The 53,241-nt window shown below is 34.1% G+C and overlaps 4 protein-coding genes across 4 annotated transcripts; 2 read left to right on the top strand and 2 right to left on the bottom strand.

Moving 5' to 3' along the window:
* Window positions 1-3,822: 3,822 nt before the first annotated feature.
* Window positions 3,823-5,790, bottom strand: LOC107943374 (protein DMR6-LIKE OXYGENASE 1). Its single transcript, XM_016877119.2, has 4 exons — window positions 5,464-5,790; window positions 5,102-5,352; window positions 4,717-5,035; window positions 3,823-4,628 (listed from the first exon to the last, which is right to left on the bottom strand). The coding sequence occupies exons 1-4, from the start codon at window positions 5,740-5,742 to the stop codon at window positions 4,386-4,388; spliced, it is 1,092 nt and encodes a 363-aa protein (XP_016732608.1). The 5' UTR covers window positions 5,743-5,790; the 3' UTR covers window positions 3,823-4,385.
* An 8,942-nt stretch (window positions 5,791-14,732) lies between these two features.
* LOC121219193 (myosin heavy chain, cardiac muscle isoform-like) lies at window positions 14,733-15,443 on the top strand. Its single transcript, XM_041096889.1, has one exon. It carries the CDS (start codon window positions 14,733-14,735, stop codon window positions 15,441-15,443), a length of 711 nt encoding a protein of 236 aa, XP_040952823.1.
* A 16,760-nt stretch (window positions 15,444-32,203) lies between these two features.
* On the bottom strand, window positions 32,204-34,245 carry LOC107936730 (protein DMR6-LIKE OXYGENASE 1). The gene is made up of 5 exons (XM_016869483.2): window positions 33,965-34,245; window positions 33,617-33,867; window positions 33,232-33,550; window positions 32,880-33,129; window positions 32,204-32,619 (listed from the first exon to the last, which is right to left on the bottom strand). Exons 1-5 carry the CDS (start codon window positions 34,166-34,168, stop codon window positions 32,588-32,590), a joined length of 1,056 nt encoding a protein of 351 aa, XP_016724972.1. The 5' UTR covers window positions 34,169-34,245; the 3' UTR covers window positions 32,204-32,587.
* Window positions 34,246-37,005: 2,760 nt separating this feature from the next.
* On the top strand, window positions 37,006-40,502 carry LOC107936712 (CDT1-like protein a, chloroplastic). Its single transcript, XM_016869468.2, has 7 exons — window positions 37,006-37,518; window positions 37,595-37,714; window positions 37,796-38,030; window positions 38,358-39,164; window positions 39,545-39,746; window positions 39,840-39,930; window positions 40,169-40,502. The coding sequence occupies exons 1-7, from the start codon at window positions 37,226-37,228 to the stop codon at window positions 40,224-40,226; spliced, it is 1,806 nt and encodes a 601-aa protein (XP_016724957.2). The 5' UTR covers window positions 37,006-37,225; the 3' UTR covers window positions 40,227-40,502.
* The last annotated feature ends 12,739 nt before the right edge of the window (window positions 40,503-53,241 follow it).

Raw genomic sequence — 53,241 nt, 5'->3', positions numbered from 1 at the left:
CTAGGGTTTCGGAAGCACATGGTCGTGTGAGAGGTTGTGTGGTCCACATGCCCGTGTGGCCCTAATCCTAGGCATGGTTTGCCCTAGAGGTGCTCATGGGCCGGGTCGGGCCCATAAAAAAATTTCAGCCCGGGTCCTAGGCCCGGGCTCGGCCTGGCCCGAAATATGGGCCTAAGATTTTGCCCAGGCCCGGCCCGAGGAAAAAATCATAAGCCCGGGCCCGTCCCGGCCCGGCCCATTTTTATTTTAAAAATTTTAAAAAATTAAAAAAAGTATTTTAAAAATATTTTAAAATTAAAAAAGTATAAATTTAAAAAAAATTAAAAAGTATGTAAAAAATATTTTAAAATAAAAAAAATAAATATATTTATTATATCGGGCCGGGCCGAAAAAGTGGTGCCCGAGGCCCGTCCCGTTTTCTAAACGGGCCTCGTTTTTTTGCCCAAGCCCATATTTCGGGCCTATATTTTTACCCAAACCCTCCCATATTTCGGGCGGGCCGTCGGGCCGGGCCAGGCCGGGCCGCCCGGCCCATGAGCACCTCTAGTTTGCCCCAATTCGCTTGTAAAAAAACACACACCTTTCACCGAAAGCCTTAACGACGTCCCTTGCAGTCAACTCTGATCCGATGCACCTAAAATAGGTCCTTCAAATGACGTATTCACACGAATTAGCAATTGATTTTAAGACTTGATGAGATTAATGGAAAGATCCGGCAATAATCACAAGATAGTGTAATTGGATTGAAAGATTAGCGTGGATCGATGTTATTTCAGATTTTATGAGTTTTGCTAATTGAAACGAGAATACTTACCGAACTTTTAACGAAGATTCGGAGCTATGGATGTTGAATTTGACAACTAGTAGAGAAATGGTTTAACGAAATTTGATTTTGATTTGGGAAATGTCAAAATAATTATCAACAATAAAATGGAGATATGATGAAAAAAAAAGGGGAAGAAAAGAAACTAAGAAGATATAGAGAAAAGAAGGAGCAATTCTAATTGGAATGAAAAATAAAACGAATTATTGGTTTGTTTGAACTTATTTTTTTCTATATAATCAATATTTTTGTTTACATTAGTCCTTTAATCGATATTTTGAGATTGCGTCTTATATAAAATATTTAAAAGATCTCAACCAACAAATATAAATTTGATTATTTGAAACTCAAAAACAAAAACAAAAAGTTGAAGCATTAATAAAGTCACAAAAGGGAGCTCTTGATCAACAAAAACCTCTAAAAAAAGTAGATTGGAAAATTTGGGTCATTATTCTATGAATGAGAAAGTTAACAATATAGATATAGATAATAATGAGATTTTACTTTAGAAGAAGAAGAGTTATTAGTTAACCAAAACACTTGTGTTGATCCCGAAGCTCATTAAGATTTAAAATTAAGATTATTAAAAAGTAAAACAATTGATCAACATGTCCAAGATCGAATAGATAGAGAAAAACAACATTGGTGAAATGTATCTGTAAGAATAATTGATGTAGTAAAAACTCTTGGTAAAAATAATTTGGTCTTTCGTGAAAAAAAAAGGCAAAGATCGATCTATGAAGAAGGTCTTTTTGATAGAATTGGAAAAGGTCTTTTTGATGCTATTGTGGATGAAATAACCAATGTTGGACTTGATATAGATAACATAAGGGAACAAGGATATGATAATAGATCTAATATGAAAGGAAAACATCTAGGAGTGCAACAAAGATTTTTTAGATATTAATCCTACATCATTTTGCATTTCATGTGATTGTTTCAGTACTTTGTGATTGTTCCATCCTTTTCTTTTAACGAAAAGATCGAAAATTCTACAAGACCATATACTGAGCCTAACTCTTAAATCATTGTCACAAACACGTTGGGAACGTCGTATTGAAAGTGTTCATATTTCAAGCTCCACAAATAGGAGATGCTTTATTGAAATTAGTTGAAATTAATGATGATCCTAAAGTCAAAAGTGAAGCTGAATGTTTAGCAACGTATGAGCTTGAAATTTTTGAGTTTTTGTTGGGCATGACTATCTTATATGAAACATTATTTGCTATGAACTCAGTTAGCAAAAATTTACAATCGAAAGATATGCTAAATAATGTAGCTATAAAAACAATTAAAAGGTCTTCTTTCATTTTTTTGAAAAATATATGGATTCCAAAGTAGTATGACGTGTGCTAAAGAAATAACTATTGAGATAGAAATATAACATCAATTTCATAAAGGAAACATATTGTTAGTAGAAATAAACAATTTGATGAGAATGTTGATAATGAAACAATAAAATCTCCTCAAAAATCTTTTAGGATTGATTGTTTTTTATACTAGATCGAACAATTTTTCTCTCCAAAATAGATCGGAAACAATTTAAAATATATGAAGTTATTTTGGATTTTTTTTTAAATTCACGTTTTGAAGGGAACCAAAATAGCATGATAGAATTGAAATTTGGTTCTTTGTTCTTGCTTGGGGGTTTGAACTTGTTGCAGGGTTTAGAATAACGAAGTATCCAATTTTTGGAATGGAAAAATGTTTTTAGAATAATTACAAAGAAGCTTTCAAGCTTTAGTTAAAAGTTAAAAAAAATTGCCAGTGACGTTATTCAATTGATTAATGTGTCACGTCAACAATCCATTAATGGATTAATAAAATTTTTAATGGTAATGACCAATTCGAACATTTATCTTAATTATAGTGATTAAATTGAAAAAAAATTAAGTGATTAAAATAGGACAAACCCTATTTTAAAATGACATTAGGTGTAATTTACCTAAAAAAATTTTCTTAACCCATACTCAAAAATAAAACATATCAACTTTTGGGTTATCCATTAATGTCGTTAATTAAACTAAATTAACTTATAATCAAAATTTTCTAAAATTTTTTTCTATGAATCCAACATATTTTTTAATGGTTAACTCTAGGGACAAAGCTAGAAAATATTTTTATTAGGAGTCGTAATTAAATTTTAAATTTTAATAACTTGTATCTTTATAATTTTTAAAAGATTATATTAATTTTTTATTATTTTTAGGGGACCAATGTGTAATTTTACTTTTATTAATATAAAATTTTAAATTTTTAAAGAACCTAAATAGACAAATTTCTATTTTAAGGGCGGAGGATTGCCAGCCCCTAGATACCGCACTTAAAATTTGGTTGGTTAATTGGATTAAAACCAAATAATGAATCCCACACTCACAGACCAGCACAGACCAACTCTCTTAATGCAATGAGCTCACCTATTAGGTTAGTACAAAACAACAGTAAACCACTAATGTTACTATGCATTTGTCTTTGAGATTGAACACCTGTCTAGAGCACCTTCTCCTTGATAAACTCGAGATCGGCCATGGCCAAAACAATCTTTTTACCACGATGGCTATTCTATATGTTCCAAGTTCAATGCACATGGCTGCATGTTGGCCGCTGAGCATTACAATCAAACTTGGTGGAAAAATAAAATTAATAGTTGAGAAATGATGGCTCCATACTCAGATCACATGTATGGATGACCTGAACTCTTAACAAAGACATCGCACGGTTGACTCTACAGTTATGTGATTATAGCCTAACAAAATCTATGTTTTAAGATGGGGATTCTGCTCTTTCTTCTACCACCCTTTACCATGCTTGTTACCCTTTTGTTGCATTTAGAGAATTTCATGAGGATAAAATGCAGTTTTAACCCTACCAACCACAATAAGATGTCAGCTTTAACAATAACATGAGAACTGAAAATCAAATGGAGAAAGAAACAACACAATCATCAGTTCTAGATAAAAAATCAAAATCACAAACCTTATTTTTCTTTTCAACTCAAATTTTGATCAATACTAAAATTTCATTTCATAGAATGGAAGTAATAACATTACAGACAATGGCAATAAACCAAAGACAATGATTCTCAACAACCAAGAGGAATCATCACCAGTCACTTTCGCGTCATTAGTGCGTATGATCTCCGTTATTGAGTGACCTCCGTTTCACTGAAGACCTTCCATACAAGAGAGACGGAGAAAACAACAGAACACGAGATTCATCAATCGCTAGCCAGGAGACACCTTGGAGCCACCTTAGAAGATAGTGAAAGCCACCAGCAACACCAATCTTGGAACAGCCACCAAACGGCAGCTGGCAGCTGGCAGCTGGCATCTGGAGGCTTTTGGGCGCCACCATCCATCCATCCACCACTCGTAGCTGCTGCAAAACTCTCACCTAAAGCGGGGGACATCATCGGCAACTGAAGACCCTCGGGAGATAGAGATGAGCCACGCAAGCTCAGATTCGTACTTGATGATACGAGATTTTGTTATTTTAAATCATATTATAATTGAGATATATTTGCACTGTGTATAGATAAAAAAACATATAAAGGTTGTGTTAACTAAGCTTGCGATTTAAAATGCCCCATAACGACTTCGTTGTCTTCCAAGTTGGGGAAGTAGTGAAGTAGGAAGTCTTTGAATTCAAAAGCTCTATAGAATGGAGCGTCGTCAACTAGAGATTTCTCTGGCTCTATAATGCTATCCTCGGAAGGGCCAATGAAGAAGCCAGCTGAAGTTCTAGCAACCCTCGAGTTCGTTACAACCCGATGTTCAACGCTCTTCAGCTTGTTGTTACTTATAATCTATATATGCATAATCAAGGAATCAGTCTGTATTTCTATATGCTAGTTTTTTAAAAACTGGGGGATCATAAAACAGATATATACCTACCTGTAACTGGTTGCCAATGTTAACCACGAAAGCATTGTGCAGCGGCTCCACGCCAATCCATTCCCCATTGTTGAAGACTTGAAGCCCACTTACATCTCCCTGGTGGAGAAGGGTTAAGAGATTAGGGTCGCAATGTTTAGCTACTCCTAGAGTCAAACTCGGATCTGGACAGGGTGGGTAATGGTTGATTGATAGTATCTCAGATTCACTTAATTTATCCCCAAAGTATCTAGATTCTAGCCCCAACCCTTCTGACACTAACTCCAGGATCCTTAATCCCAATTTCTTTGCTTCAATCGTATATGTAGCCACAACTTCCCTGCAAAGGTTGTTGGTACTGAGAAAACCAAATAGAGAAAAAATTCAGGGGGGGGGTTACCTTTACCTGTATCGAACTGGCTTTTGAGGCCAATGTTTGATGCAATCTTGTAAAGGATGACAAGGGTGACGCAAATTATCACGCCAATGGTGAATCTTTTCCCGAGCATAGTTTACACTGCTTGTGGAAAGCCTGCAACTATTTTTGGGATCCTCGGAATAGAGCATGGCTTTGTCCTCCCAAGGCATCTCAAAGAACTCCTTGAACACATCCATGCTTTCATTCATCAGATTTTCAGGAACTCCATGGTTAACAACCTGTTTACAAAGATCAATGACGAAGCAAGTAACCCTATAAAAAAATCAAAATCAAAACAATTATAGTGATCAGAAATTGATAATAAATCTTCTTTCACCCTCGTGTTTGACCTGGAAAAATCCATACTCTTGGCCTGCCTTCAAAATCTGTTGAACAATATGGGTTCGATTTTGACCCTCAGCCTTATTGAGATCGATGACTGGAATGGTATTGCAGGTAGGAACAACGAGATTGCCGGGTCTTGTTTCTGGTGGGAAGATATAAGATTCAGGCAAAGGTTTGTTTTTGCACCAGCTTGAAACTAGCTTCTCCATCTCTTGAATGTGTGATTTTATGATAGATGTTGTTGCAGACAACTTAATAATCTGGTTAAAGATGAGACTGATCATTAAGAGATCAACAAGTTGTTGTGAATACAAAACCAATAAAGAGATAAGCAGATGATTTAGAAATTCATGGGCCCCTGCTTTTGTCTTGCTTCATGCTTCGCTCATCCATCACATCACACTGCTGTAAGATATTAAGAAGGGTAAACCACACCATTACTTACTCAATTTTTGGTAAATTTTCGTTTTAGTCATTTAATTAAAAAAATTACAATTTGATTGCTAATGTTCTTTTTGCAGGCTAACGATGATACTTTTAATTGGTATAATAACAATTTTATTCTTTATTTTTTTATATTTTTATTAATTTAACCTTAATTATATATAAAATAATGTATCTTTACCATTTGAATTTTTAAAAATAATTTAAATGAATTGAATTTGGAAAAAAAAAAACTTTGTGGTTATGTTAAACTTCAAGATATTATTAATTTAGTTTTTTTTCTCTTTTTAATTAGTTATCGGATTCTATTGAATGATCATTTGCATTCTTATGCCTCAACTATAATGTCCTAAATTTCTTAACTTTGTTTTTGTGAATTTTGTCATAAATATGTATTTGCTTTAGTGGTTAAATGTTCTAAGTGTGTATGAGGTTTTGGATTCAAGTCCCACTTTAGGCAAATTTTGTTATTTTTTATCCTAGCCTTATCTCTGTTGGGTGGGCTTATATTATATTTTTGGTGAACTCATATTAGAATGAGCTTATCCTAAAAATCTTGTGTTCGATTCTCTATGTGAGTATTGATGATGATATTTTTGCTTTGGTTGTGTGATAGAGTTTGGGTGGAGTTAGAATTCTGAGGTAGTTGGTTGTGGTTAGTGGGTAGGATTTTAGGGGATAGGGTGTTTAGTGGATGGAGTGGGGGAATTTTGTCAAAATTTTAATTCTGATTTACTTTTCTTTCCCTCAAAATTTTCCTCTCCACATTTGACGTCTTTTCTTCTCCAAATTCTTCTTCCAAACGTTTTTCCCTGTCTGACTCTACAAACTTCTTGGGTTCTTCTTTCTTTGATTTCTATTCGTGATACATTCGTTCAATAGTTACGTTTTGGTTCCGTGATCCCTGTTCGAATTGTGGTAGGTAAGTGTTTTTGAAATTCGTGCAATTGTGAGTCGTTTTTAGATGTGTTAATGTAGTGAATTCTTGTGGTAGGTGTTAATCAAGGGGATCGAAATTCTCTTCTATCGTGTAGTGTGTGTGGTCTGTCGTAACTATTTTGGTAAGTGATCGAGCCTTTCAATTGAGTAATACTTTCAAGTATGTCGATTGAGGTTTTGATAAATTGGTGTTTCGACACTTATAATTGATCGCTTGAATAGCATTTTTAGGTTTCAGAGGTCTCGGGATTGCTATAGCATCAGAAACTAACCAGGTGTGGAATGAAAACAGGAGAAATTGAGGTTCGACGAAAGCTAAAAAGTGGTCTGTCAACGCCGCACGGGCGTGTGGGATATGGGTCAGGCCATGTGGGCCACACGAGCAAGGCCAATTTGGGCGTGTGGGCCAGAAATTCTGAAATTATCCCTAGGGTCACACGTGTCGTTCCGATCAACTGTGGGCCTTCCATAGGGTCGGTAAGAGCTAACCAAACCCTATCGTATGAGATCTGTCAATCTGATAGATTGATTGAGTATAGGAAAACCGATATGTATGTCTGACTGATTTGCATAAGTTTGTATGATATCCGTATTTGAACATGTTAAAACTGTTATGTTCGCATATCTGTTTTCTGTATCAGTATATGGGGTGGGATTGTATATGTAGATGAAGTGTTTTGTGAGGTGACGTTTCGCCGACATTCTAGCAGCTTGGCTGCATATTATTCTGATAAGTGTCGTACAGACGTTATGTGGTGTGTAAGGATGGATGGGTGTTTTATGCCCTACATGGTGTGTTGGGATAGACAGAGATGATGTATAGAGGATAGGGGTAAGATTCTGCATATCTGTATATTTCTGATAATCTGATTCTGATATGATCTGATTTTGTTAAGAACTTATGTCCACTTCCATTTTGATATACTGGAAATCTAAATTTTATGCATATATGTTCCCGTGAGTTACACACTGAGTTTATGAAAACTCACATTATTTGTTGTTTTGTTCAGGTAACCCTCAAACATAGGCTGGTCGGTGAGACGGAGGCTCAGTGGTGACCACTAATAAGAAAACTTTCTTAGAGTTAATGGTTTTAATTAAATTTCTGGTTTTTCTTGAGAGTTTTGTAATTTTTGGACTCTCTAGACTTTTGAACTGTTTATTTTAAATTTTTAGATTTGGATGCATTTATGATTTCTAAAGTGCGATAAGTGACAAAATCTCGATTTTACGCAAACAAATGTTTTCTAAAAATACGAACTGAGTTTTCAAAATATAACAGCTTTTAAGGTTTCCACTGCAAATTATGTTTTGGTGAATGAACAAACTAAAGACGGTTTCAATAATGAATATGTAAGTGAATATGTTTTGTAATGTTCGAACTCTTTTTAACAAGTAACTATACAAGGTTTTTATCGAAGTAACATTAGTTTCAAAACCCTTCTTCGTAACACTCCCTGATTCGGCCATAACGTCTAAGCCGGGTTTGGGGTGTTACATTAATATTGAATAATCTTGAGCTTTATTGCAATAGAATCTTGAGTTTTCTTATATGAACATTAGTTTTTAATCCTATTTAAGCTTTATACCATATGAATGTTATGTTAAAGAGATTGAAATTTATTTTTTTATCCGTTTTCATTATTTTATGGAAATGTTGAAAATTCTTGATTTTTTATATAAATTTTTTTAAAAAAGAATTGAGTTTTTTTTTATAGTTTTTATATAAAATTAAGGTTAAATTGATAAAAAAAAAGTATAAAAGTTAGGACTAAAATTGTTTTCATGCCAACGAAAAAAGTGCAACCGTAAGCTACATAAAAACAAGGTGATTAAAAAATAATTTTTAAAACATTAGTGATCAAATTGTAATTAATTAAATAACCAAAATGAAAAATTATCTATAATTAAGGGATTAATAATGTAATTCACACTATTATTAATGTGTTTGGACTTTCATGTTTTCTTCTATTTTCACTCTTTTGCGGTCTTCTCTGATAAAAGGAAAGTGTTAACGGATGCTTTAATTACATCTAATTCGATAGATAATTTAATACATTGTAATTAGAGATTTTAGACTTCACAAGAAAGACTGAAAGTTGCGAGAAGTGTTTTATAGAGATATAATAAAATATTAAAATAAATAAATACTAAAAAAAAGATATATGATCATTTTTTAAAACTGCTTATAGAATATAAAAATATATATGCACTAGTATACTAAATATTAACCGGTTAAAATAATTACTTAAATATGTCATTGAGATATAATTAGAAATAATTATTACCTAAGGATGAATTTTCAAAGGGTAAACTACACGATTGTTCATCTAATTTTTATAAATTTTCATTTTGAGCCTCAGAATAAGAAAAGGCACCGTTGTTACAAATAGTTTTCATTTTGGGCATCTGACGCTAATTTGGGGTTAGGCGATATTATTGTACACTCATTTTAGTCACTCAACTTAAATACGTTTTTATTTTGGTCACACATTTTCTTTTTTACGAGAAATTGAGTTATTCAACTACAAAATGGAACATCAATTTTTCCCTATAATTCAATTCCCCATAAGAACTCTGGTTTTTCGTAAAAACTCAAGTTTTTCATGTAAAAAACCTAAAGTTTTCCCTATTTAATGAAAATTTTAAAATTAATTCTAAAAAAATTTAAAAAAAATAAAAATAGTTTTTTCTATAAAAATTCAAGTTTTTCCCAATAAAATCCCAGTTAATTCTTAGCCTTTTACTAGAAAAAAACAAAAATTAATTCTAAAAATTAAAGAAAATTAAAAAGATAAAATGATTTTTTTTCATGTAAAAGCTCATGTTTTTCTCTTCATAGGAAATAAAACTAAAATTAATTCTTAAAAATAAAAAAATAGAAATTTAATAAAATAAAAGAGCGACTAAAATAAAAACTTATTAAAGTCAGATGACTAAAATGAGTATATAATAATATTGCATTACCCCAAATAAACAGTGAGTAACCAAAATGAAAATGGTTTGTAACAATAACGGATCTCTTTTTATACCTGTCGAAACCATTTTTTTGAAAAACAAAAAAAGTTTAGTTGTCGACTTTGAAAATGAAAATGGGAGTCACCACCAATCTTTTAGTGAGGTGTGATTGGATCACCTTGAAAACGATTTTAGGTCTACGAATTTTGAGAAAATAGGTTCGGGAGTCGGTTACGCACGAGGAAGGGTTAGCACCCTCGTAACGCCCAAAATTGGTACCGAATTGATTGTTTAATGTCTTAGTGTCGAGAATTTGAAAAGATTTTAAAATATGATCCTTTGAAAAGAAAATTTGAATAAAATAAATTGGATGATGAGACTCACTTATTTCAAAGAAATAAATTGACACACTCAGTAAGTTAGAGCGCAACATTTTAAATCCTCGAAATTAAGTTTATCTTTTGACTTTTAAAATCTATGCATTTGAGAAGGATATCCGATTATTTGGGTAAAAAAAAATCAAAACCCAGTAATTTAGGGTTCGATTTCACAAAATTCCTAAATATCGAATATTGCCTTTATTTTTATTTGTTAGAAAAATCCTCGTCTCGATAAAACAACATGTCATATCCAATGCGTTAGGACACAACGTATCGAATTCCCGAGAATGAGCTCTTTATTTATGTTTTAATTTAAAGAGATATTCTCGATTATTTAGATTCGACGAGGAAAATTGGAACCCAATATGTTAGGGCTCAATTCTTTCGAAGATTCCAAATACCGAACTTTGTGTTATCTTGAAAGTTTTTTGAATAAATTGGTTTTGATACTTAAATGACATGAAACATAACCTTTTAAGTGGATAAAATGTGATAGAATGATAATGTACAACGCGAATTGATTATTCGTAAATTTAAATATACACTAATGAATATAAACAATCAAGGAATATTGTAAAGGCCCAATTTTGGCCCAACTTAAACCAACCTAATCCCAACCCAAACACAAAAAATAAATAAATAAATAAATAAAAACCTTGGCCACCTACTCCACCACCTTTGTTGGCCACCCACCTTAGCCACCTACTCCACCACCTTTGTTGGCCACCCACCTTAGCCACCAACTCCACCACCCTTGGCCACCTAAACCACCCCAACCACTCCACTCGTAAAATTTGGCTATAAAAGCCATTCAAGACTTTGTTTTTAGAGGTGGGTTTTTGGTTTTTTGGAGAAGGATTGTTCTTTGTTTTGGAGGAGGTTTTTTTTGTTTTTTGGAGGTGTTTTTTTGTAAAAAAGGTTATTTTTGTTTCTTGGAAAGGCTAGTTTTTGGAGATTAATCAAAAATCAAAGCAAAAGAGGTTTCTTTTGTCTATTCTTATCTTTAGTTCTTTGTTTGTTTATTGTTTTCCTTTCAATTTTATTTTGTTTTTTTTATACGAAAGTAAAAATAAAAGTAAGAAGCTTACCCATATTTTCATTATCGAAAAAGGTTTTTTGAGGTCCGGCCGCCGTGTACGGTGGCGCCAATGGCGGCCCGTGGGGGTCCATGACCGAAGCAAAGCCGGACCAACGGCCGGATTTAGAAAAGAGGGAGAAAGAGAGTTGAGAGCTTTGTTTTATTATTTTATTATTTTTACTATTATTTATATTATTATTATTTCTCATGTATATATTATTTTTTATATTATTATTATATTATATATGCCCTCTCCATATTTATTTATATTATTACTATCATTATTGTTACTTTTATTATTTTTTATTTCTAACTACTATTATTATATATATGTATTATTGTTTGTATTATTATTATTATCACCCCTATTGTTATTACTTTACTTTTGTATTCTAATATATTATTAATATTACTTATATTTTTATTATTTTTGCTATCACTATTACTATTATATATTAGTGTATATTTTTATGTATATATATATTTTATATATAGTATTATTTTTATTACTTTAATTTAATATTTTTATTATATTTGCTTTTTGTATTTCTATATTTATTATTATTATATAGTAGTGTGTATTTCTATTATATACATATATATATACATTTATAAATAGTATTATTGTTTACTTTACTTTAATATTATTCTTATTATCATTATATCCAACCCAATAATAATTCTTTCATAAAAGTAATATTCCGTATTTGGTAATTCGAGACAATCGTGCCCTAACTTATTGGGTTTCGATTTTTCTCCTTTAACCTAAATAACGGAATACTCTTTTAAATCGTGACATGAGTTTTGAAAAATGCTTATTCTCGGAGATACGAGGTGTTGTTCCCTAACTTACTCGGTATGGCATTTCGTTACCTCGAAATAAGATTTTTGCAAGTAAAGGCAATATTCGGTGTTTGGGAATTCGAGGAAACGTGCCCTAACTTACTGGGTTTCGATTTTCCTCGTTCACCTTAACTAACTGAATAACCTTTTGAAATACACGAATTTTTATATAAAAGGCAAGCTCGTTCTCGAAAATTCAAGATGTCGTGTCCTAACTTACTGGATGTGACATTTTATATTGTGAGACGAGAAGGTCCTTAACATTTGAGCATTTTCTTTACAAAGAGGGATCGTATTTTAAATTCTTTCAAGTTTTCAAATTTTCGACACTAAGACACTAATTAATCAACTAGGTACCAATTTTGGGCGTATCGAGGGTGCTAATCCTTCCTCGTGCGTAACCGACTCCCGAACTCATTTTTCTGAATTTCGTAGACCAAAATCGTTGTTTTAATAAAATTAAATCATTTATTAAAAACAACCACCTTTTGAGGTGACCCAATCACACCTCGTCAAAAAAGGATTGGTGGCGACTCCCGTTTTCATTCTTTTTTTTCAAAATCCAAGTCGACCCCGTTTTCATCCAAAAAATGGTGTCAACAGCTTGGCGACTCCGGTGGGGACTTTTTCAAAATAAGTGAGTCAAGCCACGAGTTGATTATTTTTTGTCTTTTTGTCGAAAGTTGAAAATTTGATTTAAATATACGATCTTCTCATTGCATTTCATTTGTTTTGAGCTATAGTTTTCATCATGTTTCGTATTTTAAACTTTTATATCTTTGCATTGCATTGCATGACCGTTGGTCACACCTTTTAAGTGGGAGTGAGAAGCTACTCCTTCGTGAGGTTTTCACCTCCGTGCAGGATAGTGGATCGCTTTCGGGATACATCCGTACCTATGTCTTCGTGAGATTTTCATCTCCGTGCAGCCATAGGGAAATGTATTCCCCTGAACCGAACTCGGTCTATATGAGCCTATAATGGGTGAAGATCGAGGAATCTGCTGGTTCGGGTACCTTTGCTTTAGAACCAAACCCCGTGTAGTAAACCTTAGGAACTCACCTTAAGTAGAACTACACCAAACCCTAGTAGATACCCTGATGTGCTTTTATTCTTTTTGAATTGTCTTGGATTATATGTTTACATCTGGTACTGATATTTGTTGTTTTACTTTGGATGCATGACATTTCAACTGCATGGCATTTCATTATTTCAAGGCGTTGGTTCATATTCGGTTTCTAGAAAGAAAGCTTATCATGGAAAGAAGGTTTCTTGATAAGGTGGAAGATAATGCGGCAGTCCGAATTTGGTCGGAAACGACACAGCAAGAGAAAGGGGATAGTTTGGCTGAAGGATATATATCAGAGCTATGGGACTTTACCCGCATCAGCATAACCCAGAACGATTTACAAGAGTTGAAAGGAATTTGGGACCATTGGGACGAGGAGGCCAGACGGTTGTTTTATTCCCATTACGGGGACTTGCCGTACCTGCTAGATATGAAGGTAGATAAGCACCTATTCCGGGCTCTCGCACAATTTTAGAATCCCGCCTATAGTTGTTTTTCGTTCGGGAAAGTTGACTTGGTGCCTACGATAGAAGAATATATGGCTTTACTTCGGTGTTCAAAGAGTCAAGTCGACAGAATCTACTCAAGAGCCGCAAATGTACCCTTTTTGAGAAGGTTAATGAACATAACAGGCATGAGTGAGCAGTGGGTTACGGCCCGAATTAAACAAAAAGGGGATAACAAGTGCATTTCTTGGAGGAGTTTGAAAGATGTGGCTTTGGTGCACCCGGATATAAAAAAGAGGGTAGATATCTTCGCCCTAAGCATATATGGCTTAGTTATCTTTCCTAGAGCTTTGGGGCATATTGATGAGGCGGTTACTGATTTGTTCGACCACCTTGATAAAGGAGTTACCCCGGTTCCAGCAATTTTAGCGGAGACATTCAGATCATTGAGTACCTGTCGGCGAGCGGGCGAAGGCAGGTTCATTGGATGTGCACAGTTGTTACTTGCGTGGTTCCACAGTCATTTTTGGAAAGTGGATAAGGTGTCATATCGGGTCTTCTCTGAAAACTATTCGCCGCTAAAGGAGATGATAGCTACACCGAGAAGGGACGACATTTCAATGGAAAAATGGATGGCAATTCTTCAAAACTTGCATGAAGAAGACATTGAATGGAGAGCTCCGTGGTTACTTCCAGACGAAATTTTGTACCGATGCGGTAGTTTTGATTGGGTCCCTTTGCTTGGAATCTGGGGAGCTATTGGCTATGCCCCGTTATTAGTGCTCAGACAGTACAGATCAAGACAGTTTATACCCGCAACCCAGGGGCTGGCCGAGTGTGAATTCTCGTATGGGGGTGATGGCTACAAAAAGAGGATTCGAGAGATATCCAATGCGTGGAATCAGACTCACCAAATGAAGTGACTAGCTGTAGGACCAATGACAACCCCGAATATGAAGAATGGAGGGTCAGAAGAATCAATGACAATGTCCCCAAATCAAGCCCCGAAGGCAGTCATTCGATAGAGGAGCACTTACGGGTCATCCCTTCTGAACTAGAAATTTTGAAGCAAGATTTTGAAAGAAGAAATGCAGAGTTGGAAAAACAGATAGAGCAAATGGAGGAAGAAAAAACAAACTTAAGGTTGGATGTAGATGTCCAGAAGCTCGAGATGGAGCGATTAAGAAAAGGAAAAGCTAGGGCTGAAGAAGATCTGGACAGTCTGAAAACAGATTACAAGAAGTTGCGATCATCAATGAGAACCGCCGGGTTGGGAAAGACTTCTGAACAATGGCGCAAGGAAGTTCAAGAAGAAAAGAACAAAGCTGATAGATGGGAAACGAGGTTTCAAGAAGTTCAAACCCAGAACGAGACTTTAAAGAAAAGTCTGTCAGAGAATCAGAAAGAAAAAGGGGAACTAGAAAATAGAGTGTCCGAGTTAGAAGAATCTCTCAATCGGCACCGAAATCGAAATTCTGTGATGGAATTAAAAGCAAGCCTAAGTAGAATTGAAGAGATGAAACGAAGAATTGAAGAGTTAGAAGCAGCATTGCGAAGTTGCGAGATGCGGATTGAGCACATGAGATCTAATGAAGATCGTCAAACTGAGCAGTTGCACTACTTTCAGAACCAAGTAAGAGATAGAGATCAAATCATGGGAGAAGCCGTGCTTCAAATCCGAGAGGTGGCTGATCACTTGCAGACGTTAGCAGTACAAGCTGATGTGTTAAGCGTGAAGTACGAATTAGAGTCGAGTCGAGGACAGGAGCTAGCCTCGTTGCTTAGGAGGATTAGAATTTTGAGTTTTAGGGCTAAGTCGTATATGTAATCCACCTTATGTAAAAAAGTTTATTTTCTAGTAAAGTTTTCATAATGAAATTGAACTAGAATTAACGCCTTTTGCTTTCATTTCATGCATTGCATTATATGCATTAATGACCATTAAAAGACCCTAACTAAATAAAATTATTTCAGTTAACCTGGAAAACCGTCACTCTTACGGAACTCGAGCGAAGTCAAGAAACATGGATCAAAGACTAGAAAAACTTGAGCAGCTCCAAAGAGATATGCAAGATCAGATAGAAGAGCGGTTGGAAAAGATTCAGCAAGAGATGCGAGAATCCCAAGACGACATGATGGCAAAGTTAACGCAACTGTTGAAAGGAGGAAAAGACAAGGGAAAGGACCCTATTGTTAATGTTGAAGATGGAAATAGTGATGAACCCTTTACCCTCCAGGCTTTACCCCTCTGCACGCGCATACTCAAGCTAAAATGTATCCACAAAGACCCTCTGTTACAATTAGACCCCAACAATTCCAAACGAGTCCTCCAATCGGAATAAGTAACAATTCCGGAGAGAATCCCACCAATCTCATAGTCCCTGACCTCGATGACGTGGCAGAAGTGGAAAAGACGAAAGTGGATCTGTCAAAGCAATTGGAAGACCGATGTAAATGGCTGGAGGAAAAGTTTAAGGCCATGGAAAGTGCTGATTACCACCGAGGAATGGACGCTAAAGATCTGAGCTTGGTGCCTGATTTAATCCTCCCTCCTAAGTTTAAAATGCCAGAGTTTGAAAAATATGACGGGACAAGTTGTCCCGATGCTCATATCACTATGTTTTGCCGAAAAATGACCGGGTACATCAACAACGAGCAGTTGTTGGTTCACTGTTTTCAGGATAGTTTGATCGGGTCAGCGGCTAGATGGTACAATCAATTGAGTCGAGCTGAAATCCACTCTTGGAAAGATTTGGCGCAGGCCTTTATAAAACAGTACAGACATGTGATGGACATAGCACCCGATCGAATTGTATTGCAAAATATGGAAAAGAAAACTAATGAGAGCTTTCGCCAGTATGCTCGAAGATGGAGGGAGGTAGCAGCACAAGTTCAACCACCACTTTTAGAAAAAGAGATAACCATGCTTTTTATCAATACTTTGAAAGCTCCATTTCTCAATCACATGCTGGGTAGTGCCACCAAAAGCTTTTCAGACATAGTGATGTTTGGAGAAATGATAGAAAATGCCATAAGGAGTGGCAAGATAGAAGCAGGAGAAAGTGCTAAAAGGTCAGCACCGAGAAAGAAAGAGCATGAGATAAATAACACAAGCATGTTTAACAAAGACCATTCTAGATCAATCACGGTGGGACAAGCCAGAGCAACAACCACTAATCAGCAAGGTTCTTCGAGACGGGAGTCCAATTCAAGGCCAAATATAGAAAGACCTCAATTCACACCCATCCCGGTGACGTATAAAGAATTGTATCAGAATTTATTTGATGCACATGTGGTATCTCCATTTTACCTAAAACCCATGCAACCTCCGTACCCCAAATGGTATGACACAAACTCCCAATGCGAGTACCACGCGGGGATTAAGGGGCACTCGATTGAGAACTGCACTGCATTCAAGAAGTTAGTGGAGAAACTTATCAATATGGGGATCGTAAAGATTGGCGACTCATCGGGGCCAAATGTAGCAGAAAATCCGTTGCCCAATCATGACGATAATAGGGTAAACGCGATAAGTGAGAATGAAGGAAGAAGAGTCAAAGCCAACGTGGCAGAGATAAAAACCCCTCTTGGATGGGTTTGGAAACAAATGGTAAAAAGAGGTCTTATCAAGCAAGATTCGATAGAAAGGCCTGAACAAGCAAAGAGATTTTGTGAGTTCCACGCAGAAGAAGATCATGACATCCAGGAATGCACCGAGTTCGGAATCGTGGTGCAAAACTTTATGGATAGCAAAGAAATGGAGTTTTATGAAGAAATCAAAGGGTTAAAAGAGGAAGAAGTTTGTGCTACAGGAGAAGGATCTGCAAGGAGAACCCAAGAGCTTCGTCATCCAGTGGTTATCATTTCAAAGCCAATGAACAAAGAATCTGGAATACAAATAGGGCCAAAAGTTATAATCCAAAAACCTGTATCCTTTCCTTACAAGGATAACAAAAAGGTTCCTTGGAGTTACGATTGCAATGTAACGATTCCAGGAAAAGAGAGCTCGGTAAATGCTTCAGAAAAGAAGGAAGGATTCTATACACGAAGTGGAAAGCGCTATGATCCGGCAGACGCGATAGTGAAATCTGGAAAAGAAAAAGCTTTAGCAGTTGAGCTAGGAAAAACAAAAACAGACGAAATTGAATCGAGTGTCAATCAGCCGGTAACTGAAAATCAAGCCAAAGAATTTCTAAAATTCTTGAAACATAGCGAGTACAGCGTGGTAGAACAATTACATAAGCAACCGGCTCGTATCTCCGTATTGAGTTGCTTATAAGTTCAGAGATACATCGTAATGCGTTGATTAAGGTGCTAAATGAAATTTATGTCACTAAAGATATCTCGGTGAATAAGTTGGACCGCTTGGTTAATAATATCAATGCCGATAATTTCATCTTTTTAATGATGATGAAATACCGCCAGGGGAAGAGGATCTACCAAAGCATTACACATCACTGCTCGTTGCGGGGAGTATATGTTAGCTGGAGTGCTAATTGACAATGGATCAGCCTTGAATGTTTTACCCCTATCTACCTTAAGTAGGTTACCGGTGGATAACTCTCACATGAGATCATGCCAAAATATAGTGAGAGCGTTTGATGGTACCGAAAGAAAGGTGATAGGAAGAATAGAAGTACCTCTTTTAATTGGCCCAAATACATACGATGTGGACTTCCTAGTGATGGATATCAAGCCGTCATATAATTGCTTATTAGGAAGACCCTGGATTCATTCGGCAGGGGCGGTGCCTTCATCATTGCACCAGAAGTTAAAATTGGTAATAGAAGGCCGGTTAATTACAATTGACGCCGAGGAAGATATCATTGCATTGGTAACCAATGATACACCATATTTGGGAATAGACGACGAGGCAGTTGAATGTTCTTTTCGATCTTTGGAGTTCGTAAATGCAACCTTTGTCATAGGGGGAAAGAAGATTCCGACGCCCAGCATGTCTAAAGCCACAAGGATGGGATTACAAGCGACAGTTGGGAAAGGAGCTGTGCCTGGAAGAGGACTTGGAAGATGCCTTCAGGGAAGGATGGGGGCACCAGTAGTGAAATACAAACAAGATCGTTTTGGTTTAGGATTTAAACCAAATACCAAACAGAGAAGGAAAGAGTTAGAAAAGAGACAAGATAGAAGGAATGCGCGTTTGAACGGAAAAGAAGTCGACTGGGAACCTATGGCTTTCCCCACATATCCAAGACATTCATGTCGGGAGGAACTATGTATTCTGAACTGAGGGCTCCAAGAAAGAAGACCGCAGAGGAAATGTTAAGAAACTTAAGCATCAATGCCATATGTGAAGAAGAATTTGAAGGAGGAAGTACGTCAGGCATCTATCCCGTTGAACCTGGGAGTGTTTTAAACAATTGGACCGCGGAAGAAATGCCTGAAGTTTTTAGAGCTTTTCCAGAGTAATATTCAAAACATTAATTGTTCTAAGCCTAGAGAAAATGAAAACTTTTGTGAACTGAAATAGGCTTATATGTGGACATTGTGATTTCAATGAAATATATCTTCGCATTTTGAGTATATATTCTTTTGAAATTCTTTTTTTCATACATTCATGGTCATACTAAATAAGAATCCTTAAATTCATACATTCCCTGTACATTCTTTGATACCTATAACAGGTCCCAAGATATCAATGATATGAGTGACTCTACTATGACTTAGAAAATCTTTTTGAACGAGATATGTGTCCAAAGGAATCTCAAGATTTTGAAGATAACACAGATTGCAACCTATCTCTGGACTTGTTGAGAATGGTAGAGCAGGAAGAGAAACAGATTCTACCCCACGAAGAGACGATAGAGACAGTGATCTTGGAAGAGGGAAAGGTGTTAAAGATTGGTACCCGCATAGCTGAAGAAGTAAAACAAGACCTCATTGAATTGCTGCGAGAGTTCAAAGATGTCTTCGCATGGTCATACCAAGATATGCCGGGGTTAAGTACTGACATCGTGGTTCACCGACTTCCTATAAAGGAGGATTGCAAACCAGTTCAGCAAAAACTCCGAAGAATGAGGCCTGATATCGTGTTAAAAATAAAAGAAGAGGTGCAAAAGCAATTCGACGCTGGGTTCCTGAAGGTGGTCAAATGCTCCGAGTGGGTAGCTAACATTGTTCCTGTCCCTAAGAAAGATGGGAAGGTACGAATGTGTGTGGATTATAGAGATCTAAATAAGGCTAGCCCAAAAGATAACTTTCCCTTGCCGCATATCGACGCCTTGGTAGACAATACAGCAGGACATTCACTGTTTTCTTTCATGGATGGCTTCTCGGGATATAACCAAATTAAGATGCATCCCGAGGATATGAGGAAAACTACGTTCATAACCCTATGGGGAACTTTTTGTTATAAGGTGATGCCATTTGGGTTGAAAAATGCAGGGGCAACGTATCAGAGGGCCATGGTAACACTGTTCCATGACATGATGCATAAGGAGTTAGAAGTCTATGTTGATGACATGATTACAAAATCTAAAACAGAAAAGGAACATGTGCAGGTCCTTAAGAAATTATTTACGAGATTGAGGAAATTTCAGCTAAAGCTAAATCCAGCAAAATGCACATTCGGGGTCAGATCAGGAAAATTGCTTGGATTCGTGGTCAGTGAAAGAGGAATTGAGATTGATCCTGACAAAGTAAGAGCAATACAAGAATTACCCCCGCCGCGCACTCAAAAGGAGGTTCGAGGTTTTCTAGGAAGGCTGAACTATATTGCTCGGTTCATCTCACAGCTAACTGAGAAATGCGACCCCATATTTCGCCTCCTCAAGAAACATAATCCAGGTGTATGGGATGAGGAATGTCAAAAACTTTTGAAAAAGTCAAACATTACTTATCCAACGCCCCAGTACTGATGCCACCCTGCCCAGACAAACCGCTCATACTGTATTTGGCAGTATTTGAAAATTTCATGGGATGCGTGCTTGGTCAACATGACGAATCAGGACGAAAGGAAAGAGCGATCTACTATCTCAGTAAGAAGTTCACCGAATGCGAAACAAGATATTCGCCAATCGAGAAATTATGTTGTGCTTTAATTTGGACAACTCGGAGACTGAGACAGTACATGTTGTACCATACGACCTGGTTAATCTCCAAATTAGACCCTCTGAAATACTTGATGGAGTCAGCCGCTCTGAATGGAAGAATGGCTCGACGGCAAATTCTTCTATCTGAATTTGACGTAGTCTATGTGAACCAGAAGGCGGTCAAAGGGAGTGCAATAGCGGAATTCCTAGCAAGTAGGGCTCTCGATGATTATGAGCCATTGAACTTCGATTTCCCAAATGAGGATTTGATGTATGCCGCAACCGTAAAGAAAGATTTCCAAGAAGGTGGTCCTTGGAAGTTGAGTTTTGACGGAGCTTCAAATGCTATAGGCAACGGAATTGGGGCAGTACTCGTGTCCCCTAGTGGAGATTATTATCCTTTCACTAGCAAATTGGACTTTGACTGCACAAATAATATGGCTGAGTATGAAGCTTGCATTATGGGCATTCGGGCAGCCATAAAGCGGAAATTAAGGTGCTAGAGGTATACGGGGACTCTGCATTAGTAATTTACCAGCTCAAGGGGGAATGGGAAACAAGAGACCCGAAGTTGGTTCGCTATCGAAAATTGGTTATGGAATTGATCGAGGAATTTGATAGTGTCACCTTTAGTTACCTCCCACGAGATGAAAACCAGATGGCAGATGCTTTGGCCACTTTAGCCTCCATGTTTAAAGTGAACAAATTAGAAGATATGAAGCCTATCCAGATCAGCATCTATGAGGCTCCAGCCCATTGTTGCAACATTGACAATGAAGAGGGAAAGGATGATCACCCTTGGTACCATGACATATTGCGATATGTGAAGAGTCGCGAGTACCCTGACCATACGACAGAAATGATAAGAAGACATTAAGGAGATTAGCCATTGACTATGTCCTTGATGGGGAAATTTTGTATAAAAAGGAAAGATCAAGTACTGTTAAGGTGTGTGGATGCTGTTGAGGCAAAGGAAATTTTGGAAGAAGTGCATGAAGGTATCTGCGGAACGCATGCCAATGGCTTCACGATGGCCAGACAAATTATGAAATTTGGATACTATTGGTCCACCATGGAAGGGGATTGCATTAATTATGCCAAGATGTGCCATAAATGTCAAATTTATGGTGACAAAATGCATGCACCACCTTCACCCCTTCATGTTATGGTTTCTCCATGGCCTTTCTCCATGTGGGGAATGGACGTTATCGGGCCAATATCTCCAAAAGCTTCCAATGGGCATCGTTTTATCTTTGTGGTTATTGATTACTTCACTAAATAGGTGGAGGCGGCTTCATATGCAAATGTCACGAAGTCGGCAGTTAGCAAGTTTCTGAAAAAAGAGATCATATGTCGATACGGGATGCCTGAAAGGATCATATCCGATAATGCGCTGAACTTAAACAACAACTCAATAGCGGAAGTTTGTAGTCAGTTCAAGATCAGACACCACAATTCGTCATCGTACCGTCCAAAAATGAATGGTGCCGTGGAAGCAGCTAACAAAAACATCAAGAAATTATAGGAAAAATGACTGAAACCTACAAAGATTGGCACGAGAAATTACCTTTTGCTCTCCTGGCATATCGCACTTCTGTTAGAACCTCTACCGGGGCAACACCATTTTCTTTAGTCTATGGGATGGAAGCAGTTTTACCCATAGAAGTTGAAATTCCTTCTCTCCGAGTATTAACTGAACTAAAGTTGGATGAGGCTGAATGGATTCAATCCAGATATGACCAGTTAAACTTGGTAGAAGAAAAGAGGTTAAAAGCTATTCGTCATGGTCAGATGTATCAGAAACGAATGATGCGAGCTTACAACAAAAAAGTTCGTCCCAGAGAATTTTACGAGGGGGACCTGGTGCTGAAAAAGATTCTTCCTCTACAAAAGGATTTTAGAGGAAAGTGGATGCCAAATTGGGAAGGTCCTTATGTGGTAAAAAAGGCCTTTTCAGGAGGAGCTTTAATCCTGAGCGAAATGGATGGTAAAAGCCTGTCAAATCCTGTAAATTTAGACTCAGTCAAGAAGTATTTCACTTAAAAAGGGGGCATTCAAAAAAAAAAAAGGGAGAGGCCAAGGTAAAAACCCGCAAAAGGCACCTTGAGACCAAAGGGGATTTGAGTTGAAAACCTGAAAAAGGCGGCTCGAATTTTGAAGCGTGAGGTGAACGGAACGGCTCGAATTTTTGAGCAGGATCTGAAGCATGTGGTGGTCTTACTACACCTGAATCGCAAGAAAGAGTAGGTGACATCTTGGGGTATCGACAAAATACTGTAGATTCCAAACACATATTAAATGGTCTTTAGAAAACTTGTGCAGGGAAGCTCGTGCTGCGATATCTGGGGCACCTGTTGTCATCTTATACTTTGAATCTTGGCAAAATTTGTTGTCTTGATTATTGTATTCAGTTCAAGCTTTGCTCCCCAATAAAATTTCATTCTTGTCCATTGTCTTATTTCATTTTTTATCTTAGCAAAATTTGCTATCTCGATTAACTCATTCATCTCGAGATTTGTTCTCAATAACATTTGTTTGTTCGTTGTGGTAACCTTCTCGAAAAACATTTAGAATAACTATTAATAAACTGAATGTTCAAGCAATTGGAGTTTTGCATATTACTCTAGAAATTTCTAAATAATGAAGGAGCCTGAAACAGGACTGTTGTTTAGAGCACACCAAATTCAAAGTGTCCAAAAAGGAAGAGTCCAAGTCGGGACTATCCTTTCAAATTTTGTTGTCCAAACATTGAACAAAATGACAAGATGTCGTGTTGGTGGCAAAGCTTCAATGAACAAACAAGCGATGTTCACCAAGTAATAAGAAAAGGTTTTCTCGGAGAAGGAAATTTTGCATTTGTACATAAACATTTGGTATGACACCTTGGGAATGGTGTAGGAGATCAAAGAGTTTCACATTCTGTATCATTGAATTGTGATAGCAGAGGATCGAGAAAAAGCCATATCCTTCTACCCTTAGTTTACGGTGGGAGATTGATGGTACAAATTTTATGTCCCAGTGGATTAAACTTTGACGTTCGCAGTGGGGGCAATCTGACTAAGTGTTTCTTTGGATATGCCAGCCGAGCAAGAAGGCGTTGTAACACGTCAGTGATAAAACATGAGCAATGACAACTCAAACATTAAAAATGGATCATTCTCATGACATTCTGCATTCATTCATACACATCTAGTTAGAAGCATTTGATTCATTCTGATCATGCCATCCTAAACACTAGGCATAAATAGGTCCATAAAATGGATTTTACAGGTCATATTCCCCAGAGAACAGATCAAAGAAACAGATCCTATACCCTTGAAGTTGCAATGGGAGGGATTGAAGTCATTAAAGTAGATCTTGTCTTCATGTATTAGCGTGAAGCAGATCGAAGATAGCAGGTCCTATCTTCCTATATTGATAGGAAGTGGATCCAGGATGCAGATCTTGTCTTCCCATATTGGTGGCGAAGTAGATCGCAGAAAGCAGATCTTGTCTTCATGTATTGGCGTGAAGTAGATCGAAGGTAGCAGATCCTATCTTTCTATATTGGTAGGAAGTGGATCGAAGATGCAGATCTTGTCTTCCCATATTGGTGGCGAAGTAGATCGCAGAAAGCAGATATTGTCTTCATGTATTGGCGTGAAGTAGATCGAAGATAGCAGATCCTATCTTCCTATATTGATAGGAAGTGGATCCAATATGCAGATCTTGTCTTCCCATATTGGTGGCGAAGTAGATCGCAGAAAGCAGATCTTGTCTTCATGTATTGGCGTGAAGTAGATCGAAGATAGCAGGTCCTATCTTCCTATATTGATAGGAAGTCGATCCAAGATGCAGATCTTGTCTCCCCATACTGGTGGTGAAGTAGATTGAAGATTGCAGATCTTGCCTTCCTGTATTTGGCAGCGAAGCAGATCAAAGATGGCAGATTTTACCTTCCTGACCACAGTGGAGTACACTGAAGCCGATAATTCTATCTCCCTGTATTTGGCAGTGGAATAGATTGAAGATTGCAGATCTTGCCTTCCTGTATTTGGCAGCGAAGCAGATCAAAGATGGCAGATTTTACCTCCCTGACCACAGTGGAGTACATTGAAGCCGATAACTCTATCTCACTGTATCTGGCAGTGGAATAGATTGAATATTGCAGATCTTGCCTTCCTGTATTCGGCAGCGAAGCAGATCGAAGATGGCAGATTTTACCTCCCTGACTACAGTGGAGTACATTGAAGCCGATAACTCTATCTCACTGTATCTGGCAGTGGAATAGATTGAAGATTGCAGATCTTGCCTTCCTGTATTAGGCAGCGAAGCAGATCGAAGATGGTAGATTTTACCTCCCTGTGACTACAGTGGAGTACATTGAAGCCGATAACTCTATCTCCCTGTATCTGGCAGTGGAATAGATTGAAGATTGCAGATCCTGCCTTCCTATATTGGTAGGAAGTGGATTGAAAACAGACTCTATCTCCCTGTATTTAGCAGTGGAATAGATTGCAGGTCGAAGATGGCGGATTTTACCTCTCCGATTACAGTGGAGTACATTAAAGCCAGTAGTTCTATCTCCTTGGGCAACAGTGGAATAGATTGAAGATTACAATCTTATCTCCCTAAGCAGTAGTGGAGTAGATCGCATTAAGTCTTATCTCCCTAAGCAGTAGTGGAGCAGATAAAACCACAGATCTTATTTCCCTAAGCAATAGTGAAGCAGATCGCATCAAGTCTTATCTCCCTAAGTAGTAGTGGAGCAGACTAAAAACACAAATCTCATCCCCATGGAGTCGTAGCAGAGTAGATTGAAGCTACAAGGCGTATCTGAAGTTGCAGTAGAGTGGATCGAAGCAACAAGACGTAGCAGACTGGAATAAGGCTACTGGAAGAAGATGAGCACCAAAAAATCAAGACTCGGCAAGACCGGGCAAAATTGGCCCTTTTGATGTCTTTGCTCTATTCTCGTTACACGAAAATGAGCAAAGAGGGGCAGCTGTAAAGGCCCAATTTTGGCCCAACTTAAACCAACCTAATCCCAACCCAAACACAAAAAATAAATAAATAAATAAATAAAAACCTTGGCCACCTACTCCACCGCCTTTGTTGGCCACCCACCTTAGCCACCTACTCCACCACCTTTGTTGGCCACCCACCTTAGCCACCAACTCCACCACCCTTGGCCACCTAAACCACCCCAACCACTCCACTTGTAAAATTTGGCTATAAAAGCCATTCAAGACTTTGTTTTTAGAGGTGGGTTTTTGGTTTTTTGGAGAAGGATTGTTCTTTGTTTTGGAAGAGGTTTTTTTTGTTTTTTGGAGGTGTTTTTTTGTAAAAAAGGTTATTTTTGTTTCTTGGAAAGGCTAGTTTTTGGAGATTAATCAAAGATCAAAGCAAAAGAGGTTTCTTTTGTCTATTCTTATCTTTAGTTCTTTGTTTGTTTATTGTTTTCCTTTCAATTTTATTTTGTTTTTTTATACGAAAGTAAAAATAAAAGTAAGAAGCTTATCCATATTTTCATTATCGAAAAAGGTTTTTTGAGGTCCGGCCGCCGTGTACGGTGGCGCCAATGGCGGCCCGTGGGGGTCCATGACCGAAGCAAAGCCGGACCAACGGCCGGATTTAGAAAAGAGGGAGAAAGAGAGTTGAGAGCTTTGTTTTATTATTTTATTATTTTTACTATTATTTATATTATTATTATTTTTCTCATGTATATATTATTTTTATATTATTATTATATTATATATGCCCTCTCCATATTTATTTATATTATTACTATCATTATTGTTACTTTTATTATTTTTTATTTCTAACTACTATTATTATATATATGTATTATTGTTTGTATTATTATTATTATCACCCCTATTGTTATTACTTTACTTTTGTATTCTAATATATTATTAATATTACTTATATTTTTATTATTTTTGCTATCACTATTACTATTATATATTAGTGTATATTTTTATGTATATATATATTTTATATATAGTATTATTTTTTATTACTTTAATTTAATATTTTTATTATATTTGCTTTTTGTATTTCTATATTTATTATTATTATATAGTAGTGTGTATTTCTATTATATACATATATATATACATTTATATATAGTATTATTGTTTACTTTACTTTAATATTATTCTTATTATCATTATATCCAACCCAATAATAATTCTTTCATAAAAGTAATATTCCGTATTTGGTAATTCGAGACAATCGTGCCCTAACTTATTGGGTTTCGATTTTTCTCCTTTAACCTAAATAACGGAATACTCTTTTAAATCGTGACATGAGTTTTGAAAAATGCTTATTCTCGGAGATACGAGGTGTTGTTCCCTAACTTACTGGGTATGGCATTTCGTTACCTCGAAATAAGATTTTTGCAAGTAAAGGCAATATTCGGTGTTTGGGAATTCGAGGAAACGTGCCCTAACTTACTGGGTTTCGATTTTCCTCGTTCACCTTAACTAACTGAATAACCTTTTGAAATACACGAATTTTTATATAAAAGGCAAGCTCGTTCTCGAAAATTCAAGATGTCGTGTCCTAACTTACTGGATGTGACATTTTATATTGTGAGACGAGAAGGTCCTTAACATTTGAGCATTTTCTTTACAAAGAGGGATCGTATTTTAAATTCTTTCAAGTTTTCAAATTTTCGACACTAAGACACTAATTAATCAACTAGGTACCAATTTTGGGCGTATCGAGGGTGCTAATCCTTCCTCGTGCGTAACCGACTCCCGAACTCATTTTTCTGAATTTCGTAGACCAAAATCGTTGTTTTAATAAAATTAAATCATTTATTAAAAACAACCACCTTTTGAGGTGACCCAATCACACCTCGTCAAAAAAGGATTGGTGGCGACTCCCGTTTTCATTCTTTTTTTTCAAAATCCAAGTCGACCCCGTTTTCATCCAAAAAATGGTGTCAACAAATATCGTACACATGAGAGTAGTGATTACGTGTAAATATTAACATTTAAAAGCTAATAAATTAAAAAATCAATAATGTACATGTATATATATACATATATATGAAAGTTTACAAAAGTTGAAATAAATTAAGTGTATAATAAAATAAAGTTTAAAAATAGACATGCAAAATAATTAAAATAGGTGATAAAACTAAGTAAACAGTGTATGTAAACATGTTTTAGATAGTGAATATAAATAAATTTAAAGCAAATAGTATAGGATAATTTTAAAATTAATATATAAAGCGACTAAAAACAAAATGATGTATACGATAAATTAAAATAGATCATTTACAAAGCAAGTTAAAATAACATATAATATGGGTTAAATATAATATATAAAAGGGAATCTTAAAATAAACCAATTTAAAGATAATCAAATTTTGAAATAATAATATATAAAACCATTTAAAACTAAACAACATATATGTATATATATTAGAAATAGTGCTATATACAATAGTTTAAAGTATGTAAATAAAGTAATGTAAAATTAAAAAAATAAACCGATTTAAAATAGTATATATTAAAACAATCAAAATAAAGGTTAAGAATTAAATTGAAACTACAACAAAACATGAGGTACAAATAGTAAATAATGAAAGGATGCAATGGACTATATTACAATACGCGCGAAGAAGCAGGGATCTAAACAGTAAATATCCCAGTCTTTCTATGCGCAGCGTTTCGAAAAGGACCAAAATAAAACAACACAAAAATTTCAAGGCAAAATAAAAAAAGTTTAATCGCGAAATCATAAAAGGCGGAGGGACCGGGATTGAAAATAGCCCAATTAACATGAGCGCGCAGATCCCCCATGGGGCGGGTCGGGTCGCGCACGGATCTGGGTCAATACGGCACCATTTTGGAGCCACTGATCAGACTCCAAACGGTGCCGTTTCGTACATCATGTAAGGGTCAAAAGTAAAACCCTAAATTGGCAGCCACATCTTCATTTTTCAAAACGAAAATAAAAAAATAAACATATAAAAAAAACACCCAAACGCCCTCCCCTCTCAGCGCCGCTTCAACCAGCCGAAGTTCTGCCCACCCCGATTCGAGCGGAGTGAACGGAGCTTCTACAGCGTCTTAGCGAAGGTATGATCTCTCACCTTTCTCTTTTTTTTAAGCTCGAATAATAATAAAAAACAAAAAAAGAAAAATGCAGAGAGGAGAAAAAAAGAAGGAAAAAACCTTCAAAACTCAGTCTATTGCTTTTTGAATTTTTTTTTTGTGTATTGATCGTGTGTGTGTAGAAAAAAAAAAGTCCGTTGATAGCGCTTATATTGGCTTTTTATAGCCAAGATTACCAAAATAAATAACAATAAAAAAATCTGTTATTGCCACGTTTTCGTTTTCTTTTTCGTTGCTGGTTGTTTCTCTGTTGGTGTTGTTTGTTTGTCTGCGCGCAGGTTCGGCCGTACGGGGCCAGCTGGGCGTGGAGGCGGTGGCGCACATGCGAGGGCAGAGCTTGATTGCGGCGCTGAAGCTGCTAGGGTTTCTGCTTCTAATTTTGCGTTGGGCCACTTCGTGATTGGGCTAAGGGCAAATTAGGTTTGGGCCTTAGTGGGTAGCACTTAAGCATTTGGGCCACTGGGATTTAGGCCTGCTATTGTAAAAAAAACTGAACATTTTATTTATTTTATGTATATATATATTTTGGTTTTAATACTAGGGCTCGGGCCGAACAAAATTTGGGTATTATAATAACTTTCTTTTTATTTTTGATGCCCAAAGTTTAAACCCATGAAATTGACTGACCAACTATGTTCAAGTGGTTGGATGACTTTGTGAAAAGAAATTTTTTGTTGTTTAACAGATTTTTTTAAAACAAATTTTGAAAATCGTTTTCTATGAAACAAACACACATTAGAGATTTTCTTGTCAATGAAAGTAGGAGTAAGCAAAACTCGATTCTATTTGAAAGAATCGAAAAAAATTTGAATTTTGAGTTATTTGAATTTTTCGAATCAACTCGAATAACTCAATTCAAGTTTCGAGTTTGAGTCAAGTTGAATTTCACAATTCGAATAATTCGAATAACAAATTAGTGTAAATATTCGTTTGGTCCCTGTCAATTTTGAAAATAAGCAAATTGGTCTCCCTCATAACAAAAATTACAAAAAATAAAATAATTTTCAAAAATTTAAATTTTATATTTTTAAAAAATTATAAAAAATTATAAAATTTAAAAAATAATCTAAAAATATATTAAAAAATTTAAATTTAAAAAATTTTCTAAAATAATAATTTTGGGACCTAATTAATGATTCAAATTTATCATACTCAAGTATCTTATTATTTTATTATTTTGCTTTGAAATTTGAAAGATTTTTCAAATATATATGATTTCAAATTTAGGTACTCTAACATGGAATTAGTTATAATATAACAATATTTTTATTTGACATGTTTAATTTTTTTTAATTTAACTCGAACAATTTTACTCGACTCGATTCGAAAAAATTTTAAATTCAATTAAGATGATAAAATAGGACTCGTAAACTCGATTAACTCGAAAAATATTTCACTCGATTCGAAAAAATGCATTAAGAATGTGCGTTAAAACTTGCAATGAAAACTAAAGTCGCATCCCCAGAACACAAAACGTACAGTCAACCATACAAGCAATCTATTCCTGTTCCATCTATATGTGCTTTTCACCTAGTTTATTTGCTCTAAATATGGCGTTCAAAATAGCCAAGAAGGCAAGCAAATTGTGATATCCTTTTACTTAGACCACCAATGGAGGAAGTAGTTGCGCCTTTTAATCTTTTGCTGCAATTGGCCATCGGTGGACAACCAGGAAGATAGATGTCAACAGGGGCTATTCTACCACAACCTCTATCAACACAGCTCGAGTAGTGGCAGTATCCACCACCATTCGCACAATTCCCCATAGAAATCACCCACTTAGGTTTTGGTATTTGGTTGTAAACCCTGCAATAAATCGGAATCAAGTTAAATTACCAAAACATGATCAAACTGTAGACTCGGGAAAAAAACCAGAGAACCATCAAGCTTCGAAACGAAGATTCTATCTATAATTTTTAAATATTTATAATGTTTTAATAACTATAAAGGAAATTGTGCAATTAATCAAAAGTCAAATTTTTTTATTATTAGTCAAGAGTTATATCACTTGATTTTTGATAAATTTATAACTATTCAAGCAATATTATTTGAATATCTTAATATTAAATGAATAATTATGTGTCTTTTTAAAGATATAATTATTCAGAAAACACACCTACTGAAATATGTCTATGAAGAGATATGAAAATTCCTATAAATAGAAATGAAATTTCATTTGGAAATCACACCAACAAATTCTAATATTCTTTCTATCCTTCCGAAATATGGGAGGGTTTGGGTAAAAATATAGGCCCGGAATATGGGCTTGGACAAAAAAATGAGGTTCGTTTAGAAAACGGGCGGGGCCTCGAGCACCACTTTTTTGGCCCAAGCCCGGCCTGGCCCGGCCCAAATATAATAAATATATATTTTAAAATTTTAAAATATTTTTAAAATACTTTTTTTAAAAATAAATTTCTAGTGTTTTATTAAAAAAATGGGCCGGGCCGAGTCAGGCTCGGGCTTAGGAATTTTTTCTCGGGCTGGGCCTGGACAAAATCTCAGGCCCATATTTCGGGCTGGGCAGGACCCGGGCCTAGGATGCGGGCCAAAATTTTTTTCTGGGCTCGGCTCGGCCCATGAGCACCTCTACTCCATTCTTTTAATATTATTAGATTATTTTATAAAGAATTTCTTTATTGCAGAATTTTTTGTAGAAATTGAGTTTCTTGTTATACATTGCTCAATGCTTAGTGGACTATTCTTGTCAGTGCAAAGCGCAAATAGATATCGGCTTCATTGTATGCTCGAGGTTAATTTGCTTGAAACTCTTTTGCACACTGAATATAGGTGGGGGCGAATATAATCTTAAAGATAGTGACTTGATATACGCCTTGGAGCCTTGTCCTATTTCTTTATTTTTTGTTCAAGTCTCATTCGTGTGTTCGAAATTTTCCTCACCGAAAATTTGTACTAACAATAATAACTCCAAGCAAGCGTGTATGAGTTACCGGCAAGGGTAAGACTTTGAGGTTGCATTTATTTGGTACAACTCAAAACAAAATGCAAATCACCTATAGCTCTAAATTCATGCAAATAATTAATAAACTCGATCACAAGCAAGGTGAACTTTCGTTTGAGTAGTTTTCTACATGTTTAGACAAACCATTAACAAAGGTTTGAATCGAACAAACATCATACTATATATTGATTATTATCAACCTAATTACTAACACATTCTTATTAGATAATATTAGACCTGATCATGGACCGAATCGATACAAAATTTTAGATTTGTTTTCTAAATCCGAGCTCGACGTGAAAATATGCCTAAAATTCTGCCCAAACTCTGTCCAGATTACAGATGCTACAATCAAGCCTAACCCAGCCCGCCCGTATTTATTTATTTTAGATTGTTTTATATAATAGCAAACTTAAAAAGTATAATACATCATATACACTAAAAATATTAAAATGATCTTTTTTCCCAACAAATTGAAAATATATTAAAAAATTTTATACTTAAATAACATTAAAATAGTTGCAACTCAACAAGCAAATGCCTTTAAAATATTTGCAAAATTAACAATAAAACAAGAATTGTACAATATCCAAACAATAACAACAAAATTTAAAAAAACAATAGCAAAACAACAACAAAATAGTAAGAAACCAACTTATTTGGGTCGAATTGGGCTGGGCCTAGACAAAAAATTCTACCCGAGGCTCGGCCCATTTAGAAAACGAGCTTATTTTTTATTTAAACCCATTTTTTGAGCTTATATTTTTGCCAAAATCCTCTCACTTTTCAAGCGTGCCTTTGGGCCTGGACGGGTAGTCCGGCCCATGATCCAAGTCTAGATAGCTCAAACTTAGGGCCCCTTTGGATGGGTGGTGCGTTTACCTGCGATTAGTGTGAAAATAGTGGTGGCAGTAAGATTAGTTATTGTAACGATACTGCAGCGTGAGATAAAAAAAAACTACACATTGCACCGCACTGGAGGAAAACACTCGGTGCCTTATTCAATGACATGACAAATTCGATATTTGCGAACAAATTTGAGCATGAATAAAGCAGAAAAAATAAAAACAGTACAATAAATAATGTAAAACAGAAGAAAGAAATTAAGGAATTGGACTTATTGTTAAAGCCAACAGGAGTACCGTTATTTAAGCTTTGCGATTCAAATCGCCCCAGTACGACTTCATTGTTGCCCATGTGGGAGAGGTAATCAAGTACGAAGTCTTTATATTCAAATGCTCTATAAACTGAAGCTTCGCCAACAAGAGATATCGCTGGCTCTATAATGCTATCCTCAGAAGGGGCAATGAAGAAGGCAGCTGTTGTTCGAGCGACCCTTGAGTTTGTAACCACCCGATGTTCACCACTCTTCAGCTTATTGTTACTTATAATCTATATATAAGCAAAAGCAACCAATATATTTTAATCAATGAGTAAACTAGTCTTTTTGGTGTGTTTGAAAATTTCGAATCATCACAGGGGAACTAGCAGTACCTGTAACTGGTTGCCAATGTTAACCACGAAAGCATTGGGCAGCGGTTCAACACCAATCCATTCCTCATTGTTGAAGATTTGAAGGCCGTGTACATCTCCCTGGTGGAGAATGGTTAAGAGGTTAGGGTCGCAATGTTTGGTTATTCCCAGGGTCAAACTCGGGTCAGGACAGGGTGGGTAATGGTTAACAAATAGGTGCAGAGCTTCACTTAATTTATCCCCAAAGTATCCAGATTCTAGCCCCAACCCTTCAGAAACTAACTCCAGGATCCTTAAACCCAATTTCTTTGCTTCAATCGACAATGCAGCTACAACTTCCCTGCAAAGTTTTTTTACTGAGAAAATGAAACAAGGAAGAGAGAAAATTCAGGGGTATACCTTTTACCTGTATCGAATTGGCTTTTGAGGCCAATGTTTGATGCAATCTTGTAAAGGATGACAAGGGTGTCTTAGATTGTCACGCCATTGATGAACCTTTTCCCGATCATAGTTTAAGCTGCTTGTCAAAAGCCTGCAACTTTTTTTGGGGTCCTCGGAATAGAGAATGACCTTGTCTTCATCAGGCATCTCAAACAACTCATTGAACACATCCATGCTTTCATTCATTAGATTTTCTGAAATTCCATGGTTAACAACCTGTTCACAAAGAACCTTTTATGAGGACGAAGCAAATTCAACACAGCAGTTGGTCATAGGAAATTGATAATAAATCTTTCATTTGTGTGTGTTTAACCTGGAAAAATCCATACTCTTGGCTGGCCTTCAAAATCTGCTGAACGATATCGGTTCGATTTCGACCCTCAGCGTTACAGAGATCGATGACTGGAATAGTTTTGCAAGTAGGAACAATAAGGTTGCCGGGTCTTGTTTCCGGTGGGAATATATAAGATTCAGGCAAAGGTTTGTTTTTGGACCAGCTTGAAACAAGCTTCTCCATCTCTTGAATGTGTGCTGCTTTTTCTTTTTCGTTTTTGAGAATATAAGTCAATGCAACGAAATATTTTATCTTGTAATAATCGCACCTGCTATAAGATACAAGAAATATTCATGGCGGAAATTATAGATATAGTCGTTTTCAAATAACCTCAAAAATATGAAGAATTTGCATTCTGACCCTGCAACGACAAGACCTTGATGGTAATTTTTCTTTTTACAATAAGAAGATAAAATTAGGATAAGCGAAGCCAAGTTATTCCAGAATAATCATTATTTAGTGGTTGAAGGACTTCATCACGAGTGTTGTATGTAGATATAGGCTTTTTTACCCAACTAACCCCCAAAAAATAAATATCTATAAGAATGAGTCAACTTCAAAAACAATCATGGGAATGACTTAAAATGAACAGTGCCAGGTAGTGTCGACACCCTATGGCCGACACCCAAGTCAATCATCCCCCAATCATTAGTAGTTGATTGATGGGAGTTTAAAAACAAATATTTTTTTTGGTGTTGGCACTACAATGGTTAGCACTGGAAAAAAAAAATTTCCAGCATTTTTTTGTGTTGGCATTGTGGTGGTTGGCACCCGTGGCAGGAAAAAAAATTTAGTGTTGGCCTTTCCTTCACCAGCACTGTTGTGATTTTTAAATTTTTTTTGTCAGCATGCTCTAGTTGCCGGGATCAATGACCATTTGGTTTTTCTTCAAGCTTAGAACAATGTGACTCCTAAGTCTTCAGTTGCATGAGAAAATATTTGAAGAAAATAACATAATATGAGTAGAGAATATGCTCTAAATATTTGGTATGAAAAAAAAATACTTTTGAGTTTATTTTACTTATTATAATACTTGGTGGGTAAATAAAACAAAAGAAAAAGATGAAAAAAAAATTCAACAGTCAAGGAAACAAGAGAAGAAAATGAAAAAAATGAAGAGTTTAACATTTATGGTTTCAATAGAGAAAAAATAAAATTGTATATGAAATTGCATTAATAAATTTAATTAATGGTTTTTTATGGTTTCAAGGCAAGAAGAAATTTAATGCAATTTTATAGTTTCAATAAGAAATAAAGTTGTATATTGTTTAGAAAATTTCACTAAAAAAATTGTAATACATTATTTAGAAAATTTCAAATCATACTATTTAAAAGTTGTATATATGGTACTGGCAATCAGAGCACACCAGCAAAAAAAATAATTAAAAATTGTATCGGTGTCGGTAGAGAGAAGGTGTCAGCTAAAAAATATTATTTTTCCTGTCACAGGTGTCGGCACCAAAAAAATACCGAAAAAATTAAAGAAAAATTTTAGATGCCAACCACCTAGATGTTGACACCTAATAAAAATATTAATATTTTTTTGAACCGAGAAATACCCATATTTTTTTTTAAAAAATACATAAAAATACATACGGATGCTGACCATTGTAGTGTCAGCAACAAAAAAAAAGTATTTTTTTTAAAACTACCCATGCAATGATTGGAAGATGATTGACTTGGGTGTCATACCACCGGCCATTGTTCATTTTAAGTCATCCCTATCATTGTTTTTGAAGTTAGGGAATTCTTTAAATATTTATTTTTTGGGGTTGGTTGGGTAAAAAAATAGTAGATATACCTACCTAGAGGCCTTTAAGACACTATTGATGCCAAACCATCGGCTATCTGGATACCCTCTCTAAATACATGTGTAACCCGAACCATCCAAGATAGTTGGAATAGATCTTTAATAGCTCGTAAGACAATTGTGTGATGTTGTTCTACTGAATTTGCTTGAATCAAATGAATAGTTGTAATACTATCCATCTCATGCACTACCCATTTTAACCTTAGATTTCAAGCTACTGTAGTCCCTCAAGAGAACCCTAAAGCTCAACGTTGAGTACAAAACAACGACCAATATTTTTAGAAAAACCAACAATCCAATTGCCATATTAGAAATGAATTAAACCACCAGCTGAATCATTCCCAAACACATTGCTAACAACACCATTGGTGTTTACATTATACCATCCATTCTTAGGTGGAATCCACCTAACTAATCTACAAATTTTAGATTGTTTAGAATGAAGATAAACATCTCTCATTTTGTAGCTCTTCTAAAGAAATTATCACATTCAAAGAAGTATGCATTAAAAACAAAATTGTTTCTTCTAATCTAAATATGCCAGCAGATGAGACCAAAAAGGATTGGTCAAACATTAAGACTACAAGCAAAATAATCGGGATCTAATAGGTTAATATCAAACCAATCCTCCAGGTTAATGTTAAAGAATTCCTGTATTTTATTCGGTTTGACCACCACCACTCATGTTGCCACAACTGGGGAACAAAACTTCAAAACATGATTAATGGTTTCTGTTGAATTTCCACACACACCTTATAGCTTGCATGGAAGTAAGGTGCCTTCTCGCTCGCCATCGTTAGTAAGGACCCTATTTAAATATGCAAGCCAAAGGAAGATTCATACCTTTGAGATCCCGGTAAGTATCAAATTTTATCACTCTTATCTCTTTCCATCTCACAAATAGACAAGTAAATAGAACGAACCGTAAATGTACACCTCTTATCATCACGCCATCCAACAAAATCGTCCACGTCATGAACGGAAGGAGGCTTATAGGCAGAATTGCTCAAAACCATTGGAGGCGGCAAAAATATTTAATCACATTCTAATTTTAGTCCCCACTCGACGATACCATATCCATTATGGGTACGTGGTGAATGGGTATATAATCGGGTTGATGGATAAATGATAGATTTTGAGAAATGAAAAAGAATTTTTGATTGAAAATAAGAGATAAAAATTTGATTTCATCCCTTTTGTAATATAGGTCTGATTTTAGTAAGTCCATGTACATGAATCGAAACCTTTGTTAAAAGGGAACCCGCGGGACGTAACGGGCCAATTTGGCGGGAATACACGTGTCAAGTATAGATAGTAGTGCCAACTTAGATTTCCCGCCACATTATAGCCCTCTTATTTTCTCCCACCCTTTCTCGTCCTCCGCCGCTAACTCCCGCCTCTCTTCGTTATCTTTTGTAATTTTTCCAGAGATGAACTCGTCAGATTCTCTTCAATCCACCCCTCTGAAATCCAAAAAGTCTCTCAATCTAACCTCCAACTCACCCGTTTCTAAAACCCCAGCCAAGCGCGCCTCCCAGCTTCCCAGTCGCGCTCGCAACCGTAGCTCTGCTCTCTCCATCAAGGAGGTCCGGCAAGCGGCCCAGATCCAGCCCCAAACTCAGACCAACCAGATCAAATCGGCTCGAAAACAGATCTTATCATGGACAGCCGAATCTCCCCCTCCCAAAACCTCCAGGGACAGTTCCGATAAGCTCCCTGAAAAGTAAGTCTCACCTCTTATGACCCAAATTTCCTTTTAAACAATGTATGTTTTTATTGATTGAATATTTGTGAAACAGGTACGAGATTTTGTGCGGGTTTTTCGATAGCTTGGATTCTGCAATCCGGCTGCTAAAACTTAAGGGTTCGATGCCTACTTTTACTAATATTTGCCCCAAAGTAGAGTGCTTAACCGACAGGTAACTCGATTTGGCTTTATCATTTTTATTCTGTGTAAACTGCGTTCTTTACTTATTCATCTTTGGGGGGTTGATTTACAGGAGGTTTTCATATGGTCACTTGGCTCAATTGAAGCATATTCTACCAGAGGCGATTGAGATAAAGAGATTGCTGATATTTGATGAGAGAATTAGTTGTATGAAACCAGATCTCCACGTCTGTATCATTGCCAGTGCGATTGACTGTGGGGATAACTCTAAATCTGAGACTAAGAATCCGAACATGAGGAGGGTTTTTCGAGCTCGGCTCATGGACTATCTCGAGGCTCATCCTGAGGTATTCTCTTCAGTTTAGTAATCTTTGTGTGGTTCTTGCTATCATATTTGGATTATTTGGCTTAGTTTTATAATCTAATTAACTCTTTCTAATTGAGCTGTAACTTTTAAGATTGAAGTTTGCTAGATGTAAAATTAAGTACACAAACTTCGTTGTAAAGTATGTGAATAGCTCCGATGGCTGGTACAAACTACCCTTGCTAGTAAGCTCACATTTTGAGGCCTACAAAATGTTTCTAGTGGTTTGGAAGCTAAAACTTTACTAATGTTGTTCTAACTATTTTTTTCATGTATCATGTTGCGTTGACGTTAATTGTTGTGCTTTCAGGTTGATGAAATTCCTGAAGATGATCTCCCAGAGCCATTCAATCGTTCAAAGCAAAATTCGCAGTGGAGTTCATCAACTGAGATAGTCACAGAACAGCAATCCTTGACATCGCAAGGTGAAGTTCTTAAAGAGGAAGCTCAACCACAACCATCTAAACACACAAATTCCAACTCAAAACTGGATGTGGAGACATTACCTGATGCAGTTAATGACCAGCTACCTGTGGTAGCATCTCATGTATCGAGATCATTTCGAAAGAGCTTTTCCAGGAAAGCCACAAGCAAAGCTCAAGAGGTTGTCGAAAAATGTTCAAAGGTTTCTCTTCAGTCTTCACAAGTTGCAGAAAAATGTGCTTGCAAATCTGTCAAAGGCATTGAAACTAACTCTGCTCCAATTCAGTCCCCAACTAAATTTTTATCTAAACCAACTATATGTGAGCCAAGTTACAAACTTTGCCTCCCTGCAACTCCAGTCAAAGAGATAAATTCATTGGAAACTGAAGATAAGTCCCCTACAAAATCTGGCTGTCTTCAGTCCACACCTGCAAAACTAGTTTCAACTCCTGCCAGGCTGATGACTGCCACACCTACTCTGCAGCCGCAAAAGAGATGTTACATGAGCCCAGATGAGGTTTCTTCCAATCTATCAAGCAAGTTAGTCAGGCGGCCACCGCGCACCAGGTCCTTGAAATTTGACACTCCTGTTAAGGAAGAGAAAGTTGTTGATGAAGTGTGTAAGATGGAAAGCAATCCTGTTGATAATGATGATGACGTTCTGTCTATCCTACCTGAGAGCCTTCTGCATTCAGTAAGCCCTCTCTGAATTCACTTTGCTATCATCATTCTAGAGCATGAATTACATCTGCATGCATTACTAACACTCCAAGTAATTGGTCGCCGTCATTTCTTTTGCATTTCCTTTTAGATACAGAATTAGGGACAGTTAATCAATATATAAGATGAGACATCCACTATTCTTCTCCTATCGTAACAAGAATGAAGGATCTTCGGCAAATGCACTTCTGCATATTAGTTAATGAGCTTAGCAACTAATATATCCTGCAATCTTACTCTTTATTGGCATCGTTTAGGATAATATTTAGTCGGAAGTGAACATTTGAATAGCATATGGAACTGTGTGAGTTGCGCTTTGGTTTAATTTAAAGTAACCATTAATTATCTTTGCAGATAAGGGAGACAGAGAGGAAAGCAATGGAGGACCTAGATCCAGCAATCTCACAAGCAAAAAGACGACAACAGATGATTGCCTGCCTACCTAAGCTCTTCAGCATGATTCACTATCTATTCCAGTCCTTAAATCGCTCTGTTATTACCAAAGAAGAGCTAACACACAAAATAATTGCTGGTCATTGTGATATTGCTGATAGAGGTTAGTTTTTATGCTAAACTGATAGTCCAGCTCATGATATTTGTTTGGTTCATGAAAACATTAGTTGAACCATGTTTTGCCCTGCTTTCCCAGGAGAAGTTGAAGAGCAGCTAAACCTGTTGCTAGAACTAGTTCCTGAATGGATATCTGAAAAGACTGCCACTGCTGGGGATTTACTTGTTTGGTGAGTACAATTAATTTGATAACTAATATTGCCACCTTTTCCCCTCATTTGGCATGGTGATAGTTGCTGGATTATTGTTCACATATTTACTTATAAAACATAAAAATGTTTGTATTTTCTAAGACATTTAGCACAAAATGTGCTTATTAGAAGAAATCATATTCATCAGAACATATGTTGGATATGTTGGTGAGTTCTAAGAGAACTAACTGATTGACTTTCCATTGATTGTTTTCAGCATCAATAAACTGTCGAGCCCTGAGTCAATACGAATGCGACTCCAAGAAGCGAAATGAGCTGGGAAATCAGTGCCCAGGTTCATTAAATTATATAAGAAATCATATTGTCAGCTGGAGTTCATGCATCATTCAGCTTTTGTAAAGTTTTTGTACAAAGTTTGATGTATGTAGGACCTTATTTAGGTAGAAGATTTATGAATGGTAAGATGAACCCTAGTATTGAGTTTAATCAATCTTGTCAAAGCAAGTGCTTGCTTGACTAATATGTGACTTCATAATCTGCAAATTATTCTGAGATGATTTAATAATACTGAATGCAGTATTTCTGATTAACAATTCTCTTCAGATACTTTAAGAAAAATAGCAGCACTTAAAATTTCATCTTGTTGCTTTGTCTTTTCTTCCCATCCATCCATAACTTTGTTTCTTCAGATTGGTTGGCACCTGAATTTAAACATTATATTTGTCTTCCCCAAATAAAAATGGATGTCTGCATCATTCAGTTCTTGAAAGAATCGTCTTCCTTTGTCTCCTGTGAGACTAAAAGCCAATTCATATTTCATGTTTCCAAGTTTCCATTTCTACCAAAACACTGGAAAAAGGCCTTTTAATTTGTCTTTTTTTTATCTTTGGCATATATTTCAAATTGGGAGAGGGGAGTAAGGTGTTTAATTAATCACTGCTAATTTATGTTGTTGGCCTTCTAATTTGTCAACGACTTGCAACACTATAAGATGCTTAATTAATGCAATGATTAGTTTAATTAAAAATTTAGTCATCAAATGTTTAACTTACCATTGCACACTGTTCATTCTATGTTTGCTAAAAGCTGCTGCTGCCAAATTTGGGTTTCCATCCAATATCACCAACCTATAATTCGTACATGGGACTTGCACATACACAAGTTTATCTACATTCGTTTTCGTAAAGCACTCGTATCCGACATTTGTATTTAGTTGATATGTGTAAGGTATAATCTTTTAAATATATTACAAGCTGTTAAATTGAGTGTACTGTTGTTGTGAACAAACTTAAATTGACACTAACCTCAGAATCTTGATAACATAGGGTTAACATAAGGGTAATAAAGTGAGTTTTGAGATAAAAAGTTAAATATTGGAGGGAAGTCCAATGCAGCCTTGAAATGTTCTCCCATAGAAGATACCAAAGATACTGGTACAAAAGGCCTGGAAGATGGGGCTAAATTTAAGTACCAAAAAGCAGGAATGAGGCAAAGGGAACTTTTGGAGTTCAGAACTCCACAGCATCCTTCTTTGGGAACCAACAACTGGGGGGGTGCTTCTCCATTGTTAGCAAGAGACATACCAAAGGAATCACTTGAACAAAGGTATCTAAGGCTAAATTCTATGCGCAACCGAGACGAGATCTTTTCCGCCAATGCTGATCATTTCAACTGCAACACTCCAACTCAAGCAGCCAAACATGGACAAGCCCCAACACCAAGCCGTAGAGGCAGAGGCTTCCTATCCAAGCTTATGTTCCCATGGAAAGAGACTGCAACCTTGGGTGCAAATTCAAGTAGAAGGCGATGGTTTCCAAGATGGGATCCCAAAAATAGGTGGCCTCAAGGCTGGTGCTAGAACAGCACATGCATTCAAGTAGCTGCTAAGATCTGTTCTATTAGAGACGTTTTCATTAGCTTTAATTTCCTACTTCTATGTTCCCCCATGTTAAAGTATTACAACTAATGAATGGTGATTGAATCAAAAGAAAAAAAGTTCATCATTTGACATATAGAAATTATGCAAATCCCAGGAGTAGACAGACACAATCCTGAATGTAAAAACCAATATATGTGATAGTGAACAATGCTGCTGAACATGTGTCAAATTCATAACCATACAACCATAGCCTGCCATGGGGGGTCCCGAATGCCCCAAAGTGCATTAGGACTTTAGAGCTACCCTACACATGTTAAAGCCTCTCTTTTATGTTTGTTCCATAGGGAGAAAAGGTGGGGGGTGGGGGGGAAGTCAAAGAAGCAAATGATGTATAATCAAAGATGATCTAAAGGGGAATAAAATGGTGGACTTTTGCAGCATAAGGTGGCAAATGTGAAAACTGAAACCGGCTTTAGGACAAACTACAAAGTGCTTTTGACTGGGCTATGTATTTAAAAATTGGGTTCAGTTCAGCTCTCTTCACTACATTATTAGGTCACTGCTTATGTCGGACTTTGGTGCCAAAAGCAAAGCAAAGCAGCTTCTGTGTTTCACTCTTACAGTTCTTTCAAAAGCATGCATTTTGCATTGTTGCACAGATTATCAGGAAATTGCAAAGCTGATTCATAATTCATGACCAAAAATAAAAACTCCTTTGAAATATGATATCCTTTGTAATACTCTAAATACATAAAAAAAAACACAATGAAAAAAATATCATGAATAATTTTATAAAATAAAATAAAAAAAGCAAAAAGATAAACATTGGCATGCCAAGTGAAAGGAAAGACAGGAATTCCTTGAACCTATGTGATGGTTTGATGGTTAAGAACGTTCACCATCTCAAATATGGCTTGGTTTTGAGTCACATTAATTACATTTATTATTTGGATTTTATCCTATTATTATATTAAAATTTTAAATATAATATTTATATTTATGTTAGGTTACGTAAGGTAAGGTTGGTATTTGATACACACCCTTGGTGAAAATTTTTAATTTAATAAGAAGTGTTCCAATAGTGCAATGTGTCCCCTTTTCCAATATTCTTATATATATATATATTAAAGAGTATATGTCATTGTGGAATCTAAATTTTAATTCAATTTTTAGATAAATAATTTTAGAGTTAAAATTAAATTAATATGATAATATTCTACTAATTATGAAAGGAATTAAATTATGATAAAAGATAAAAAAGAAATTATTAAAAATAAAATGATTATGACTTAAATACATTGAAAAATTGCATAAAAATATCGATTGAGCCTTAATTCTATTGACATGGGTATTGTTGTCAATGCAAGAAAACATGAGTTCTAGTGCACTGAACGCATTATTCTACTATATATGTGTTAGAAAAGGGTTACGGGTAATTTTAGGTATTGTCTAAAAAAGAACAGATATGATCAGAATCTATAATGAGATTATTCAAAAAAAAACTACATAAAAACAAATTAGTATTTTTAAATTTACAATATTATTAATTAATTCAAATAATTAATATATTAATTATTTGATAAAAAAAATTATGTAGTTATATAATTACATAGTTTAAAGGCCAAAATTGAAATTTGACCATTATCTTAAAAGAAATGGGAAGCCACATGTATGTAGACACATTAACTATTAACCATGTAAATTTTTAACCATGTGTATTCTATATAACTACATAATTTTTTTATCAAATAATTAATATATTAATTATTTGAATTAATTAATAATATTGTAAATTTAAAAATACTAATTTGTTTTTATGTAGTTTTTTTTTGAATAATCTCATTATAGATTCTGATCATATCTGTTCTTTTTTAGACAATACCTAAAATTACCCGTAACCCTTTTCTAACACATAAATAGTAGAATAATGTGTTCAGCGCACTCAAACTCATGTTTTCTTGCATTGACAACAATACCCATGTCAATAGAATTAAGGCTCAATCGATATTTTTATAATGCAATTATTTAGTCTAAATAGTTAATTTTATTAACTATTTCAATTAAGATGCTGAAGTCAATTTTTCTTAACAACAATATAATTTCAACAGGAAAAAGAATTTCATCATGACGATTCAAATGAGTGTTTTTAAGGAAAAAAAATCTTAATAAGTATTTTTAACGTTATTTTTATTGTTACATGACTACTAAGTTACTTTTTTAAAATTTTAAAATGTCACACCAAAGAACTTAATAGAAGAATTCCAATCATGATAGCAATTGTACCATAATTTTTAAATTCAAAAAGTAAAGGACTATATTCCTGAAAATAAAAGCATAGACTAAATTCTGAATGTAGAAAGCGTATAGAGACTTAAAACGGATTTTAAATTTTAAATTTTTACTCTATAAATTGAAATAAACAAATAATTAACCTAATAATAATAAAATTATCTAAAATGAAATTGATAGTATAAATTAGGTTAAATTTGGCCACTAGTCCTTATACTTTGTGAAAATTGTGGGTTTAGTCTTTACCCAAATATTTTGGTCAAATTCTGTCATTGTACTTTTCAAATTTTAAAATTTTAATCTTCGCCGAACTATAACTGTTAAATTCATTAAGTTAAATTTTGCTATTTCAAAATCTAATGCGACAAACATACTATCATATGTGTAATGTCATGCCAACTTATTATTTCATCTATTACTTACTAAAAATTAAATTAATGGATTAATAACTATCATATGTGTTAAGATTGAAATTTCAAAATCCCAAAAGTATAAGAACCTAGAATGATCCAGATGGAGAATATGGATTAAATCTACAACTGTTGACATAATACATCTAGTAATTAAATTTGACCAAACGAATTTAACTACTACTATTTGGGTCAGAACTAAAAGTTCAACATTTGAAAATTAAATGGACTACAATTGACCAATTCAAAAAATATAGAGATTAAAATTGATCAAATTAAAATATAAGGACTAAATTCATAACTCTCATAAAGTATAAAGACTCATAGTAGAATTTAACCGTATAAATTATATTCAAGATAAAACATAAAACGGAATGGGGGAGTGAGTTTCAATGGTTAAGATTTATTAGTAAAGTGTAGGACTCTCCATCATAATTAGTCAAAAACTCAAACCATCTTATTATAAGTTCTAATTATATATGTTCTTTTTTTGACACAATGCCTAGAATTACGCATAGTTTCTTCTCAACCCATAAATAGGAGCATAAATAGGTGCTTTAGCACACTCAAACCCACGTCTTCCTGCATTGACAATAATGCCTATACAAATTGAGCTAAGACCCAATCGACAATATTTTTTTTAAGTGCATGAACAATGATAGATAAATATATTTGTTTAATCGCAAATTTTTATTTTTTTCATTAGTTTTTAGAATAATAGTTGTTAGATTTTTTAGGTAAATGGTTGCTTATAAGAAGTGGAAGTGATTGTTAAAAATAAGCAATAATAAGTTTTTGTTTATTTTTTTCAATTAAAGTGTGTTATAAGTTTTTGTATTTTTAATACATTTAGGATTTAGCTTATCTACTTTTATTCCTATAAATGATCGCTATAAAGAAAAACTTATTGAGAGAGTCTTTACTGGGGGAATAGAGTTCTGTGCTATTTCTCTAGCGATAAATAAGAAAGTTTTACCTTATTTTATTCCTGTGTCTTGGAAACCACCTTTGGTAAACTGATTCAAACTTAATATTGATAGATCTTCATTAGGAAACCCTAGTAAAGCGAGGGTTGGGGTTCTCATAAGAAACCATTTTGGTGATTGGATAGTTAGAGCTTATTGCAAGAGTGACAAGTCTTGAGGTTGAATTTTGTGCATTGAGAGATGGTTTATCTTTGGCTAGGGACCTAAACATTACTAATCTAGAAATAGAAGTGGATGCAATTACCATTATACATTTTGTCTACTGGTAAAGTCTTTAATAATTATTTACCCTCTTTTATTAATAAGCGCAAGATGCTCCTCCATAGTATGACATCTAGGCCACTTAAACATGTCTATCGAGAAGGAAATAAGTGTGCAGATGCTTTAGCTCGACTTGGAAGTAAGTCCCAACATGATGTTTCTATAGTTGAATATGTTTCAATCCACAATTGAATTTGGTTATCTAGGACTCCTCCTAGTTGTTTAATTTCTTTATTAACTAGTGATATGCAAGGTAATGTCTTGCACCGAACAATATATTAATTTTGATTCAATGGCATCTAGTTACTTTATTTGACCCAACAAAAACCTATCACTTGTTTATATGATATAAAAAAAAATCTAACTAAAATATGACATAAGTTATCAAAATTACATATACTAAATTATGACACACTTCCGATATGGATGAAAAACTTTAATTGAAATGGTAAAGCTAAAAGTCTAAAACTTATAATGTTTTAAGTTCAAGCTACATCATGTGTGGATTTTTTAATTGAATTGGTATTTAGTTACCTTATGACGCCAATTCAATCAATAGCTTTAAACATAATACGAATAACATAAACTATAATACAAATATGATATAAATATGAATTTATTAACATACCTTAACAGACTTTAGCACCCTTTTGGACAGACAGGGTGTTTATCTGCGGTTAGTGTACAAACAGTAGTGGTAGTGAGATTAGATACTGTAACGATATTAAAGCATCAGACAAAAAAGAAGGTAAACGCACTACACTAAGAATAAACGTTGATCCAAAAAAGATCCACGATCTTATAAAAAAATTATTGGTGGTTTCCAAATATCTTGTACCTTCCATTTCTACGGTGGGTAGGAGATCAACTTTTTCATTAATATAAAAAAAAAATTTACTACAGATATTCAACAGAGCAAATCCAAATCAACTCAAGGTAAATAATAAAATAATAATTTAAATTCAAATCGATTCACTTTCGAATCCTATTATTGTGTCATACGCTGATATCAAATCACAATGTTTTTACCTATCTTCAAACTTTATTGCTTTTATCTTCTTCCAATCATTGTAGTAAAAAAGGATTAATTGAAAGTTTACTGCTGGTCTTAACTTTCATCTGTTTATTACTACGTGGCTTGGCTTTGTATAAAACCCTGTTTTCAATCACACTAATCATGAACCTTTGCATTATATTAATACCAAAAGATATGTTAATCACAATTGCTAATCATAACTAGATTCCCCCTAATCCATAAATTTATATATTGGGTCACCACCTATCAATTTCTCAGTTTGAGTTGACTAGTTGTGAGAAAGAAAAGTAGCAATGCATACATAATTTTTTCCTTTTCTAGGAGGTGGAGTACTAGGGTGTGATAGAGGATACACATGTTAACTTGACATACTAATTAAATTGTTCTCATATTACCCTCTATATACTAACGATTTTAATTATTGGAATAAAATTTTTAAATTATAAAAATTAAATCTTAAATTTTGTCATGAATTAGCAGCACATTTTGACCTTATATATAATTCATAATTAAATAACTCTTTTACCTTTTCTTTCTTTCTTTTTGAATTTAGAACTCTTGAACTTTTATTTGAAGGATTGGGGTTTTGTTTTTGGTTATTTATTAATCTAATCTATTATTTTGATTAAAATTAAGCGCCAGTTTAGTATTATTTCTAAAAAGCATTTTTAAGACAAAAGTATTTCTAAACAAGCTATTTTTTTAGAGAAAAAATATTTCTCTCAAACTAAAAATTGGCCTCAAGATACGTTGTTCAGAAATTGAAAATTTTAACTTTTTATAAAAAACACTTTTGAGAAGCATTCCTAAATTAGGTCGTAGGATTAAAAGCTCAAATTATGAAACTGATGAGTTGACTACTGTGGATGTTTAAGTAAAATCCCTTTTATGTTATGTTTTAAAAAGGGAATTAAAAGGCAGCATGCAGCCTCTAAATCCTTAAGAAGGATAATTAAATTATGGGGTAATGGCCACTAAGCTCACATAAATAGAAATCATATGAAAACATTGGATTTCAAATGGGTGGTTCCATTTTCTCGCCCATCTATATTGACCTAAAAAACCCCCAAAAAATAAGACTAAAATAAATGGAAAAAGCATCAAAACCAACCACTCATGACTATAGAGACTAATGTGTCAATAGTCATCCTTTTAGATTACATGTTAGTAAAAAGCTAAGCTACAAAATCTAATTGGGATGATTATGGTTTCCCAACCCTCTAGCAACAAAGAAATGAATGAAAGAAAGAAAGGAAAATAAGAAAAAAAAAAGACGATTGAATTGATAAAAAAAAACTCGATTTTCAAATATATGTATTTTGAAAAAAATTGTGGGTTCAATTCTTATATTTTAATTTGATTATTTAAATTTATTAAGTTTTGTTAATTTCAAACTTTGATACGTCAAACATATTATCATATGTGTAATGTCATATTAACTTGTTATTTTCATATATTACTTATTAAAATTTCAATTAATGGATTAACGACTGCGTCCAGAGTAAACTTTCAAATTCACAACTTAGAATGATTCAATTGAAAAATATGGACTCAACCTACAAATAGATTTAACATATACTATTTGAGTAAAGACTAAAATTTTAAAATTCAAAAAGTATAAGGATTAAATCTATAAATTACCAATCCTACAAAGTTTTGCAGTCACATCTTATATATATACACATTTAAATCTTTATATATTTGGGAGCATTACATTAGCACTTACCCCATGTGGGAATTGAAAGGGCAATAAGGTGGTGTAATGGGTTTATTCAATAAGAGATTAGAAATAATCAAGTTTTTGAAAGAAAGTGAGGTGGAATAAAAGATTGAAAGATGGAGAAAAACATGTCTTTACTTGTCTCTTGGCATTCACCATCATCATCCTACTCTTTCTTCCTATAAACATGACTTCTTCTTTTATCATTTAAAGCTACTTTTGGCTTATTTTTGCATTAAGCCCCTAGTGCTAGTTGACTCTATTCCTATATGTTAACATCAATGAAAATCCTTTGGTAGACATTCAATTCATGATAGAAATCAACTGGGTTTTCCCAACTAAGAACCAATAGCAAAATTTAGCATTTCTAAAGGGTTTAATTGGCAGTAAAATAGCAAGTTAAATCAAAGATAATTAATGGTCAATCTTTTACATCATGATTTTGGTAAGTTGATGTTTTGACCCAAAGAAACTTTTTGGATGATAGCAACATCGACAGCAAGTTTATTTTATTATATTTTTGAGGAAATCTAGATTTTTTTTTTATTTTGATCGGATCATCGTATTTTATGAAAATTAGTAAGTTAATTTATGTGATTTTTTTTAAAAAATTTATCGAACTACCAATAGAAATTTGACGGCAAACCCTATGAATGATTTGAAAAGATAATAATGCTCTTAAAGATAAGAAAAAAAAAGTTACATGAAAACGTGCTTTTATAAAAGGATGGATATAAATAACTTCTTTTCTAATTTGATTTTATTTTATAAGTTTATGCTTGATCAATAAGCTGTTGAGTGTAATGGTAATGCATATTATATTTTTAAGGAGAGAATGTAGATTTGAATATTGAAAATAACGTTATGAGGAGGAGGAGCTATAAACCCCGAACAACTGTACGTTGAATATTATGATTAGAAAAAGAAAATGTTTTTATTTGGTGCATGGCTATAATGGCATGCATAGAAAAACATATACATAATGAATAAATCATGATTAGGCATGTTAATATAGGCAGTAAACTAGGGTAAAATCTCTTAAATTACATCCGACAAAATTGAATCTTTTAGGCTAAAGCAATTATATATTTATGAAATTGATCACATAATCATTCCATTTTAATTTTTGTTTTGTAATATTGTGGTTGATGGTGAGTAAATTTTGGCCCGACTCTCTTATTTTAATGTCACAAATGGGAACATGACAATAATGAGTTTAAGAAAAGGTGAAAGAAAATGAATAGAGATAAATGGCAATAATTATCAATAAATGCACCACTGAGAAAACATATACTATCATGGGATTCAAAACAAACGATGTTGAGTTGGTGTGGTGCAAGAAGCTAAAAAAAATTGAATATGTCATCAATTTAAAGATAAAAATATTGGTTGATTTTTAGATTTTATAAATGTGATTTGTTTTAACACAACTAATTGTTATAATAAACATCGGTAATAGAGGTAGAACGATCGTAAAGTAATAAAAAAGAAAAATAAGAATATATCCATCTTACATTGAAACTTTTTTGGAAAAAAACGAATGATACAAGAAGAGTTTCGAATACATATATTTAAGGGTTGAAAAACTCTGTTCTAATCAAAGTAAAATTGAAGAACGTCGCAACCTCAATCCAGTTTTAATACTAATTTATATTTAAAACTAAAAGAATATATATTTTAACTTTTTTATTTGTTTTCATATAAATTCATTTAACAAAAGAAATTTTTAATGAAATTAAAAATCTTATTTATAAGTAGGATAAATCTCAAAACTATACATTAACTTTGGTTTAAGACGTAATTTTATATATGAGCTTTGATTTTATGCAATTTTATATATGAAATTTTAATTTGATTTAATTCTCACAAATTATTAACACAATTATTGATATAGCATCATTTTATGTTTATATATTGCAGACATGAATAATTATATTGATCCAATATAAAAAATTGATATATTTATTTTTTAAAATTTGTAGGATTTAACCTAAATTAAAGTTTTCATGTATACATTTGAACCGCAGTTGAATTTTCATGTGTATAATTATACCAAATTAAAGTTCATGTATAAAATAAACATTAGACCAAATTTCATATATAATTTTAAAATTTATCCCTTATAAATATGATAAATATTTTTACCAAATTATCAATAAAACTAGAATACTTATTTACAATTTCAAAAAGGAGATTAAAATGTATGATATACCTTCAAATTTGAGTTGCTGTCGAGTTAACTTGTGACACCAATTCAATCAATAACATTATCAATATATGCAATTGATGGTGGTAATAACATGTGCATAATTAAAATGTATAAATAAAACTTCAAGATAAAATTTTGATTGAGTGATAAATTTAAGGTTTTACTAATGTAACTGACACGAGTTCAAATGTCATTATGTGCATATTTTTATTGGTTTTTAATAAAAAGACTAAAATATCATTGAATAATATAATTTATTTTAAATACGAAAAGACGTCAAAGTAATTTTTTAACTGAATTGGTGCTTGATTAACTCGTAACACAAATTCAATTAGAATTTTAAACCATGGAGGAAATGAAAATGAATTTTTTTTATTACTTAATGTTTTATTTTAATATTTTTTATTTGTAAATATTCTTTGTCTAATTAATTCTCAAACATTGAAAAGGAAAAAAAAGTGAAAAATAAAATACATGATATAAAAGCCAATCATATTGAAAGAAAATATTGGTATAGAAAGAAAGATAAGGTGCAAAATCCTATCTTGCTTGGGAAATGATTTTGTTGGCCATAAAATCACCCTTCTTAGACTTGCAATGTGTACTCAATTACTCCCATTTCATAAAATTCTGTTCTTTATACTTAGATTTTCACTCTTATGGGATAAAAAATTATTTTTTTCACATAATAATTTAAAATATTATCTGATAGATAAATAGTTTTAAAATATCAATCTTGAAATAAATAAAATAATTAAATAAAATTTATAATAGAAAGGAATTTATAATTAAAAGGGTGAACCTGTAAATTGATATTTAAATTATATCATTTTTCTCATTTTGTCATCTTAATTTTTTTGTCATATCTAATTTTTTGTTCAGGAAGATATTTCCGTTAGTCCAACTATTAAGTTTATTTAGAAAAAGAGACTTAACCTACAAACTAGTGCCTAAAACATGCCCTCTCTTCTTTTCCACTTTGGTACTTAAATATTTTTTTGGTTACAACCGTTATTCAAATTCTTAAGTTTAATTAAAAAAATAACCAATTAAAAATTATCATGTGGCAAAAACTTTTATATCTGTGAGCTTTTAGGGCTTCTTGGTTTTGATCAATGTTTTCAAAACAGAAACTTATGTTGAACCGATTAGGCCATCAATTCTCGGTTTGATCAATTTATTCGATTAGATCAAATAAATTGTTAAAAATTTATAAAAATAAAAAAATAATAGAAAAAACCAATTCAACTGGTATTTTCGCTCGATTCAATCAGCTTGTGAGTTAATCGATTCAACCCCATCCAATTCCCAATTCAACTAGCCTATCAAATTCTTAAACACTAGTTTTGATAGATGAAAGAACTTTTTCAATCCTATTATATCAAGCAAGTAGGTGGCAAAGTTCAAAAACAGAATTAATTGTTAGCGTCTTGACATTATGAGGGAAAATTTCGAGCATTGCTAACATTGCTAGACATTATAAAAGAAGAAGAAAGGAAAAAAAATAGAAAAAAGAGAGCTAAATAATGTAAGAAAAAATAATAATGTATTTTTTAAAGTTTATATGACATGGAAATCTATTATTAGCTAGAATTTTTTTTAACGGATATAACATTTTGGTGTAAAATGGGTAATGGAAAAATAGTTTAGGTACCACAAGACAAAAAAAATTTTAGGTGCCAACTTGAGAAAAATGGTATAGTTTAAGTACTAATTTGTGGGTTAAGCCTTTTTTTTTAAATAGACTAAATAGTTTGACTAATTGAGGTATTAACTTGAGAAAAAAAAGGCAATTTAGGTACCACTTGTGACAAAAAAATAGGTACCAAGATAAAAAAAAAATGTTTAATTCAATTACCAATTTGTGGATTAAGCCAAATAAAACTATAAATTTTTAAATATTTTTTAAATAATTAAAAAATCAACCTCTTTAATTCTAAAATCATTAGGATGTTCTAAAATTTATCTCCATATTTTTACCTTAAAAATCACCATATTTTTAAATTATTGTATTTTAAAAGAAAAAAAATAAAGTTCTTTTAAGAATAAAAATGGAGTTAAAAAATAAAAATAAAGGTTTATGAGTTAAAATAACCCTTAGAGAAAAAATAAAAATGCAATTAAGCCTTTTGGGTTTAAGTTCATTCTATTGATCCCTCATGAGAAGGAAAAGCAATAGCCAACCCCTTTTACTAATGAAATTAAGGTTTGACCATGTTGACCGTTAACAGTCCGTGACATGCCCCATATGGTACCACATATCCCGTTGATGATGTGGAGATTTTTTTAAAATAAAAAGGGGCGCTTAATTACTTACTCATAAACAATAAAAAAATCGATTCAATAAATCGAAAAAATAAAAACTAAAATTAATTAAAATTAAAAAAATGAAACATCTAATTTGGAGAAAGGGTTAATCAAATCAAATAAGGTAAAAAGGAAAACCCCTAAAATAATTCATAAACTTTGGAAACCCTAAATCAAAATTGAGGATTCTTTGAATCGAAGGAAATTGTTGAATCTGTTTTAGTATAACCAT

Source organism: Gossypium hirsutum, chromosome D07 (assembly GCF_007990345.1).
Source record: "Gossypium hirsutum isolate 1008001.06 chromosome D07, Gossypium_hirsutum_v2.1, whole genome shotgun sequence".
In the NCBI taxonomy this organism is placed as follows: Eukaryota; Viridiplantae; Streptophyta; class Magnoliopsida; order Malvales; family Malvaceae; genus Gossypium; species Gossypium hirsutum.
This window is presented reverse-complemented; position numbering and strand designations above follow the sequence as displayed.

Bases quoted from the DNA above. Each gene is read 5' to 3' on its own strand.
- LOC107943374 (XM_016877119.2), bottom strand. From the start codon at position 5,742: ATGATCAGTCTCATCTTTAACCAGATTATTAAGTTGTCTGCAACAACA. The intron at 5,353-5,463 runs GTCAAACACGAG...CTTTGTAAACAG, and splicing joins AAGAGTATGGATTTTTCCAG to GTTGTTAACCATGGAGTTCC. The intron at 5,036-5,101 runs GTAAAGGTAACC...CAACCTTTGCAG, and splicing joins CAAAAGCCAGTTCGATACAG to GGAAGTTGTGGCTACATATA.
- LOC121219193 (XM_041096889.1), top strand. From the start codon at position 14,733: ATGGAGGAAGAAAAAACAAACTTAAGGTTGGATGTAGATGTCCAGAAG.
- LOC107936730 (XM_016869483.2), bottom strand. From the start codon at position 34,168: ATGGAGAAGCTTGTTTCAAGCTGGTCCAAAAACAAACCTTTGCCTGAA. The intron at 33,868-33,964 runs GTTAAACACACA...CTTTGTGAACAG, and splicing joins AAGAGTATGGATTTTTCCAG to GTTGTTAACCATGGAATTTC. The intron at 33,130-33,231 runs GTACTGCTAGTT...GCTTATATATAG, and splicing joins ACATTGGCAACCAGTTACAG to ATTATAAGTAACAATAAGCT.
- LOC107936712 (XM_016869468.2), top strand. From the start codon at position 37,226: ATGAACTCGTCAGATTCTCTTCAATCCACCCCTCTGAAATCCAAAAAG. The intron at 38,031-38,357 runs GTATTCTCTTCA...TTGTGCTTTCAG, and splicing joins ATCTCGAGGCTCATCCTGAG to GTTGATGAAATTCCTGAAGA. The intron at 39,165-39,544 runs GTAAGCCCTCTC...TTATCTTTGCAG, and splicing joins CTGAGAGCCTTCTGCATTCA to ATAAGGGAGACAGAGAGGAA.